The sequence below is a fragment of the Halichoerus grypus genome, chromosome 2 (genome assembly GCF_964656455.1).
Source record: "Halichoerus grypus chromosome 2, mHalGry1.hap1.1, whole genome shotgun sequence".
NCBI lineage: Eukaryota > Metazoa > Chordata > Mammalia > Carnivora > Phocidae > Halichoerus > Halichoerus grypus.
The window spans coordinates 158,909,997-158,962,403 of NC_135713.1; the positions used below are offsets into that span (position 1 = coordinate 158,909,997).

A 52,407-nucleotide genomic window follows, 5' to 3' on the forward strand; every position below is an offset into this window, starting at 1 on the left:
ATATCCAAAAGAATTGAAATCAAGATCTCAAGGAGATATATGCATTCCCACATTCACTGCAGCGCTCTTCACAGTGGCTAAGGAGAATGTCATTTGTCTTTTTTATTTTTAGAGATTTCATATGGATCGTGTATATTCCATCAAAAGTGCAACACATTTGAAATTGAAAAAGAGGGACGCCGGGGTGGCTCAGTCGGTTAAGCGTCTGCCTTCGGCTCAGGTCATGATCCCAGGGTCCTGGGATCGAGCCCCACATCGGGCTCCCTGCTCACTGGGGAGCCTGTTTCTCCCTCTCCCTCTGCCTGCCCCTCTGCCTACTTGTGCTCTCTCTCTGTCAAATAAATAAAACCTTTTAAAAATAAAATAAAGTAAAATAAAATTGGAAAAGAAATTCACTGTTGTCTTCTCTGGCCCCACCCTAGAGTCTCACTGCTGCCCTCCCTTGCGCATCCCTCATGCTCTCTCCCTACGGAGGACTCACGCCAGCACCCGACACTGGGCTGGGCACTCCTTCTGAAAGGTCACCTTCCCCACTAGACCTGGACACTCTCTTTACTCGCCCCTGTCCCCTGCGTGCACCACACCCCTAGTCAACTGCACCCACCAATGTGGTTACTTAAGGAAGTTTTCCTTCACCAAACCTGGTCTGTGGGCAAAAAGTGTAACACTCTAACGTTTCCTCTGATCAAGACAGGCTTAATAGAGCTTGGAACAAAGCAGAGTCATGTTGGGAAGGAGACTGGTTTTTGATCAGTGTATGGCCCAGTACATATCCAAGGGTCCTGGGAAAACTTAACTGGACCTCAAATGCTTGAGCACCTCTAGGGGCCACTCTGAAGGCCAAGAGGAGAAACAAGCTCATCATCCACAAGAGAGATGTCATCTTAGGAGCAAGAAAAGGTCCCTACTCACCTGGGGATTCACTGTCAGAAACTCAGCCACCACCTGCCTTTCTCGAGCCTCACTCAGAGACAATTTGAGCACTAAACGGACAAAGCTGAGCAAAGAGCAGCCATGAGAGTCCAATCTTGCCCACCGTTCCCAGACACGCCAACCAGGAATCCCCAAAGCTTCATCTGAGGGAGCACTCCCCCTTCTTAGGGTCAAAATTCAGAAGGCCTTGGCCACTGCTGCTCATAAAGAACACATTAATATCCCCATTTTACAGATAAGAAAATGAAAATCATAGTTTCATGCTTTCATTCTCTGTTGTCAGACGTGTTATTCAATTCCCTCCTTGACCCCAAATTCTAGGAGACCCCAACACAAGCCGCATATAGATACTGGCCTCCAGACCCAAGAAACCATTCTCAAATTTCTCAGATTTAACATGTTTGGCACATGAACACTGGTTCTCTAATGTCCTTCGGGATGCTCCAGAGCCCCCCACCCCTCCCCACCGTGGGCTGCTCCGGCCTTCTGAGCTCAACCGACCCCAATAATATTGGCTGCCCCCCCCATGAAGAAATCAGACAATGTCTTTTTATGACATTTATGACAATTTGAGCTGACCCCCGGCTCTGGCCCCCATGAATTCAGATTTCTGCCCAAGCCTCAGTGGGATTTCTTTTAGGACTCATTTCTCGTCTCGGGATTCAGGGACTCCCATAGTGCAAGCCTAGCTCTAGAATCCCTAGCACAGGAAAGTAGCAGTTGGACCCAGATCATAATGCTACTGTGGTGTTCTCACAATCTCCAAATGGCAGCAAGTTCATAAAACGCAGAGCAAAGAAGGGGTTCAGGGGACATTAAGTTGGCACCCCCTGATACCTTAGTGAAATAGTAGATGAAATCCTGCCCCATCGGCAGCAACAGCCTGCATTTCATAGTTTATATATGGGAGCTATTTGTAAACTATCGTCCCTCCCTAATACATTAAGAATTATATAAACCAGGGCGCCTGGGTGGTTCAGTGGATTAAGCGGTTAAGCATCTGCCTTCCGCTCAGGTCATGATCTCGGGGTCCTGAGATGGTCCTATGTTGGGCTCCCTGCTCAGCAGGGGAGTCTGCTTCTCCCTCTGCCCCTCCCCCGGCTCGTGTGCACTCTCTCTCACTCAAAAATAAATAAATAAAATCTTTAAAAAAAATTACAGAAACCACAAGGGTGAACTGATGACCATGTACTACAGTAAGAAGCAGGATTAAGTCAACCCTTTGAAGCTGAGGGGCACCAAAGAGGAGAAAAAAAGACAAAACCCGGAACAATTAGTATTGATTGAGACTATATTCATGAAGATTTTATACGCATTTGCTTATTTAATCCTCAAAGTAAACCTGCTATTTAGGGATAGCTACCCATTTCCAAATGAGGAGAAGGACACAGTTCAGAGAGGTTTCGTAACAGAATTACATGGTTAAATTATGACATGGCTAGAATTCAAATCTCTCTGCCTTTTTCTGAAGCTCAAATTCCTAAACACAGGGGCACCTGGGTGGCTCAGTTGGTTGGGCGTCTGCCTTCCGCTGGGATCATGATCCCGGGGTCCTGGGATCGAGTCCCACATGAGGCTCCCTGCTCAGTGGGGAGTCTGCTTCTCCCTCTCCCTCTGCCGCTCCCCCAGTTTGTGCTCTCTCTCTGTCAGATAAATAAAATCTTAAAAAAAAAAAAAAATCAATCCTGGGCGCCTGGGTGGCTCAGTTGGTTAAGCGACTGCCTTCGGCTCAGGTCATGATCCTGGAGTCCCTGGATCGAGTCCCACGTCGGGCTCCCTGCTCAGCAGGGAGTCTGCTTCTCCCTCTGACCCTCCCCCCTCTCATGTGCTGTCTCTCTCATTCTCTCTCTCTCAAATAAATAAATAAAATCTTTAAAAAAAAAAAAATCCTGAACACCTGCGTCTTCACCGTGTACATCTAACCCAGGGTATGTTGGTTTTTCAACTCTCCTATCAATCATCTGAGATCTCTCCCTTTTTCCATAACCTCCTTCCAGCTTATTCCCACAATCACAGGTTCTCTGACCACATGGGAACCCCCAGGGCATTGAATCCGCTTCTCGGGAACAAGCCCCCACCTCTCCTCATTTTTTTTTTAAGATTTTATTTATTTATTTATTTGACAGAGAGAGACACAGTGTCATGTCTGAGATACATTGAGAAATGTATCTCAAACCGAAACCCTCGAGCTCTCCCCGCAAACAAAAGTGACTTTTCCTCTTGTCTCCAATCTCCAGTAATAGCCGCACAAGATGTCCAGTAAATTAATCCTTGACCAACCTCTCAAACTACACAAGAACAATGCCGCACTGCTGTTCTCTCTACACAGAACTCTATTATCAACAGTTCATTTCCACGCCGACACCCCCACAGCACTCCCACCCCATACCCATGGGCTTCCGCCTTGGTGCAAATGTCAATTCCTCAAACAATGCAATGGATGGTATTGCAATTTAAAAGATAATGTTTCAATCTCCAAACACCAGCTGACAAACGTCCCTGACTTCTTTTTCCCATTAGGAAGTGGACTTAATAATGTAATTTCCACCCACCACCTGATTGGCCATGGGGCCCTGCAAGAGAGAAAGCTGAAATGAATGAACAATCATCTAAGACGGTCACCGGGTCACCAGCAATCGTCAAACACGTCAATTATCTCCGATGAAAACGAGATCAGGTAAGAAGCCTATTTTTAAAGTATTAATTGGTGAGTGTGCTTCCATTAAAGCCAGGAGGGTGCATTTATAATCCATTTTCTTTTGGTGTAAGCCGAACTTAAAAATGATGTGATTTTTAACACCCCGCCTTTAGGATGCTTCAATCCGTTTCCAACCACGGCAGCGTTCCATGCCCTGCTCGCTTCCCCTCTGGCCCGGGCCTCCGGAGGGACGGGAAGGCACCCACACTTCGCCCCGCTCCCTCCGCTGCATTTTGCAAACGCTCCCTCACTTCAAACGCCTCGGTGAGGGAGCCCTCTTGTGGCCATCAGGGCGCAGCGCAGGGAGTTTTGCAGCGTTGGCGTGTGCCCCCTGCTGGCCGTCTGCTGAATCACTGGAACCGAATGTTCCGTTTCCTCTAGATTACCTCATTTGTGGGTGTGCGTTGCTCACACTATTCTCTTATCATCCCTTTTCTTTTTGCAAAGTGGATAGCAGTGTTTCCACTTTCAATTCTACTTTTACTACTTTGTGTCTTTCCTCTTTTTTCTTTGGCCCGTCAAGGTAATTTTGTCCATTTTGTTGATCTTTTCGCACGTTTCATTTTGTGGATTTTATCTACTGTTTTCTTATTCTCTATTTCATTTATCTCTCCTTTAATCTTTATTATTTCCTTCTTTCTTCTAACTTTGGGTCTAGTTCTTTTTCTAGTTCCTTAACGTGTAAGTTAAGATGTTCATTTGAGGGCACCGGGGCGGCTCAGTTGGTTAAGTGTCTGCCTTTTGACTGAGGTCATGATCCCAGGGTCCTGAGATGGGGTCACGAATTCGGCTCCCTGCTCAGGGGAGAGTCTGCTTCTCCCTCTCCTGCTCTCTCTCTCAAACAAAAATAATAAATAAAGTCTTTTCTAAAAATTTAAAAATTTTTTAAAAAGATGTTGATTTGAGAGCTTTATTGAAGAAAATATAAAGAATCCATAAGCAAATAAAAAGATGTTCAACATCATTAGCCATTAGGGACAAATTAAAACGACAATGAGGTATCACTGCACATCCATCGGAATGGCTAAAATTAGAAAGTCACCACCCCAAAAGTTGGCGAGGAGGCAGAGAAACCGGATCACTCACACACTGCTGACAGGAATGTAAATTGGCACAGCCAACTATGGGAAACAGGTTGGCAATTTCTCAAAAACCAAACATGCAACTCTCATTTAATGCAGTAGTTACACTTCTGGGAAGTTGTTCAGAGAAAAGAAGACATTAATGTTCATGGGAAAAAAAGCTAACGCTCAATTTTTTATATCAGTTTTATTTGTAATAGCCAAGAACTGGAAACAACACAAACGTCCATTTGTAGGTGATTAGACAGACATCCATACTAATGGGACACTACTCAGCAATGAAAACAAATGAAAATTGACTCAAGCAATAACCCTGGATGAATGTCCAGAGAACTCTCCTGAGGGAAGAAAGGCCAATCACAAATGATTACACACTGTATGATTCGGTTTATGTAGAATTTATGAAATGATAGAGACATAGCAATGGGAGAGCAAATTAGTGGTTGCCAGTGGGGGAAACTGGGTAAAGGAAGCACAGCATCTCTCCATTATTTTTTACAACTGGGTGTGAAATAAAAGAACACAAATAGAAACAACACAAATATCTAGCAGAAAGGTAATTGTTTATTTATGTCACCTCCTCAGTAAGGTGTGTTTTCTTGTGCATATACCTGAAAAATTCTAAAGAAAAATACATAAAAATAATTAGAATGGCATGACTATAGTTGATTTCTACTTTGTATTTCAATTTTTTTTGTAAGTAAGCTCTATGCGGGACTCGAACTCACAACCTCCAGATCAAGAGTCACTTGCTCTACGGACTGAGCCAGCCAAGCGCCCCTTGATTTCACTTTTTAAATTATCGCCAAATTTAGGGGTGCCTGGATGACTCAGTTGGTTAAGCGTCTGCCTTCGGCTCAGGTCATGACCCCAGGGTCTTGCTTCTCCCTCTCCCTCTCCCCCTGCCTGTGCTCTCTCACGCGCTCCTCCTCAAATAAATAATTTTTTTTAATTTAAATTTATCACCAAATTTAATCAGTTTTATTAACACAAACAGCCTTTACTCATTGTGATGTTGCAAAAAAACAAATAAGAAAGTGCTGAAAATACAAACAGCGGGAAATAAGGATCCTCACCAGGGGAGCTGGATATCTCCCATGCTGTCAGTGGGAATGCAAAATAATACAACCCCTTTGGGAAACGGTGTCTTAAAGAGTTGAATATACACTTACTATATGATCTGGCCATTCCAGACTGAGGTAGTAACCAAGAGAAATCAAAGTGTGTGCCCACACAGTGACTTTTTCAGGAATGTCCATAGCAATTTTATTTCAAACACACAACTGGAAATAACCCAGACGTCCATTGGTAGATGAACTTGTGAGCAAACTAACATACGATGCCATCTAGGACAAACCACTGACAAAGGAACAAACAGATACATCTCAAAATATTATGCTGGATGAAAGAGGCTAGACAGAAAACAGTACATACTATATGGTTATATCTACTTTTTTTTAAAGATTTTATTTATTTATTTGACACACACAGAGATAGCGAGAGAGAGAGAGAGAGAGAGAGAGCACAAGCAGGGGGAGCAGTAGGCAGAGAGAGAAGCAGCCTTCCTGCATAAGCAGGGAGCCCGATGCGGGGCTCAATCCCAGGACTCTGGAATCATGACCTGAGCTGAAGGCAGCAGTTTAACCAACTGAGCCACCCAGGCGCCCCTATATCTACTTTTTTACACTTGATCTTAACAAAAAGGCCAAGAAGCGATATATATAGCTACTTTCAAAAATTCTAGTAAATGCAAATTAACCAAGAGTGATGGAAGATGAGCGGTCGCTTGGGGAAGGGGGGAGGACACAGGGACAGAAAGAGACTACAAAAGACCCTTATGTAAAGGATAAGTCAAATAATTATTCTCAAACAAAAAACAAGATGAAGAAAGAGAAAGAACTGTAGAGGGTGCAGCCAATTCAGACCCCTAGGTGCCCTCCCCTGAGCAGTGGGGGGACTTGCTGAGCCCCCAGAGGCGGCCTGAACTCCTGACAGGCAGTTCCTTCTCCACAGCTGTGGGCATTTGGAGGGATTTTCTGTAAAGGGAGTGTTGCTCTTTGAGCTGACTTTAGAACTTAGTCTTTATGAAGCAGGATAATGCAGCCTTCCCTAGAAAAACAAATTTCAACACCGTGACTGCTGGGGTCAGTGCACAGACAGGGGCTGAGAGCACTAGGGATGTCTTAATTCTTCTCCCTTTCCTGTTTCAGGCTGGGTCTGTTAGTCCCTGAATCCTAATTATCCAGGAACACATCCCCCCTTCCCATGGCTGTACACAGCTGGAGAGGGAGGATAGGTCCAGACACCCCAACCTGGATGCTGACCATGCCATTGGGGCTGTGTGGCCATGGGAAAGTTCTCAACCTCTCTGGGCCTCCCGTATAAAATGGGGATCATTCCACCTACGTTGCAGGGTTGAGGTCAGAATAGAAAAAAAACATGAGTGAGGATTTGGCAGAAGCACAAATGCAACCACCTGAGACAGTCCGCTTGAAGTCCCCGCACTGCGCCCAGGTTGATGCTGATAACCCAATATACTAAAACACGGTTTTGTTTCTCAGTTTCCATGGACAGGGGCGGAGAAACTGGAGCTATTAAAAAAGGGTCTCTTCCGCACTGGAGGGCAGGAGGCCAAGCCTCGGGGTCCTTAGGAGAGGAGCAGGACTGGAGAAGCCTCACTGGTTCACCGACTTCCAGTGTTGGAATATTTCCATTTTCCATCGTCACAGTTGGGAATTTTCCAGAGTCCCCTGGATTTTTAAAAATCTGCTATCTAAGTATTCTAGCATCTCCTCTGACCCTTCTTTTAATGAGCGCGATTAATTTACCTTCCCTTCCAGCCGAAGACAGGATGACCAGGTGTGAAGATTTCAAGGCCACCATGTCTGCATAATATGGGTAACCCAAAACGAACAGGGCTATGCTCGGAGGTCATACGGCAGGGTTCAAGGCCGGGCTCTGCCCCTAACCACTGGAGGCCTTGGTTAAGTCACGTTATCTCTCTGAGTGTCCCTTTCCTCATCTATAAATGGGACCGATGCCCTCAGCCTGCAGCATGGAAGAAAATGCATGGACTGAATCAGTCCCGTTACCGTGCAGACCTCAGACCTCAGCAGAGGAGGGTGTGATGGATGCTGGATGAAAGAGGCTAGACACACGCTTTGTGCCCATGTGTCCTCACCTCCCTGGTCTCTCGCTTCCCCTCTGGGAGGTGGCCTTGGGCCCTGGTGCTCCTGGGAGTTGGGCTAAGGCTGCACCCCATTTCTACCGGACCTCCATCCAATCACATCATAGGAAGTCTCCGCTGAAGTACGTGCGCATAATCTCTGCAGACAAACACGACAGAGCAAAGGGACTGAAGACCTCCTACTGGGGAAACACTGCCGTCCTCCTGGGACAGTTAGGGTCAGGGGAACGAGCCCCAAGCGGTAAACATCAGGCAACCGCGGGCGCTCTCTGTCGGCCGATCCCGCCGCACCCCGCCTCTTACAGAGCAGAAGCGGGCTGCGGACAAGCTCACGCACAAGCCGGCCCTAAAACGCAGACCCGGCTCCAAAAGCCACCAATGAGCTGCCTGAGTGGCCCGCCAGGCTCAACCAATCAGGGCGAGACCCTTCTGACCAATCAGGACGGGGCCCTTCCAGCCAATCAGGATGAGGCATTTTTCCCCCTCTCCCTTATTAGCATATTGAACCTTCAGCGGGGACCTGGGCCGGGGACTTTCTCTACCTGCGCAGGACCTCAGGTTTGAGCAGGGCGTTCAGCTTTACTCTGTGTCTCCTGCAGCTTTGAGCTGTAGCCCCCGTAAGACCTTGCCTGTGCCTTTGATTTTGGGGTCCAGCCTCGTTTCTGTCGTTGGGCACAAGAACGTGATTCCGGTAACGCTACCCCAAAATTTTTGGTTCACAGCCTTTGTGTGAGGGTGGGAAGGTCTTGGTTATAATTTCTCTGTGTTGTTGTGATGGACTAAAGGGCTTGTTAAAATGCCATACAGTCTTTGCTCTCCATTATTTAGAGAATCCTTTTTTTTTTTTTTAAGATTTTATTTATTTGAGAGAGAGAGACAGCTACAGAGAGCACGAGGCGGGAGGAGAGGGAGAATCCCCCTGAGCAGAGAGCCCCACACGGGGCTCGATCCCAGGAAGCTGGGATCATGACCTGAGCGGAAGGCAGACGCTTTACCCGACTGAGCCACCCGGGCGCCCCTATTTAGATAATCTTTCATGTTTTTTAAATCCTTGGCCAATTTTCTCTACAAAGTGTTTGCCCAAACAGTGTTTTATTCATGCGTTCCTAGATTCCTATTTTTGTTTTCATTCTTTAACTTTTTCGTTGGATGTAAGATTTCCTAGGAATTCTTTCTAGGAAAAGATAATGAGAAATATTGAAGTATCTAGGAATGCATTAGCAAGATACTATGCAGTGTAAAGTTTGCAAGAATAAGGATAGTACAAGGAATACTAAAACAGTCTTTACCCAGATCCATTCATTTGTGATATTTTTATCCTTTTTTTTTTTTTTTTTTAATGTAGGCTTCACACCCAGCAGAGCCCAATGCAGGGCTTGAACTCCCGACCTGAGATCAAGACCTCAGCCCAGAGCGAGTTGGACGCAACTGACTGAGCCACTCAGGTACCCCTATTTTTCTCCATTTTCTTTGTTATTTGTGTCTGTTTAATTTCTCCTTCAGGCTGTAGATAGAGACACACACACACGCACAATATTGTCCCCTGAATTATTTGAGGTTAAGTTATGTATGTTCTGGCCTTTAACCCCTAAATACTTTGAAGAGAGATTTTTCCCAAGAGTTGAGATACTCTCTCAAATAAAGTTCTGCAACTTTAGTCTCCATACAATACTTTCATCTATTCTACTATCTCTTGTGTAATTTGTCAAATCACTTGAACGTCCTTTTTGCCCCTCAATTACAGGATCTAGTCTATAGTCAGTTACGCCAGTTAATTACAAAGTGACCTTTACCTTTCTTTAATCTGGAACATTTTCATGCCTTTCTCTGTGGTCTGTGATATTGGCATTTTGCCAGTATACCGATTCCCCACACTCCTCTCATTCTGTAAAAGAACATTCCACGGTAATCTATCACTTTCTCACTCATAGATTCAAGTTATTCTCTCTCAGCTGAATTACCAGATAATCCTGTATCCTGTTAAGGATTTCATATTTGGAGGCACAGACTATCCATCCATCCCCCACTGAATGTCAATTTTGATCAACCAATCGAGATTTGATCTGATTTCTGGAATACATAATCACTTTGTCTCCCTGTAACTAATAAGCTGTCTGTGGGGAAACACACAAACAGAACAGCCATCTGTGAACCAGGAAGCAGGTTCTTCCTCAACAGGCACCAAATCTGCTGGTGCCTTGATGTTGGAATTCCAGCCTCCAGAACTGTGAGAAGTAAATATGTTGCTTGCAAGCCCCCCAGTGCTTGAGTTGGAAAACCAGCATTTTGCCACCATCATAGTGAAGATATTGTTGCCTGATCTATCTTTCCTGCAATGGTGGCTTCCAGCCCAGCTACTCCCAGTACTGTCAAGTCTAGTGGGTCAAACGGTCCCAGTGGCAGGGCTGCTGCTGAGCCTTTTCCCAGCCCCACGCTGAGCTGACAGCCTTCTGTTCCATGTAGTAGATGGGTTGGAACAGCTTGCCGGCTGGGAACATTTCTGCTTTCGGATCCCAGAGAGTCCTATAGGTATTGTGTTTCCTTCTTAAGAGATGGGAGTGTGAGATAAAATAATAGTCTGTCCTTTACGTCAGAGGGAATTCCTGACATGCCCCATACCCCTGGGCCCCGAAAAATTTTACCTCTCTGGCAATCCCCTGGAACTCTGTAGGATTAATCTCCACCCTCCGTGGTGTGTGTATCTCACCAAGGTCTCCAATGTGCCTGCCCCTTCTTGCTCATCTGGCGGATGAACAGAACCATGGCTGGATGTCATATACCTGATGCTGTCTTAATCTGCCCTAGCAAAGCAATTGGAGGGACTTTTCTTTACTACATAAGTGTATATTGTATATTTATAATAGATACATTATAATAATCCGCTGTCATCCTCTGAGATCCACCTGGCTTTTGGAAGGAGCTGACTATTGAATTAAATGGGAACACGATGAGGACCTCCCCGTCTACGCTTTAGGTGATTAAGAGAGGCACAGATCTCTGCCATTCCTTCTGGGAAGTGATGCTCTTTTGGATTTCTGTCTTAGCCAGGGATGGTGTAGGGAGGTAGTTTCAGAGCATTCCACTTCGTCTTTTCCAATTTGTAGAGCTCTTACCGTACAAGCCAAGGAGTTAATTTGACTTGCCAACTACGAGTACATTTACTCCAATTACATCTTCAGTGCTTCGAGAAACTATTGCTGGATGGGACAGTGAATCTTGTGGACCTGCTATGAGGCAGTCCTCCATTTATTACCTGGCTCCCATATTCCTCCATTCTAACACAGAGCTCATCATGATGCTCCAGGTCCCTAAATCTAGCCTTGAAACTTGTGGGAACTCCCCTTTTCCCAGTGTACCTGAGTAAATAACCATAGGTGCCTTTGGGAGGAGGGCTGGAAAAATCATGACCAAGCCTCTTGATCATCCATCCTTTACTTCATTTGATCGTGTCGACTGAGCACCAGCCCCTCTTGCCTGCCCGTAAGTCTCACGCCTGTAGAGAAACCACATCCTGTCGTCTCCACAGCCTCTCGGAAGATAAAGCACGCCCTCCACTCCCCACCCTCCCTCCATCCACTTTGCTCTTACTGCTTATTAAGTTCATTGAGCTCACCGTGTTTCCGAAGGTCAAGTGCTACCCTCAGGAAGCCCAGTTCTATAACAGATCCCCTACTGTCAGCCTCAGCCTGCGTGGACAGCCACCACTGAGCCTCTCAATGATACTGCTGCTCCCCTCCCCCAGCACATTCTTTATCTCAACAGAGGGTCTTCCGGGCCTTTCAATGAAGCAGTCAGCTGGTACATTTTCCAGCCTTTCATAAACCCTTCTTTCACCTTTTGCCAAAGCGATTCCAGCATTTCTGCTCAGTGTGGAGCCGTCTATTTCTCCTGCCCTCCAGAAGTCCTTCCAACATGTGAGCACCATCTCCTTGCATCTGTGCCAGGGTATTTAAACCCTGTACCACAGGAGTGTGCTCCTTTTCTTTTTCTTTTTTTTTAAGTAACAAAGCATTTTATTTTTATTTTTTTAAGATTTTTTTAATTTATTTATTCATGAGAGACAGAGAGAGAGGCAGAGGCAGAGGGAGAAGCAGGCTCCCCGCAGAGCAGGGAGCCCGATGCAGGACTCGATCCCAGGACCCCGGGATCATGACCCGAGCCGAAGGCAGATGCTTAACCAATTGAGCCACCCAGGCGTCCTGGGCGTTTTATTTTTTTTTTAACTGAGATAAATCTGCTTGAGATTCTCTCTCCCTCTGCCCCTCCCGGCCCCTGGGTGTGTTTGCTGTCTCTCTAAAAATAAATCTTTAAAAAAAAAAGTTGCTAAGAGAGTAGATCTTAAAATTTCTCATCACAAGAGAAAAGGTTGTAATTATGTGGTGGTGGATATTAACTAAGTTATTGTGAAATGATTTCACAATGTATACAAATATCAAATCACTGTGTTGTACCCCTGAAACTAATATATCATTTTTTAAATTTATTTTAGAGAGAGAGAGCATTCACAGGGGCTGGGAGGGGCAGAGGGAGAGAGAATCTCAAGCAGACTCCCCGGTGAGCTGGGAGCCTGACGTGGGGCTTGATCCCAGGACCCTGAGATCATGACCTGAAATCAAGAGTCAGATGCTTAACCGACTGAGCCACCCAGGCACCCCTCTCTTAGCAACTTTCAAATATACAACACAGTATTGTTAATCCCAGCCACCATGCTGTACTCACACCCCCAGGACTTATTTTATAACTGGAAGTTTGTGCCTTTTGACCACCTTCACCCATTTTGCCCATCCCCACCCCCACCCCCTGCCCCTGGCCACCACCAGTCTGTTCTCTACCTATGAGTTCAGATTTTTGTTTTTGTTTTTTTGGAGTCCAAATATAAGTGAAATCGTTCAGTATTTGTCTTTCCCTGTCTGACTTAGCATAATGCCCTCAAGGTCCATTCATCTTGTTGCAAATGGCAAGATTTCAGTCTTTGGGTTTTTTTTTTCACTCTTTTTAATGGCTGAAAAATACTCCATTGTTTTCTATGTATAGAATAGATATACACACATATATGTATACACCACAGCTTCTCAATCCATTCATCCACTGATGGACACTTAGGGTGCTCCCATGTCTTGGCTATTGTAATGAATGCTGCAGTGAACATGGGTGTGTGTATATCTTTTTGAGTTAGTGTTTTCATTTCTGTTGGGTAAATACCCAGAAGTGAAATTGCTGGATCATGTGGTAATTCTGTTTTTTAACTTTTTGAGGAACTGTTTTCCATAGTGACTACATGAGTTCATATTCCCGCCAACAGGGCACAAGGGTTCTCTTCATATCCCCTGCCAATGCTTATTTCTTGTCTTTTTGATAACAGCCCTTCTAATAGGTGTGATATGATATCTCATTGTGGGTTTGATTTGCCTTTCCCTAATGATGAGTGATGGTGAGCATCTGTTTGTATACCTGTTGGCCATCTGGATGTCTTCTTGGGGAAAATGTCTGTTCAGGTCCTCTGCCCATTAATTTTAACTGGATTGTTTGTTTCTTTGCCATTGCAAAGTTGTATTAATCCTCATATATTTTGGCTATCAGTCCCTTATCGGATATATGATTTGCCAGTGTTTTCTCCCATTCACTACGTTGACTTTTCATTTTGCTGATGGTTTCCTTTGCTGGTGCAGAAGCTTCTTAGATTGACGTCATTCTACTTGTTCATTTTTGTTTTTGTTGCCTTTATTTTGGTATCAAATCCAAAAAAAATCTTTGCCAAGACCAATGTCAAAGGACTTAACTGTCTATGTTTTCTCCTAGGAGTTTTGTGGTTTCAGGTCTTATGTTCAAGTCTTTAATCCATTTTGAGTTAATTTTTGTGTATGGTGTAGAATAGTGGTCCACTTTTATTCTTTTGATTGTGGCTGTCCAGTTGTCCCAACACCATTTATTAAAGAGACTGTTCTGTCCCCGCTGTACATTCTTGGCTCCTTTGTTGAAAATTAATTGACCGTACATGCCTGTGCTTCTTTTCAAGAAATTCTCCAGTACTTGCTATATGTCCTGTCTTCCTTGGTCTAGCATCCTCAGGATCCAGACCCATACACTCCTGTTCCCGCATATACAGGTGGGCGAGGGCCTGCAGCAAATGCAGGGAATATTCCTTATCCTACCCTATCAGGACCAGCATTTCTCCTGTTGGGTTTTGTGGTGACTTGACCCTATTAATTGATCTAATGATCAGGAGGGAAGGAAAGAATAGCTCCTCAGAGGGGCACAGGTCTTATTGCAAAGGAGAAGCTTCTGTGTGCATCATCTTCAAGCAAGACTGGAAGGAGCGGGCCACTTTTGCAGGCTCGGAGAACTCAGAGGGATTAGTGTTTCCAGGTTTTTGCCTGTATCAATCCAAATGTCCCGTCCTGAGTCTTGGAGTTCTAAAGGGGTGTTGTTAGGTAGTATTCTCTAGAAAAACACCTGTAAAGGAGTGACGTAAGGAGGATTGGGCCCCAGGAAAAAGCTGAAATGCTGCACGATTGCAACAGAGGCCTCATCTGATCCTACAGGGAACTCCAGCCAGGACAGCCCTTTAGAGATGCTGCAAGTTGAAGCAAGAGGTCCAAGGTCTTTGAATCCCTGCAGTGACACCATTGAATGTGGACTGCCCTGGGGAGGAGAAGATATCTGTGAGAGGCAGCTCCCTTCAGCCAGGACAATTCCCAGGGACATAATCACGAGCTGTCAGCCGTGAAACACACTAGCCCCCAAGGGAACAGGTGCCCCAGCCCTGAAAGGGGATCCTGGCAGCCCAGCACAGTGTGTCGTAGAGGGCGTGTTCAAGTTTCCAGCTTCAGTTGTTAATTTATGTTTTACTCCCTGCAGTAATCAGTTATTGCTTAGTATCTCCGGAGGCCTTATTGTTAGGGACATAGAGTGATGGTGGATATATAGTCTTTGTCAATTTTTCTTTTTATAAGTGGATACCATACTTATTTATTCCCTTGTGATTGTTTAAAGTTCCATTTTGTCAGTTATTAGGATTATTACCTGTATCAGTCAGGGTGCAGCCAGAGAAGCAGAACATACGTACTAGATTTTTACAAGGAATTGGCTTAATTGTGGGGGCTGGGCAAGATCAAAATCCATAGGGCAATCTGTCAGGAAGGGCAGGCTAGAAGCTTTGTTCACAGAGTTTCTTCTTCATCAGAGAAGCCTCAGTTCTGCTTTTAATGACTGTCAACTGATCGAATCAGGACCACCCAAGTTATCTAGGATAATCTTCCTAACTTAATTCAACTGAGTTTGTGGACTTTAACGATATCTACAAAATACCTTCACAGCAACACCTAAATTTGTTTCACTGAATGGCAGGAGACTGTAGCTTAGCCAAGTGGACACATCAAAGACCATCACACTGCCCAATTTCTTTTTGTTCAAATTTGCCTATTGTAGTAGTATTAAGACCCTCTGACACTCCCATCAAGAGATGGAGTCTACTTTTGCCTCTACTTGATTCTGCACAACTTGTGACTGCTTTGATCAGATGGGTGATGGTGTGATGCTATGTGACTTCCAAAGCTATGTTGTCATCAGCCACGAAGCTTCTTTCTTACTCAGTAGAATATCTGCTCTTGAAGCCCAGAGATGCCATGTAAGAAGTCCAGCCAGCCTGAGTCCTTCACGTAGAAGAGGCCGCTCTGATCAAATCCAAGCTGAGCTCACCCTTAAGCCATCTCAGCTCACCCAGTAAGACATGTGAGTGAGGAGGCCATCTTGGAAATGGACCCTCCCTGCCATTAAGTCATCTCAGCGGGGCCCCCAGACACGGGGCCATGCCCGCTGTTCCCCTCCCTGATTCCTGACCCACAAAATCCATGAGCATAGTACAGTGGTTGTTCTTTAAGACCATTGAGTCTTGGGTGGTTTGCCAACACAGCAGTAAATAACAGGAGCGCCTGGAATGTTTTTCTATCCTTTTATTTTCAAGCATTTTATGTCGGTTTGTTGTGTCTCTGTAAACAACATGCTGTTGGATGTTATCCCTTTTCCCAGTCAGAATCAGATCCCGGAGGAGGGACTTAGAAAATTTAATAGTAGATGTGTATGCATAGTAAAGCCCGAAAGCGCACTTTGGGTTGTTCTGCCTTTGGACCCACATCTTCCCTGCCCCTCCTTCCTCTAGAACTCTGGCACCAGGTTTTGTCTGGCAAATTGGGGCGGAGCTTTAACCGCCGCCCATCCGCATCCCCCTCCCCGAGATGCTAGTAGCTCCCCCACCTCCCAGTCATCTACCAGACCTGCTTCTGGCCAGGGAAACTTTAAAGTTCCCTTAGAACCTTGCAGGCTAACAAGCAAGTCGCAGTGATGGGTGGAGGAGGTTACCATGGCGACGGGTCCAAGGAATGAGGCTCGGGCGGGAGGGAGGGCCGGGCCGCGCCTTCCGATTGGCTCGGCGGGCGCGCAGCGTTCCCCTTGCGCACATGCGCAGTGGCGCTGAGGCGAGGTCGCGGCGGAGCCGAGGCGCGGTGTGATCCGGCCCAGGCTTCCCAGGACCGGGCTGGAAGGTGCGGCTTCTGGCCGAGACGCGTCGTGCTTTCCGCGTTAGGGAAGTGGCGGAGCCAGAGGCCCCTCTGCAGCGCGGGGCCGAGCTCGCCACGCAGGCGCCCGCGCCCCCGCCGCCATTGTTGCCCCGGGCCTCTCCGGCCGCTCCGGCTGGGCGTCCGCCGGCTCCCGGCGACAGGTAATGATGTCGAGGGCGCCGGGGGCGAGTGTCCGCGCGGTCAGGCCGGAGCCCCAGCCCGTCCCCGCGCGGCGTCCGCGCTCGCGGCCTGCGGAGAAGGCGAGCACGGGGTGGAGGCTGCTGTGGCGGGCCGGGTCCCCACTCCCCGCTACCCGCGACCCTCCGGCTGAAGAGGAGTTGGGGAGACGCGACCGGGAAGGGGAGGCGGCGGGCGAGGCTGGCGCATATCCTCCGCAGGGCGTGTAAACAGTTGGCTTTGGTTACACGACTGAGCCTGAGGAGGGCTCAGAGCTGGAGCCCGCGGTCAGGCCTGTTCTGAGGTTTTCTTCGGGAATCCTGGTTTCCAATTTATTCATGAGGGATTGTCTCCGGTAGAAGCATTTAAAAGGGCTTCAGGTCACACCAGCCTCTTGTACTTTTTTCCAGTCCAACAGGCTTGTCTCTCCAGCCCTTAGGTAGTGAGAAGCTAGAATAGGCTGGCATTAATATGCAAAGCAGGTAAATGTCCGCCCTTTTTTCCTTGACAGTTTCCTTGGGAACCTTGAGCAATTTATTAGGAAGGATTCTCCTCCCGATTTGTTCTAAGTACCTATAGATAAGCTCTGTTATTGAGAGCCCCTTCAGTCCTTTATAGCTTCTGTAGCATCCGAAAAACACGGAAGCTTTTCCCCCCCGCTCTGTAAAAGTTTAATTTCTGTTTCAACAAGTTAGAAGTTTGATCTGTTGTTTTGCTCATGATTCGGGTCTTTGCTTCTATTACCACCTTTTGAGAGCAGTCCCAACCCCTGTCCCCAACAAACTGCATTTATCTCACAAGTCTGAGGATGTAGGGGAGGAAGACCAAGGTAGAGTCTGTGGGTGTTTATCTATGCACGCCGAATAGGCTGTTTCTGTTTGTGTGTGTGTATGGCAGAGAGCACCAGAATTCTTGACTTTATGGTCTGTTCTTTTGTTTCAGGGTCTCTTAACCATCCCTGCAAGTTCTGGGCTCAGAATTTGTAACTAAGACTGCTGACTCTACCTTGACCCTGTTCTGCCCTTGGCTGCAGCAGCCCTTGATATAATGTCTTTGTGGCTCTAGCATGAGACTTCAAGCAGCTGGCTCACTGCTGGAGGTATAAAGGATATTGCCAGGTTCTCTCTCCTGTCTGTAGCAATGTTAGCCTCGTGCAAGAGGATGACCAGTTCTTCACGCTCCCAAGTCCTTCTCATGTGGAAGCCGGACAAGGCTCAGAGTGGACCCCACAGTGTTGAGAAGGAAACCCTTGCTTCAAGAATCTTGCGTGACACTGAGACCTGTCGACAGAATTTTAGGAATTTTCCATATCCAGACCTAGCTGGTCCTCGAAAGGCATTGAATCAACTCCGAGAACTCTGCCTTAAATGGCTGAGACCTGAGATTCACTCAAAGGAACAAATCCTGGAGCTGCTGGTGCTGGAGCAATTCCTGACCATCCTGCCTGGGGAGGTTAGGACTTGGGTGAAGTCCCAGTACCCAGAGAGCAGTGAGGAAGTGGTGACTCTGGTGGAGGACTTGACTCAGATTCTAGAAGAGGAAGGTGAGAATTGTAGGGCAGAAAGGGGAGGAATCCTGGGTGGTTAGAGAAGTCAGCCAGCATATCACAGAGCAGCCCCTTAAAGAAATTGGGGAGAGCAAAGGGCCCCACAGTGAGTGAGAACAGGCTTTAACATGAACCCCGTCCTGCAGGGTGTGCCCCTTCCAGACTGGGACCAACCACACATTACCTAGTGTCCTAAAACAATGACCAGACAACCCAGTTACCCCATGTGAGCCCTCAGGAATTTTACCTGCAGAGGTTTGAGCCATTCTGTCAATAAGTCATTTGCTTTGTCAGTTGGATTTTACAATAACGTGCTTCCTAAAAGGTAGAAAAGGGTCCAGAGCACATTTCCTTATTAAGAGACAGCATACACAATTTACATCACACGAAGATTTAGTAGCAAATTGGGAATTTGATGCATATCCTTAGCAGTCCCAGAACAGACTTGTTTTTGAAACCTGCATTGATATCTTAGGACAAGTCATTGGTCCTTCCCTCTGATTCTTTAAAGTAGGGGTGCTGTTTTTCTCACTTTAGGAAAGTATAGGCATCTATTTGGTGAAGTTTCCTAGGCTGTTCAAACAGGACTAATCTCCATCATGGTCTCCCTTCCCTAGTTGCTCCTCAGAACTCTGCCCTTCCCCAAGAGACCCCAGAGGAAGACCCCAAAGGAAGACCTGCTTTCCAGGCAGGGTGGTTAAATGACTTGGTGACCAAAGTAAGTGTTAGTTTTTTCTGTGATTTTAAAATGGCTTCTTGGAGGTGTTTGTGTGAGGACGTTTTATGTCCTGGCCCTGTAACTTCTGTCCCCCCAAAAGCCCAATCTAGGACTTAAGCATCAGTTTTTGTCTTTAAGTCCATCTTGGCCTGTTCAGATAAGTGACTGCCCTTTATAGGAAATAGGCTCCTTTTACCTTCCCCTGATATGCCTTTCTTCACTGTTTGATTTTAAGGTAGCAACATTGCATAGAGGTTAAGGGATTGACTGCCACAGCCAGATGAATCAGGTTTGGTGCCTGATTCTGAACCTATGATTTGGGGGCAAGATACTTGACCACACTTAGCCTGAGTGATTAAACTCTAATAAAAATAGAATTTACCTCTTAGATTGTGAGGATTAAACATTATGAGATTTGTGGTTAGCCTGGATTACAGTAAACCATCAATAAACAATAGTTGCTAAAATTATTTTTCTCATTAACAAGTAATTAAAGGCCATGTGTTTTGTGGTGTTACTGTTGATCATGAGAATATGTTCTGTCAGGCCACCTTAAGAGAAAATTTTACTATAAAAATATACATCTGAAATTGGTAGAGTAAAATTATTATTCATAGATAGTATGATTGTTTACCTGAAAACCCTAAAAAAATCAGGGGAAAAACTGGGAAACGGTAGTAGAAAATTTGAGTAAGGTGATTACTACAGAAAATGGCATATGAAAATTTATCACTTTCAGGGGTAGCTGGCTCAGTTGGTAGAGCATGCAGCTCTTGATTCAGGGTCATGAGTTCAAGCCTCATGTTGGACATAGAGCTTACTTTAAAAAAGAGAAGAAAATTAATAACTTTCTTACATATACGTTAAAATCAGGCAGATGATGAAATGAGATAAAAGATTCCATGCATAGTTTTCCCCACCCCCAAAATTTAAAATATCTAGGACTAAACATAGTATAAATTTTGTAGTACATCCATGTCCTGTATCATACTAGAAGACATGCAAGAAGCTTTGAATGTTGTAAAATTGTCTGTTCTCCCTAAATTATAAGCAATGTAATTGTCAAAACCCAATACAATTTTTATAAGGAAATTAGAAAGTTTATTTGAAAAGCATGTAAAAAGAATCTTTTTTTTTTTTTAAGATTTTATTTATTTATTTGACAGAGAGAGACACAGCAAGAGAGGGAACACAAGCAGGGGGAGTGGGAGAGGGAGAAGCAGGCTTCCTGCGGAGCAGGGAGCCCGATGCGGGGCTCGATGCCAGGACCCTGGGATCATGACCTGAGCCGAAGGCAGACGCTTAACGACTGAGCCACCCAGGCGCCCCCCCCCTTTTTTTTTAAACGGAAGAAAAAGAGCAAAGAGGGATACTAACCTTAACCAGATTATGAAATGTATTAAAAGTGTAACAGTTCAACAGTGTGGGTTTCAGTCCCAATTTTATTTTAAAAAGGAAGGAAGGGCTCTGCATTTCATCTTAGAGCACACAGATATATCTTAAAATTTCAAATTATAACACATAGAATTCTTAAGGCAGAGCTTGAAAAGCACAACCATTCAACTGTTATCTGTGTAAAACCTTCCTTTAAGATGGAGCCACGAGTGGGGCGCCTGGGTGGCTCAGTCGTTGAGCAACTGCCTTCGGCTCGGGTCATGATCCCAGGGTCCTGGGATCGAGTCCTGCATCGGGCTCCCTGCTCGGCGGAAAGCCTGCTTCTCCCTCTCCCACTCCCCCTGCTTGTGTTCCCTCTCTCGCTGTCTCTCTCTCTCTCAAGTAAATAAATAAAATCTTAAAAAAAAAAGATGGAGCCACCAATACATACACTTGTACCAGCTGAAAACGTAATTATAAATTCTATGTTTTCAGACTTCCCTGTAGGACCATTTGAGTGTGCTCATCCATAACTTGGGTGAGGGTTTTAACTAGATAACCTTTAGGGGCTTACTAAAGGTCAAGATTCTGTGATTCCCCCCACCACACATGTCCCTGGTGTTATCACTCTCCTACCAATTCTTGAACCAAGTTATATTTGATTTTTCAGGAATCAATGACATTCAAAGATGTGGCTGTGGATATCACCCAGGAGGACTGGGAGATAATGCGTCCCGTACAGAAGGAATTGTACAAGACTGTGACATTACAGAACTACTGGAACATGGTTTCTCTGGGTAAGCATCCTCTGCGCCCACTCCTGCCAGCATATCCACCATCTTTCTTTCCTCTGTTGTTAAAAATGGGTTGGCCTCTGAAGCACTTTGCTAAGAATGGGACTTAGAGGTGAGTGTGCTCATCCCATTCGGGCTATGTTCTCCCTTTTCCCAAATAAAAGGTTTCTAAGTGAAGGATCATTGAAAACTATGACACACAGCTTCCCAGGACTTGCACACCACACTGCACCTTGCCCACTCCCTGCTTTCCCCATGATCTCCTCCTGCCATGAGCTCTATGCACATATCCTCCTGAGTAGCAGGACATTTTTATCCTAGCACTGAAAAGCACAGTGACCTATTTCTCCCACTAGATCACGTTCATGAAACCATTGTTTTCCTGTAGAAGTCTGTCCTCACAGATAAATAGAAGTCAGGCAATAAAATTCAAACAGCTGTTTATCTCCAGGATAAAACTCCTTATATTCCTCCTAAACAGGACTTACAGTGTACCGACCAACTGTGATTCCCATACTGGAAGAACCATGGATGGTGATAAAAGAAATCTTAGAAGGCCCTAGTCCAGGTGAGAGAATTAAGTGTCATGAGATTGTTTGCATTTAAGAGCATAAGTGCAGTGAGATACATTTTTTTAAAATATGGCCAAGTCACTCTCCACCAAGACATTCCGGCCAGTCAGGAACACTGAACTGTTTGGCATGGGCTCCTTGCAGAGCCACCTTCAGGAAGAGAGTTCCAGACACCACTGTTCCACATTTCTCCGGTGGGTCTCATTTCATCCTTCCCTGTGGCCCCTGGGTACCCCCCCAGCTTCGTCTGGTGCTTTGACTGTGCTGTGTCCCCCTCCCTCTTTTATAAGCTTGCGTGAATGTCCCGAAAATTTTAAGTTTCAGACCTTCTTCTATGTAAATTTTTTTTATTCTCTTTACCAACAAACCCCTGTAGCCTCCAACCTCCACTCCCTAACTCATTCTTTTCTTTCTTTTCTAATTTTGAAAAAGTATTTTTTCAAATGTTCTCTTACTGTAGCGCATTCACCCAGTTCCTGCATCTCTCAGTCCAATCACTGGTGCCTGTTTCTAGTTGTTTCTGTTCAGGTATTTTGTTTTGTTCTGTTTGCATATAAAATCAATATAAAAATGTTTTTGGGGCGCCTGAGTGGCTCAGTCGGTTAAGTGTCTGCCTTCAGCTCAGGTCATGATCCCAGGGTCCTGAGCCCCACAGCAGGGCAGGGAGTCTGCTTCTCCCTCTCCCTCTGACCCTCCCCCTACTTGTGCTCTCTCTTACTCACTCTCAAATAAACTCTTTAATGTGTGTGTGTGTGTTCTTAAAAAATCCTGTATTTGGGAGGCTTTCCTTATATCATTTGGGGAAAAAAATGGTTTTTCTCCTTTTTAGATTTTATTTTTTAAGTAATCTCTACCCCCAATGTGGGGCTCGAACTCCTAACCCTGAGATCAAGAGTCACATGCTCTACTGACTGAGCTGGCCAGGTGCCCCTTTTCCTCCATTTTCTAACGGAAATGGTACCAAACTGTACACACAGTTTTGTACTTTGCTTTTGTTTACTTAAAAGTGTATCTTGAGAAGTGTTCCAAATGAGGATATAAAGAACTTCCTTATTCTTTTTTTTTTTCACTATCTGCATCACATTTTGTTGTGTGTCTCATAATTTATTAAACCTGTTCCTTATTGATGGGCTTTTTAGTTGTTCCCATTCCTTCCTTCCTCCACAAGAACTTCAAACCTACAAAAAGTTGCAGAATCAGTACATTGAACACCTATGTAATTTTCACCTGGAACCACCAGCTACCATCATTTAGCCACTTTTGCTTTATCTTTTTGGGAGGGGGAGGGGCAGAGGCAGAGACAGAGGGAGAGAATCTCAAGCAGACTCCCCACTGAGTGCGGAGCCCGACACGGGGCTCGACCCTGAGATCAGGACCTGAGCTGAAATCAAGAGTCAGGTGCTTAACCAACGGAGCCCCCCAGGCGCCCCTTTGCTTTATCTTTTTACACACACACACACACACACACACTTTGCTTTTGTTCTTTCCCCTTACCTTCCCTTCTGTTTCCCTTCTGACATTTTCTGAAGGATCCAGGCCAGGTTTTTTTAGAATGACCCACAGTCTAGATTTGCCTGATTGTTTCCTTCTGTTTAGACTCAGATGAAATATGTTTACCAAAAAGACATCCTAGGTGTGTACTGTCCGTTGCCACTTGCCTCATCATTGGTGATACTCATTTTAAAAGTTAAGGTGCTGTTGACCAGATCTCTCCGTTTTAAAGGTGCATTTTTTTCTTTATAATCAGTAAGTAATCTGTGGAGTGATACTTAGAGGCCACATGACTATTCCATTCCCTGGTACTATTTTATTTAAGGATTTGTAGCATCCATTCTTTTTTTTTTTTTATTGTTAATCACCATACATTACATCATTAGTTTTAGATGTAGTGTTCCATGATTCATTGTTTGTGCATTACACCCAGTGCTCCATGTAGAACGTGCCCTCTTTAATACCCATCACCAGGCTAACCCATCCTCCTACCCCCCTCCCCTCTAGAACCCTCAGTTTGTTTTTCAGAGTCCATCGTCTCTCATGGTTCGTCTCCCCCTCCGATTTCCCCCCCTACATTCTTCCCCTCCTGCTATCTTCTTCTTTTTTTTTTCTTAACATATATTGCATTATTTGTTACAGAGGTACAGATCTGAGATTCAACAGTCTTGCACAATTCACAGCGCTTACCAGAGCACATACCCTCCCCAGTGTCTATCACCCAGCCACCCCATCCCTCCCACCCCACCCCCCACTCCAGCAACCCTCAGTTTGTTTCCTGAGATTAAGAATTCCTCATATCAGTGAGGTCATATGATACATGTCTTTCTCTGTTTGACTTATTTCTCTCAGCATAATACCCTCCAGTTCCATCCACGTCGTTGCAAATGGCAAGATCTCATTCCTTTTGATGGCTGCATAATATTCCATTGTATATATATACTACATCTTCTTTATCCATTCATCTGTTGATGGACATCTTGGCTCTTTCCATAGTTTGGCTATTGTGGACATTGCTGCTATAAACATCGGGGTGCACGTAGCCTTTCGGGTCCCTACTTTTGTATCTTTGGGGTAAATACCCAGTAGTGCAATTGCTGGATCATATGGTAGCTCTATTTTCAACTTTTTGAGGAACCTCCATACTGTTTTCCAGAGTGGCTGCACCAGCTTGCATTCCCACCAACAGTGTAGGAGGGTTCCCCTTTCTCCGCATCCCCGCCAACATCTGTCGTTTCCTGACTTGTTAATTTTAGCCATTCTGACTGGCGTGAGGTGGTATCTCATTGAGGTTTTGATTTGGATTTCCCTGATGTAGCATCCGTTCTTGATTCTTGCTTGATTATACTGCTGATTGCAAGACAGTGATTTTCTAATTCAGTCATCTCTTCTAAAGGATTAACAGCATTCTCCCGTAAAGAATAGTTCTTCTTCCTCCCACCTCATTTTTTTATGTGAACATGTCACTATGGACTAATGGGATTTTTCAAAATTCAGTGTATTAGTCCACTAATTCCAGGTTTGTTTTGTTTTGTTTGTTGTTTTTCATGCTCAGTTGTCCCAAACTTGGGTAATACTACTTGAAAAGCTAATTCTTAATTCTTCTCATAATTTATAGCAGAATGACCTGTATGTACCTGTAGCACAGGATGTACCCATAGCACAGTAAATTCTTTGTGGAATGATCTTGGCACACTCTAGACACTGAAAAAACATGCGTGACATAATGGAAATGAGCCTGGACTAGAGTCAGGATGGTCTTCTGGAAGAACCATGGATGGTGATAAAAGAAATCTTAGTCTGGGACCCCTTTAATTTGAGCCTGAGGAGTTTTTTAGATCATTCAGGCAGCGTGCATTGGGGCTGTAATCCACAAGAGGGGGCATTTTATGGTTATGTATTTTAGGGGGAGAATTTTCTCCCTCCAAAGAGCACCAAGACTGAGAAAGGCAAGTTTCTTTTTGCCTTCTGTAGAAGAGAGATTTTTTTTTTTTTTTTTTAGGTTTTGTTTTATTTTTCTAGCCAGTCCTTAAGCAGGGTCTAATCCTCTATGCTCAGGATTCCTGTCAGCCTCCCTTCCTTGTTAGGGCCCCAGGCTTTGTTTTCTGGCCCCTGGACCCCTTGCACCCTCAAAATGGAAGTATAAGGTCATTAACCACATTGACGAGCTATCTCAGTCAGCTCCTGCTGACTTCCTGTCTTCCTGCTTTTGCTTGAGTTTTGGCCTCTGAGGGTTTTCCTTTCTTACCAGCTTAGAGGTACATAATGAGTTGAACCTTTGGTTAGGATATCTTTTTTTTTTTTTTTTAAGATTTTATTTATTCATTTGAGACACAGAGATACAGAGAGAGAAAGAGCATGAGCAGTGGGAGAGGCAGAGGGAGAGGGAGAAGCAGACTCCCCGCTGAGCCAGGAGCCTGATGTGGGGCTCGATCCCAGGACCCTGGGATCATGACCTGAGCCGAAGGCAGACGCTTAACCATCTGAGCCACCCAGGCACCCCTGGTTAGGATATCTAATTAGTCATACTTCAGGAAATGGAAACTTTGATAATTCACAAATAGTAGCATTGGTCTTCAGTGGCCATTCGTGTCTCGGAACTTTTATGGTTCTTTATTTAACCTAGCCATTCTTTCAGGTTCAATTCAAATCATACCTCCCCCGCCGAAGCTTTTTTTGATTATCTGAGTCAATACCAATTTCATCTACGAGAAGTATTGTGCCACTCTTTGGCCCTGTTCACCAGTAGACACTTAACATTTCCAACCAGTCCTTTCTGGTTAAATATGTATATTTAAGCACTGCTTAATAATACTAATTTTTGAATTACCAATAAACTGATTGGTTTAAAATGTGTATTTATTGTAGCAATTTCTTCATCATCATGGTTCACACTTGTTATTTTAAGCTTGTCGTACCTTTAGTACTTTTCCTTTTCAGGTATATGGTACACTCTGCCGTAGACTGATTCTGATTCCATAGAATCGGAATTAATGGGGCACCTGGGTGGCTCAGTCAGTTGAGCATCCAACTCTTGATTTCGGCTCAGGTCATGATCTCAGGGTCATGAGATTGAGCCCTGCATTGGGCTCCACAGCATGGAGCCTAATTAAGATTCTCTCTGGGCGCCTGGATAGCTCAGTTGTTAAGCATCGGCCTTCAGCTCAGGTCATGGTCCCAGGGTCCTGGGATCGAGCCCCGCATCAGGCTCCCTGCTCTGCGGGAAGCCTGCTTCCCCCTCTCCCGCTCCCCCTGCTTGTGTTCCCTCTCTCGCTGTCTCTCTCTGTCAAATAAATAAATAAAATCTTTAAAAAAAAAAAAAAAGATTCTCTCTCTCCATCTCCCTCTGCCCCTCCCCCCTCTAATACACTCGCTCTCATGCATTCTCTCTCAATAACTAAATCTTTAAAAAAGAGAGAATTAAACTCAGCTTCTGGTACTATCTCATCTTGTGTATGTGACACAAACACCCCTACCTATACAATCCGTTAACAGTCTCATTTTGTTCTTCTGGAGGGGAGAGTAACAAGTTCTGGTTTGAGAGAGTTGTTTTTAAATATTTTCCTTACGGGGCGCCTGGGTGGCTCGGTCGGTTGGGTGTCTGCCTTTGGCTCAGGTCATGGTCTTGGGGTCCTGGGATCGAGCCCCGAGTCGGGCTCCCTGCTCAGCAGGGAGTTTGCTTCTCCCTCTCACTCTGCCCCTCCCCCTCCTTGTGCTCTCTCTGTCGAATAAATAAATAAAATAAAAAATAATTATTTTTCTTATATAAAAATAGTATAACAAAAAATTACAACTACGTCTCTAGTACTAAATAGCAATAAGTTATATAGCCAGTATATTGAAAATTAGAAAATAATTTTTTAAAAACCTACAATCAGGGCGCCTGGGTGGCTCAGTTGATTAAGCGTCTGCCTTCAGCTCAGGTCATGATCCCAGCGTCCTGGGATCCAGCCCCGCATCGGGCTCCCTGCTCTGCGGGAAGCCTGCTTCTCCCTCTGCCTGCAGCTCTTCCTGCTTGTGTTCTGTCAAATGAATTAATCTTATAAAAAAACAAAAATCTATAATCTTCTTAGGTCTTTGATAATATTTGTCTAGTTCAGTGCATTTTCATATTAGCCGTGGGACTACTTTTTTTCATTTCGCATTACTCCCAAGCATTTTCTAATGTCAACTCTGATTTTTGTATCTGAATCAAAGTAATAAAAGTCAGTATACATAAACCTACCTAGTTATTTTTATCAGTTATCAGTATTCCATTATCCCTTAATAGTCCTTTATTGATGAATGGTAGAGTCACTTTTAATGACTGCCTATGATTCTGTGGAATGGATATATTTGTAAGGTTTTTATATTTTGATCTGCATCTTAGAAAATTTCTGAACCATCCAGTACCATTTTTGCTATATTATAAACTCCATATTTGATTATATTTCATTACATAATTCGTAATATTTGGAAGCCCTGTGTTTTTGACCTGATTTCAAGGGAGAAAGATATTATAATTTAAATTTGTTTTAAACCATCATCCTGGAAACATAATAGGCATGAATAAATACATATTTGATTGCTTTGCAGCAAGATTTGAGGTCAGGGATTTTTTTGTTTGCTTCGCTTTTATGTGTATGTTTGTGCTTTCATTTGGTTCACCTTTTCACAACAAATTATTGTCACTTATTTTACCAATTCAGTTGTGTGGCCACCATATCCAGAGTCTCGGGCCATTTTCTGAAGGAAGTGTGTAAGAAGCACAGGCTGTTCTCAGAGTTTGCATTTAAGTTGGAAATATAAGAAACACACACAGGGGTGCCTGGGTGGCTCAGTCAGTTAAGCGGCTGCCTTCGGCTCAGGTCACGATCCCAGAGTCCTGGATCGAGCCCCGCCATCAGTCTCCCTGCTCAGCGGAGAGCCTGCTTCTCCCTCTCCCTCTGCCTGCCGCTCCCCCTGCTTGTGCTCTCTGTCTCTCTCTCTGTGTCAAATAAATAAAATCTTAAAAAAAAAAAGAAAGAAACACACACAGTTGTGAAGTAATAATGCAAGGCCAAGTGCGGTCGTGGCCCCAACATTACATTAGGTTGAATCACATGAGACTGCCGATATTTGAGCCATATTGACCTACAAAAAGGCAAGTTCATATGATTCAACCTAATCTGTACTTTAGGATTCTAAGAAAGAGAGAAAAATGAGCTGGGCCATACATTTTTTTTTTTTAATAGAGAAGTTTTCTTAAGAGAATGCCTAAGTCTGGGGGTGCCTGGGTGGCTTAGTCAGTTGAGCATTCAACTCTTGGTTTTGGTTCAGATAATGATCTCAGAGTCCTGGGATGGAGCCCCATGTCTCTCTCCGTGCTCAGCAGGGAATCTGCTTCTCCCTCTTTCTCTGCCCCGCCCCTGCTCATGCTCTCTCTCTGTCAAATAAATAAATGAAATCTTAAAAAAAAGAGAATGCCTAAGTCTGGAATTTGCATGGCACCTATAGAAGGCTATGAGGAGTTAGCTTTAAGTTATATGGATAACTTTAAATTTTAAGCTAAATAAGAAGTTTGGCAGAAGAGATAGTAGAATAGGAAAGGCTGGATTATTTGGGGACTGAATATGTCAAGTGGAGGTATTTTGAACTTCTTTAACTTTTCTCCTTTAAGCCATTGGTACTCAAACTTCAGTGAACATCAAAAACCACCTGAAGGGCTTTGTAAAACAAATTGCTCAGCCCTATCTCCAAAGTTTCCTTTTATACATATATATATATATTTTACTTATTTGAGAGAGCACAAGCATGAGCAGGGGTTGGAGGGGGCAGAGGGAGAGGGAGAAGCAGACTCCCCGCTGAGCAGGGAACCAGACGTAGGGCTTAATCGCAGGACCCTGGGGTCATGACCTGAGACAAAGTCAGACACTTGGGAGCACCTGGGTGGCTCAGTTGTTAAGCGTCTGCCTTCGGCTCAGGTCATGATCCCAGGGTCCTGGGATCGAGCCCCGCATCAGGCTCCCTGCTCAGTGGGAAGCCTGCTTCTCCCTCCCCGACTCCCCTTGCTTGTGTTCCCTCTCTTGCTGTCTCTCTCTATGTCGAATAAATAAAATCTTAAAAAAAAAACAAAAAAAAAACAAAGTCGACACTTGACTGACTGAGCCACCCGGGAGCCCCCAAAGTTTCTTCTTTATTTTGTTTTGTTTTATTTTACTTTGTTTTGTTTTATTTAAATTCAATTAACATATCTATAGTGTATTATAAGTTTCAGAGGTAGAGTTCAGTGATCCATCAGTTGCATATAACCCCCAGTGCTCATTACATCATGTGCCCTCCTTAATGGCCATCACCCAGCTACCCCATCCCCCCACCCACCTCCCCTCCAGCAACCCTCAGTTTGTTTCCTATAGCTGAGAGTCTCTTATGGTTTGTCTCCCTGATTTCGTCTTATTTTATTTTTCCCTCCCTTCCCCTATGATCCTGTTTTGTTTCTTAAATTCCACATATGAGTGAAATCATATGATAATTGTCTTTCCCTGATTGACTTATTTCACTTAGCATAATACCTTCTAGTTCCATGCACGTCATTGCAAGTGGTAAGATTTTTTTTTTTAATGACTGAGTAATACTCCATTGTATATATAGACCACATCTTCTTCATCCATTCATCTGTCAATGGACATCTGGGCTCTTTCCATCATAGTTTGGCTGTTGTGGACATTGCTGCTATAAACATTGGGATGCAGGTGCCCTTTTGGATCACTACATCTGTATCCTTTGGGTAAATACCCAGTAGTGTAATTACTGAGTCGTTTGAGGTCCCTCCATACTGTTTTCCAGAGTGGCTGCACCAGCTTGCATTCCCACCAACAGTGTAGGAGGGTTTCCCTTTCTCCGCATCCTCGCCAACATTTGTTGTTTCCTGACTTGTTAATTTTAGCCATTCTGACTGGTGTGAGGTGGTATCTCTTTGTGATTTTGATTTGGATTTCCCTGATGACTGATGTTGAGCATTTTTTCATGTGTCTGTCGGGCATTAAATGTCTTCTTTGCAGAAATGTCTGTTCATGTCTTCTGCCCATTTCTTGACTGGATTATTTGGTTTTTTGGGTGTTGAGTTTGATACGTTCTTTAATAATCTTAAGGACTAGGCTTTTATCTGATATGTCATTTGCTAATATCTTCTCCCATTCTGTAGGTTGTCTTTTGATTTTGTCGACTGTTTACTTTGCTGTGCAAAAGCTTTTTATCTTGATGAAGTCCCAATAGTTCATTTTTGCTTTTGTTTCCCTTGCCTTTGGAGACGTGTCCAGCAAGAAGTTGCTGCAGCCAAGGTCACAGAGATTGCTGTCTGTGCTCTTCTCTAGGATTTTGAGGGATTCCTGTCTCATATTTAGGTCTTTCATCCATTTTGACTTTGCGTATGGTATAAGAAAATGGTCCAGTTTCGTTCTTCTACATATGGCTGTCCAATACCACTTTTGAAGAGACTTTTTCCCTTTGGATATTTTTTCCTGCTTTGTTAAAGATTAGTTGACCATAGAGTTGAAGGTCCATTTCTGGGTTCCCTGTTCTGTTCCACTGACCTATGTGTCTGTTTTTTGTGCCAGAACCATACTGTCTTGGTGATTACAGCTTTGTAATAGAGCTTGAAGTCCAGAATTGTGATGCCACCAGCTTTGGTTTTCTTTTTCAACATTCCTTTGGCTATTCGGGGTCTTTTCTGGTTCAGTAGCCCCCAGAGTTCCTGATTGAGCTTGTCTGTATGGGGACCAATAATTTAACACATTCCCAGGTCACCTGTCTGGGGACTGTACTTTGAGAACTCTTACTATGAGAGATTTACTAGAGTATTTAAGCACGGAGAGCACTCCTTGAAATTGCTTTTGGAATATTATGTGGATTGTACAGAGTAGGTTGGAAGGAGTCAATGAGAGTGTCTGCTTTATACAAATTATCCCATGAAGTCATCCCACATGATCCCAGGGTCTTACCTGGTGTTTTCACATCTCTTAGTCTAGTCACCTGACCTATTTTATTAATCGACGCCCATGTTGAGTAGTGAGGAGCCTCTCCTTTTTCAGCAGTTTGGTCTTCTGGTTTTCTGCCCCTGTATTTTCTTTTCCCAAGCTTTAAGTACCACGTTATGATGTTGTCAGAGCCATAGTCTTTTTAGGCATTTTATTCATGTTCAGTATTTTCCTTCTGTTTTGGCAGTTTCCTTTCTCCAAATAGAGGAAAACTTTTTATATTCTATATTCTTTTTATCCCAGAATGGAAAACAGAAGCCCAAGAGTGTACTCCAGTTACAAATACTTGTAAACTCATAAAGACTGGAACTCAGACTGTCAAATTGGAAGAACCATATGACTACGATGAGAGATTAGAGAGGCAAGCAACAGATACCTACAGGAAGATTCCCACGAATGGAAGAAATTTCACTTTGAAGTCAGTCCTCTCAAAAGAAGAAGACCCTATGGAAGAGTGTCTTAGTAAATATGATATATATAGAAATAATTTTGAAAAGCATTCAAACCTAATTATTCAGTTTGGTACCCAATCAGATAATAAAACTATGTACGATGAGGGCAGGGCCACCTTCAATCATGTCTCATATGGTATTGTACATAGAAAGATATATCCTGGAGAGAAGCCTTATAAATGTAACGTGTGTGGGAAAAAGTTTAGGAAAAACCCATCCTTCGTGAAACACCAAAGTACCCATGCCAAAGAAAAATCTCATGAATGTGAAGAATGTGGGAAAGAGTTCAGGCATATCTCATCCCTTATTGCACATCAGAGAATGCACACTGGAGAAAAACCGTATGAATGCCACCAGTGTGGTAAAGCCTTCAGCCAGCGTGCTCACCTTACTATACATCAGAGAATTCATACTGGAGAGAAGCCCTATAAGTGTGATGACTGTGGGAAAGACTTCAGTCAGCGTGCACACCTTACTATACACCAAAGGACGCACACTGGAGAAAAACCGTATAAATGCTTGGAATGTGGTAAAACCTTCAGCCACAGTTCATCGCTGATTAATCATCAGAGAGTTCATACTGGTGAAAAACCTTACATATGCAACGAATGTGGGAAGACTTTCAGTCAGAGTACACACCTTCTTCAACATCAAAAAATACATACTGGAAAGAAACCATATAAATGCAATGAGTGTTGGAAAGTGTTTAGTCAGAGTACTTACCTTATTCGCCATCAGAGAATTCATTCTGGAGAGAAGTGTTATAAATGTAACGAATGTGGAAAAGCCTTTGCTCATTCCTCGACTCTTATTCAACATCAGACTACTCACACTGGAGAGAAATCCTATATATGTAAAATATGTGGAAAAGCCTTCAGCCAGAGTGCAAACCTTACTCAACATCATAGAACTCATACGGGGGAGAAACCATACAAATGCAGTGTGTGTGGGAAAGCATTCAGCCAGAGCGTACACCTTACTCAGCATCAAAGGATTCATAATGGAGAAAAACCCTTCAAATGCAATGTATGTGGGAAAGCATATAGACAGGGTGCCAATCTTACTCAACATCAAAGGATTCATACCGGAGAGAAGCCGTATAAATGTAATGAATGTGGGAAAGCTTTTATTTACTCCTCATCACTTAATCAGCATCAGAGAACTCATACTGGAGAAAGACCCTATAAATGTAATGAATGTGATAAAGATTTTAGCCAGAGAACATGCCTTATTCAACACCAGAGAATTCACACAGGAGAGAAGCCCTATGCGTGCCGTGTATGTGGTAAAACCTTCACCCAGAGTACAAACCTCATTCAGCATCAGCGTGTTCACACAGGTGCCAAACACCATAATTAATGGATACAGGAGACTTCAGTTAGGTTTTACAATTCATTCAGATTTTATTTTGTACTCTGTTAAAACAAAAGAAACCCAAAAGAAGTGCAATATATGTTAGGTATCACTCAGCAGAAGTATCAGAATTAGTAATGTGGATATAAGCTATTTAAATTTAATGTGAAATTTAAAAAGAAAACTTTATTCACTTCTTAACCTTTATTTGATATCAGTTTAATTCATTCCAGAAAGAAACCCTGTAAAAGAGTACTCAAAAATCTGTAACTCCTCAATCTTAGTGTATTTCACGTACTTCTTAATGAGACCTTATGAATGTAACTTGGGAAAGCTTCCATCAAGTAGGGATTTCACGCTAGTGAGTAATCTTGGGATAATTGAAAAAAGCTGCTTTCAGGCCTTTATTTCTTCCCAGCTTTGAAGCCTTAAATATGTGAAGGGTTCCCTTCCCTTTTCCCGTTATGCCATAACTGCCGTGTGGAGCCAGTAGGTTTGCAAAATATGTATGTAGTGGAAAGTATCCTAATTTTTATGGGACAGCTGTTAGTAATTACATTTTCCTTTAAATATTGAAATAGTCAAGGAAGAGAGCTTAAGGAAAGATGACCTGTTAGGATAAACTAATGTATATATAACCCTTAGACATTTGTACAAATTGAGTTAAAAAGGCAAAAACTAAACACCTTAAATTCATCTTTAAAACGTATTAGCCTTAGTTTAACTAGGTTTTGACATCTGTCCTCCTGAAGGAAAAAATAAGAATAAAAACACCCATTTTTTCACCTGACTCCTGAATTCGTAACTTAAAGTTCCCCTGTGGCTGTTTTACCATAGGAAGCCCGTTTCTGTTGAGACACGTTTCTTGAGTGCCTGCTGTGCTCAGGGCCCAGACTTCCTGATTGGATCCTTTCAAGGCTTCTTACCGTGCTGAAAACCACAGCTAACTTAAGCAACGAAAAGCTTTCTAAAGTAGCAAAGGACATGTCACGGAATGAGCGTTAAGAAGCCTACTAAACTGGGTTGCCAAATGTGACCCCATATCCCAAGACAAAGAAGTGGTGAAAGCAGCTATTGACAAAGTGTGAGGAAAAGATCAGTAATGGAAAATAAAGTTCACTACAGAAAGTGGGTCAGGGAAAAAAATCAAGGGTGAAGACTTAGCAGTGAAGAAAGAATACACAGGTAACTTACAACATGAACTGTTGTTAGACTTGGTTTACCTAAGAAAGTAAGAGTGGCTAATTGAATAAGACCAAATTCAGCCTGTTGTTAAGAAGGAACTAAAAATGAAGGGACTGATTTTAAAGGAATAATTGGAATTGGTACTTTTTCATACATAGAAGTAAAAATGGGGATTATTCTTAAAATGTCGGAAAACATTGGAAAAAGCATTGATGCAGAAACTATCATTGATGGAATAATCATTAAACAATAATAACTAAGTTTGTGGGGTCCTAAACATAAAAGGAAAACTGGCAGAAATGCAAATAGAAATAGGTAAAAATACTGTTTAATACCCACAGCATTCCGCTATCAGAATATAAGACCATATTTGAGAGCTGAGATTTCATCCTGCTCTTGATTCGTTTCTTCAGTGCCTTGCATATGGAAAGTGGTCAATATATGTTTGTTGAATTAATGAATAAGTAGGTAAGTTAGAGTTGAGTAATAAGGTAGAATTAACAGGAGTGAAGTTGGTTGAATTTAAAATTCTTTTTTGTGCATGTGTGCAAAGAAGTACTAAGCAAAATAGCGGTTATTTATTGGGTAATAGGAACTTCTTAAAATTGAAGAATCCGAATTCCGAATCCCACATCTTAACAGTGGGTAATATTCCTAAAGAAATTACAGGACACCTTTGCACAGGAAGTTTTCCTGAGCTGGATAAAGAAAAATTGATACAAATTCTGGTGCCATAAATATCAAGTTAAGCATATATTGACCATGCAGTTTCATTTGGATGTTACTGTTGATACAAACAGGTGCCGAAGGAAAGACCAGGGGTGCTAGCATCTTCAAGGCTTTCTTGAGTGTTTTCTCCAAGAAGTTACTGCTTCCCCTTGTCCTCACATCAGTTAACCCTGATGTCATGGAATCCTCCTCCACAGAGTGTAGATTGTCTTCAGGTTGCATAATCAAGTTAACGCTTATGCCATAGTTACCATGTTAGAAAATAACCGTTGTATTTAAGATGCAATTTTTATTTATAATTCTACTTCATACCTTCCACAACACTTTTATTTTCCCCTCCTGGCATGAATGTGTGGAGTATCACAGTCCATAGCGCCTTTTTTGCTTTAGTTTGTATTTCCTGCCTGTGTGAGTTTTATGTAAATAATGCATTTATAAAGTCTTCCGTTGATACACTGAGGCAACTGATGCCCTTATAAAATAACAGAATAGTAGAGAATCATAAGTCTTTGTGTATTTTTCCCACTTTTACAGTTGTCTGATCCACATGTAATCCAAGTTTTTTTAGCAGTCTTATTTTCCACAACTTTTTTATTACAAAGGTGTTGAAATATACAGAAGTTAATAAAACGAACTGTATATCTACCACTTAGCTTTAAAAATTTAACATCTTTTACTGAACAATTGGAAAGTTAGACATGACATTTCGACCCCTAAATATTTCAGCATGAATCTCATAAAAATAAGGACAGATTTTCACATAACCACATACCATTACATACCTCAAAAAAGAATAGTAATTTTCAAATACCTAATGCTTCGTCCATGTTTAAATTTTCCCTGTTGATGCTGTGAAGTTTCACACATTATGTTTACTTGTTACATCTTTCATCTATCAAAATGTCTCTCACCTCTTGACTTTTCCAGGACCTTTTTTTTTTTTTTTACTATAGCAGGTCAGCTGTAGAATGTCTCACATTCAGGATTTAACTGATGGTTTATATGTGGTTTATCTTGTTCCTGTGTCCCCTGTGGTTTCTGTAAACTAGCATCTAGGGCCAAAGCCTCGATTGGCTTCAGGTTCAACATGTTTCACAGATGTATTTCGTCTTGCATCACATCAAAAGTCTTACTAACATTTGGTTGACTATCAGTGATGTGAAACCTGATCACTCAGTTGACATGGTAACCATCATATCTTCCCAACGTGAAGATATGGATAGCCTGCTTCCACCTGATAGTTTTAGTATCCAGTGATGATCACTCCCTGAATCAGTTGTTTCATTAAGATTTGCAAAATGGCAATTTTCTACATTTACTGATGCATACTGATGTAAAGCAGAGCCTTCTGTCATCAACTGGGAATGCACTAGAGTCAAGGTCATACTTAAATTCTTTTCCTTAAGAGTTTTCAGAGTAAGGGGTTGGCAGTGATGACAGGTGATTCCGTGTATTAAAAATCAGTTAGGGCCATTGTTTCTGTAGCTCAAATTGTCCCAAACTTGGCCAGTTGGAACCCTTCGAGTAGCTCATGTGTCTTTGACATTCCTTCTTCTCTGGTCTTTCAGGACCTTGTTTCCTTCTGACCTGTCTCAGGTCCAGTGCCCCAGGTATGGAATGAGCCATTTCTCCAGGAATCTTTGGCTAAATAGGCAACTATTTAGAAACTAAGATCTGGGCACAAGGCATGCTTGTTGCTGCTGGGGTGGTATTAGTGAGTAGCCTTTGAGTCTTTCCAACCAACCAAGTTCTCATAAAGGCAACTCTTTGCACTCCTTTCATCAGTTACACAAATCTGTAGGAGATGTAATTACATACTGGGGAGCAAACAACGAAGCCTTGTGGAGAGGGCGGAAGTGTTAGGTATACTAGAAAGCAAGTGTAACCACACGAGTCTTGTGCCAAGGCCAGCAGATTTAAGGGAGCTTGTTGGGTAATTTGGCAGGTGGGTTAATTCGGGAGCAGTTAAGACAGCAACTTAATATAGGATACCTAGAATGTTTTAACTATTACATGTCTGGGTAATTTACATATTTATAAGCTCCCATCTTTCCTATCACATTCTTTAAAGCAGGTTTCTGATAAGACCTAAATTTGAATCCTGAGGATCTGTTTCATGCAAATCTAAGTGCTAGCTTTTCTTGCTAAACTTTTATTTAGCCTTCAGAACTTGAAGAGTGTTAGGTTTCGTTCTTCAACTATAGCTTCTGGTATCAATTCACTTGCATGTGCCTGTAAATGTACTTAGTCCTCTATTTCTGTTATTCTGTTCATGGCTCTCTATTTCACTACAATTATTAGGCCCTTAGAACACTATAGCCATTAAAAATGGCAAGCATGTGCACTCTAGTGATATGTATAAATATGTGTGTGAGCTTGCAAGCAACACTGAGCCCCCAACCCTCTGTATGGATGGGGAAGGTGATGCCCATGAGGCTGATGTGTCTTGCCTGCAGTCCTATAGTCCTACAGCGACAGAATAAGGGTTTGGAACCCATGGTTCCAACACTTAGTGGAATTCTTTCTGTAAAATTAACGCTAATGGAAATTCAGAGCACAAACAGTATGTACCTACGACTTTATAAAATTACATATTTTGATGAGATTAGAGCATTGAAAGTTTGTTTTGTCTCCCTTCCTATATAGCTTCTTAAATTCAAATCTTGAAATGAGAATAGCCCAACAAAGAATGCGCTCCTCTCTACCCCCACTTCAGTTGTGGTCTCCCGCCCAGATCTTTCCCAGGTTTCAGAACCATATAGTCAGTGTTATCACCTATCTCAAAAGTACCTTCAGGGTTTAATCTAAAACAGAAATCTGACCCCCAAAATCTTTTTTTAATTCATGGGAACTGTGGCAGGGAGGCTGGAAGCCACTCTGTTCTTCATCTGTAGCTATAGTCCTATTGGTTTTACTTCCCATGTATTCTAGAAATGTTCCATCTCGTCTAGATCCCCACTGCCACAGCCTTATTTCATAGACTATTTCATAACCAGCCAAGTGTTCACCCTGCCCCTGATCTCGCCCCTTTCCACACTTGAAGTCACGTGAACATTCAAGGCCACCACATACGGCGCTACCCGTGAAGTAGAACGTTTGAGTGTGTCGCCATTTGCTTGAGACCCTACAATATCTTCTCATTGTCAACAGCAGCTCTCCCTTTAGCTGCAACTGGAATGACCTGGGAGCTTTTCCAATGCCGGGGCCCCACCTCAAGGGATATGGATTTCTTTCATTTGGGATGGAGACGGTATCTCTTCAATTCCCCAGGTAACTCTAACGTCCTAAAGTGCAACAAGGGCAGAAGCAGGAAACTATTGCAGAGTCGGAGGAGAAATAGTGTTGGTGGCAGCTGAGCCGGTGAGAAGTGACCCAACACGATGTATTTTGAAGGTAGAGTCTCGAGGACTCGCTAATGATTTGGACAGGGATGGAGAGAGGCATCCAGAAGGACCATGGATAGGGGCATGTGGGTGGCTCGGTAGAGCGTGCAGCTCTTGATCTGAGTTGTGAGTTTGAACCCCACGTTGGGGGAAGAGGTTACTTTAAAAAATAAAAGTTAAAAAAAAAAAAAGACCTTCAGAAGAATGGCCATGTTTCCTACTAAAGAATATGCTCCTAACAAGGGAGAGACTATATGATACTCAATTCTGGATCTCCTCTACCAAGCACAGCACTTGGCACATAGTAAATAAATGTTTGATTAGTGCAACTCTGCAGGAAGTTTTACACAATAATCCAGATTCTGTTCTCAGAAAAAAATTTTTTTACATGTCTGGAACTGTAAAGGGTCTGGGATTTTACCTTACAAGATAATAAGCTAGCCTATAGTTCTCCTATAGGAGAAGACATGAGACTCCTGGGTCATAGACAACTTTATTACTCACGGCAAAAGCAGCCAGACTTCCCATCTGAGCCAATTACTCTGGCCTCGCACCCCCACCCCAAGTTGCACGGGGGTGACCCCAGGCGGGCCTAGATGAATTCCAGCACCCACAGTGGGCTGCCTTAGAGGAAAGCAACACTGAGCCCGGGGGAATGGCTACTTTTATGGTGAATTGTAAGCAAACATGCTCTGTCTCGCTGCCACCACCACCTTGCACGTGCGCTTGCTGTCAGCGCGAGGCTGAGGAATGGCCCAGGTGAATAACGAGGCCTTGCATTCTCCGCGTAGCCAGAAGGAATATGCGGGGATGCTCGGGGCCCTTGGCCTTGCGCCTCCCAATACTGTCCTTTCCGGTGTGGAAGACTGGAACTCTCCCACCACGAATTTGGGGACCTTTACGGCTTCTATGTAGGGAAGACAGAAACCCAAATGAATTTGCCTCTTCCAAGCTTACAGAGTAGATCTTTCCCTGAAGAAAAAAGTTTGGGTCATTCCAAATCTGATCTATACCCAGAGGTTGAAAAGTAACCCTCACACTCCACTGTCCACTGATTAAAAACTACACCTGGGACACGATATTCATTCATATTTTACACTGGAGAAGAATACATTTAAATGGTTGGGGGAAATTAGAATATTTCCTGACACATGAAATTCAAATTTCAGTGTCAATAAAGTTTTATTGGAACACAGCCATATTCACTTAAGTATCCTCTTTGGCTGCTTTCCTGCTACAACCGTAAAGCTGTGAAACAGACTTCGAAGCCTAACATCTTTACCGACCCTTTCTAGAACAAGCTAGCCAACTATGCATCTACACCCCTATGGGGTGGGGGTTTAGGACTCCTGGCCAAGCCGAACACCAGGCAAGATAACCAAAGGAGCAACGCTCACTGCGTGTGTGGGAGGCGTGAGCGTGTGCGGAAGTAAAGGTCAGTAAGGGAGAGCTCCGAAGGGGAAACGGAGGCACAACGCCAGGGGTCCGGGTTAAGAAGGGCAGGCCCCTAGTTCTGAGGAAGCAAGAGGTCGATGCTGCGGGGAACGCTGCGCGAGCACTGCTGCCCTCTGCCGACCACGCCGCGCCTGTGCGCCTGTCCCCGCCGTCCGAAATCCGTGGACACCCCGCAGGTGGGCAACGTGGGCTGACGGATCCAGGAGGAGCTCTTCCCTTCCTGGAGTCGCCAGCGTCCGCGTGCCCGTTTTCCAGTCTTGTTTAAGGGAACGTGGGCTCAAGCTAGCGCTTTGTTCCTACGGGCATCCCTTTCCTCTAACTTTGCTCGCTCACTCAAACAAGACCGCAGGGAGGGTAGCTTCTCGGACAGGAGTCCTCTTTGGAACTCCGTACTCCTCATCGGCGTCCAACGTCCTCCCGCCTCAAGGGGCTGCAAGTCCACCCGTGTGGCGGGGTGGTCCCCCTCGCCCGCCCCCGGGACGGCCCCCCGTCTGGCTGAGTGGGAAGTGATGGCCAAAGGACCGAGCTCCCCTCCTGCGGGAGGGGCTCGGACCTAAAGCTCGTTCAAAACGGCCTTCGGTGCAAGAGCTGCCCCGCCCTGAGCTAAGATTCGGGAACCCGCAGCCCAAACAGCTCGGCGGCCCCGAGAAGGCCCAGGCACAAGCCCGCGGCCCCGCTGGAAAGTGACTCGGGGGCACTGGGCGGGGCCAGGCACGCCAGCGTTCCTGGGAATTGTGGTCCGCTGCCTCCGCGGCGCACGCGCACCTCCGCGTCATAGTGGGTCCGCTCGTGCGTGTCTGAGCGCACCTGAGCGCCCTCCCGTGGAGAGGAGGAGAAGCGGCGGCGGGAGCGGAGGGCGGGAGCTGAGTGTTGGGAAGGGGTCCGCAAGCCGCTTTAGGTGCACGCCAGGCCGCCTCCAAGTGAGCTGCTTTAGGAAGCTCAGCTTTCAGGCACTGAGGGACTTGTTGACGCGGTTTCTTCAAGCATCTGCGTTGGCTGCCATTGTAGCAGCTACCATCATCTCCGTCCAAGAATTCTTCTGCCTTCTCATGGGTCTCCTCCACCTGTACCCTCGTGCTTCTGCACCAGCTTCCACTGCCATCCTCTTTTCCCATCTATAGCCCGCCACACTCCCCCCTCCCTGACACACGCCGCCCCCGTTATGTGCAAGCACATCTCAGCATCATATTATTTTATCTATGAACACTTCAGTTTACATTTCTAAAGATGACTCTTTCTAAACACAGTGACGTATCTGTATTGCCTTTAAAAAAAAGTAAGTCCTGGGACGCCTGGCTGACTCAGTGGTAGGGAATACGACTCTTGATCTCCTGGCCTTGAGTCCAAGCCCCACCTTGGTCCTAGAGCCTACTATAAATAAATAAGTCCAAATATTATCAAAAATCAATTGAATTGTTGAGATTTTCCCGCCTGATGTAAATTTCTTTGTATTTTTCACAGTTTGAGTCTGGATCCAAACAAGTTCTACACTTTGAAGTTAATTGATATGTCACTTAAGTCTCTTTTTCAAAATCTCTAAATCCCCCTGACATTTCTCTTTTATTTCTTTCAATATATTTTTTGGAGAAACTGGGTCTTTTGTCCTGTGAAGTTTCCTACAATCCCGATTTTGCTCGTTAACTGGGGAGATATTTTAATATTCTTCTGCTTTCATGTATTTCCTATAAAATGGTAACACAAGAAGCTTGATCCCATTCAAGTTCAATTTTTTGGCAAAAATACTTCATAGGGGGTTTGTGTTCTTCTATCAGAAGGCACATAATGTCTGGATTTTTCTTTTTGTGATGTAAGCAACCTATTGATCATCATTACCTAGATCTATTAATTCAATAGGAGTTGCAAAATAGTAATATTCTATAATCTGTAATTCCTTCATTTATAAATTGGATTATTCCTATAAAAAGAAACTGACCAACAACTATTGGGCTACCCTGGGGAATGGTTCATTCCCTAGGATACTCCAAAGGTGACCAGTGAGGTTTTTGATTATTTAGTTGTTTGTTTGCTAAGTATCATTGAGTTCATGCATTTAAACTGTTTAATGTGTTTCAAATTTATTACAGTGAGTATGGTTATTGATGTTCAAATTGTCCCACCTTTGACCTTTATAGGTTGTTCCTATAAAGTCTTTATAGGTTGGTTCCTGAGCCCTTTAACATAACTGGTTATCTTTGATACTTCTTTGTTTCCTTAAATGATAAAGTGTACCAGGTTCATCTTGCACACTTCCTGTCCCAGACCTGGATTTAACCATTTCTTCAAGGACCCCTGGTTCCTTTTAGTGGGAGCTGGTATTTAGAGACCACAATCTGAGTACTAGGGAGTGTGAACTCCACCCAAAAGGCTAACCATTTAAAAAGTTTTAATTTACTTTTCCATTTTTTTAATATAAGGAAATGTGTGCATATATATTCATATTCCCCCCACCCTTTTTCCAACAAACTGTAGCATACTATATATACACGTCTCACCACTTCTCCCATATAAAAATATATCCTGGGGCACCTGGGTGGCTCATTCGGTTAAGTGTCCAACTGAGATAGATAGATAGATAGGTAGTAGACAGATGATAGATAGATAGATTAGATAGATAGATAGATAGATAGATAGATAGATAGATAGATAATAGATATCTCCTGGAGATCACAAAGATAGTTCTCTTTCTTCTTTCTACAGTTGCATATACTCCATTGTTTGGAGTTACTATGATGCATTCAACTAGTCCTTTAATGATAGACATTTGGTTTGTTTCTAAAAGAGGGCAAGAAAGGAGAGAAAAAGAAACAAATTTGGTGAGACAAGTAGAAAACAAACAGCAAGAAGGTAGATTTAAACCCAAACACATCTATAATTACATCAATATATAAATGGAATAAATACTTCAAGTCAAAGTCAAAGATTGTCAGGCTGGAATTTTTTTTATTTTTATTTTTTAATTTTTTTTTAAAGATTTTTTATTTATTTATTTGACAGAGAGGGAGAAGCAGGCTTCCCGCGGAGCAGGGAGCCCGATGCAGGGCTCGATCCCAGGACCTTGGGACCATGACCTGAGCTGAAGGCAGACACTTAAAGACTGAGCCACCCAGGTGCCCCTGGAATTTTTTTTAATTATTCTGGGTGGTTTTTTTTAAGATTTTATTTATTTATTTAGCAGAGAGAGACAGCGAGAGAGGGAACACAAGCAGGGGGAGTGGGAGAGGGAGAAGCAGGCTTCCCGCGGAGCAGGGAGCCCGATGCGGGGCTCGATCCCAGGACTCTGGGATCATGACCTGAGCCGAAAGCAGACGCTTAATGACTGAGTCACCCAGGCATCCCTAAATTATTCTGTTTTCAAGAGATACACTTTAAAATAAGGACATAGGGGTGCCTGGCTGGCTCAGTTGGTAGACCATGCGACTCTTGATCTCAGGGATCTTTAGTTCAAGTCCCATGCTGGGCGTAGAGCTTACTTCATAAAAAATAAACCAAATAAAATAAAAAATACGGACACAAAAAGTAGAAAATAAAAGTATAGAAAAAGATATACCATGCAAACACTAATAAAAAGAAAGTTGATGTTACTGTATTAATATCAGACGAAAGAGATTTTAGGGCAGGAAGTATTACTAGAAATGAAGAGCAATATTTCATAATGATATAAGGGTTAGTTTACCAGAAAGATATAAAAATTTTGAATTTGAAATAAGGTTAACATAACCTCCAGATATATAAAGCAAAAACTCAAAACTGAAAAGAGAAACAAATTCTCAATCATAATGTGTCAAAACATAGGTCTCTAAGGAGCTAGTAAAATAAGGGGATAAAAAATCACTAATAATATAGACAATTTAAAGAATATGATTATACTATTCCTACAACTGCATAATTTGCAATTTCATTTAAACCCTTGTATACTGTTTGAATTTTTACTTCCATAGAAATGTATTTCTTTTATAAAAACAAAAGCTTTGAACAAACACATATAAATTACTCTATTATCAAAAGTACAAAATTATTAACTTTTTTTTGTTTGTTTTTTTAAGATTTTATTTATTTGACAGAGAGAAAGACAGCCAGAGAGGGAACACAAGCAGGGGGAGTGGGAGAGGGAGAAGCAGGCTTCCCACGGAGCAGGGAGCCCGATGCAGGGCTCGATCCCAGGACTCCGGGATCATGACCTGAGCCGAAGGCAGACGCTTAACGGCTGAGCCACCCAGGTGCCCCCAAAATTATTAACTTTTAACGCTCCTTTCAGTGAAATAAGGAATTCAGTATTTCCCCCCCACCTCACAACTTCTCACCCCTGTTCAGCTCCCCCAGCCTTCACTGTTCTAATCTGAGAGAGAAAACCTACCCTTTTCTTCCCCCAACATTTAAAAAAAAATCTTTAAGTAATCTCTACACCCAACGTGGGGCTTGAACTCACGACCCTAAGAGTCACATGCTCTACCAACTGAGCCAGCCAGATGCCTCATCCCCCAACATTTTTTTTTTTAGATTTTATTTATTTATTCGACAGAGAGAGAGCACAAGTAGGCAGAGTGGCAGGCAGAGGGAGAGGGAGAAGCAGGCTCTCCGCCGAGCAGGGAGCCGGACGTGGGGCTCGATTCCAGGACCCCAGGATCATGACCCGAGCCGAAGGCAGCCGCTTAACCGACTGAGCCACCCAGGCGCCTCTCCCCAACATTTTTTTAAAGATTTTATTTATTTATTTATTTGAGAGAGAGCGCGCGTGAGCAGGGGTAGGGACAGAGGGGAAGGGAGAGGGAGAGGGAAAGAATCTCAAGCAGACTCTGCCCACTGAGTACAGAGCCCCATGCAGGGCTCAATCTCAGGACCCTGAGATCATGACCTGAGCCGAAACCAAGAGTCTGACCCTTAACCAACTAATCCACCCAGGCGCTCCTCCCCCAACATTTTTTAAAGTTATGTTCTCTCTTGCATTTTTTAAGAGTTCGGAGCCCTATGTGGGGCTCCATCTCACGACCCTGAGATCATGACCTGAGCCAAAACCAAGAGTCCGATGCTCAACCTACTGAGCCACCCAAGCGCCCCAGGGTGGAAACATTTTTAACCAATCATTCCTCACCTAAGAGAAAAAGCATAGCTTTAAGTCTGTAAAAAAAAAAATTTTTTTTTTTTTTTACCAAGTATAGGACCTTCTGGGAAAACGTCTCTAACTTTAAAAAGTCAAAGCAAATAAAAATCAGCAGCGCTCAGAAGGAGTGGCTGTGTTCAGGTCTCTGACACTGCGTGGGTGAAGAGCTGACGTACTGATGATGTCTGCTGCCACATTGTAAAAGAGAATAAGGAATACAGTTGATTTGATTATTGATTTGGAAATTCAATTCAGCCTCATTTCCAAGGTTTGTGAATAGCACTTCCCCTGGAACGGCCCAGCCCCAGAATGGAGCACCTTCACACTTCTTATGGTGGCCATTCATCTCCTGCCCTCGGTGCCCTGGTGACCGGCCGGTCCACAGTGGCCTGCTGTCAGCCGGAATGTCATTGCTCAGGCTGGCCTCTTGGCCGGAGGCAACACTACGAAGTTAAGTACAAATGGTGTCTGTGGTATTGGGAGAAAATTAGAAATACTTGGGCTTCATAGAGTTCCTAAAACCCTTGTAATTTCCTAAGGGTTAAGAGCCATGGGCGCATCCTTTGTTATAATATTTGCATTTTCTGAGCTGTAAAGGGGAAAAGAGGGTCTTTTGTTATTCATAATAACCCCAGGGTTTTTGTTAATGAGGTGACTTTTGGAAAGCCCCTAAGGAAGGGGGACGCTGGTTTCCAGAAGAACCAATCATGTGATTAGAGGGTTGGCATTTTCAGCTTCACCCCCAGACCTCTGGGGAGGAGAGAGGCACTGGAAGTTGACTTAATCACCAATGGCCGATGATTGAGTCAATCCTGTGAAGCCTCCATAAAAACCCTAAACAACAGGGGTTCAGAGATCCCCAACACTGACGTGCTGGGAGGGTGCCTGCCCAGAGAGGGCATGGAAGCTCTGTGCCCCATCTCCATACCTTGCCCCCTGCATCTATGTCTTCCATTTGGTTGTTCCTGAGTTATATTCTTCATAATAAACCAGAAAACATAAGTAAACATTTCCCTGAGTTTCTGTGAGCTGTTCTAGCAAATTATCAAATCCTATGATTGTAATGGACGTGGAAAATACTTGCATTCATATTTTATTCAACATAAGAAAATCTACTCTGCAGAAAAATCTTGTCAGTGCAAAATATGCAGAAATCTTTCAAGCAAAAGACACACCTTATTCTGCATCACAGGATTCCAACAAGCAAGGATCCTTTGAATATAAGGGATGAGGGAATGCTTTTAGCCAAAGCTCATCTCTCATGCATTATCAGAGAATTCATAGTGGGGTGTATGATCCTAAAACAAGCGTAAGAATTGTGGGAATGGGGGCTCCTGGGTGGCTCAATTAGTTAAGTGTCTAGCTCTTGATTTTGACTCGGGTTGTGATCTCAGGGTTGGGCTCTGTGCTCAGCGGGGAGTCTGCTTGAGATTCTCTCTCTCCTTCTCCCTCTGCCCCACCCCCTGCTCTCTCTCAAATAAATAAAATCTTAAAAAAAAAAAAAAAAAGAATTGAGGGAATGCGTCAACCCTAGATCACCCCTTACACTGACAGAGAATTTATATGGAGAGAGGCTGTGTACTAAATACAGGGGATTGTCTAAAAGATCATCTCTTACTTTCCATCAGAGAAACCAAACTAGGGGAAAACTCTGAATACCATGAATGTAGGATGTCTCTCCATGTTTACAAAATCCTATTTGAACACTAGGAAATTTACAATGGGGAAAACCTTATGAATGCATTACATGTGAGACAACCTTCCCTTAGAGCATTGAATTTATTCTATGTTTGAGTGCTCACACCAGAGAGAGCCCTTATAAATGTAATAACTGTGAAAAGCCTTAATCATAGCTCTTCCCTTATTGCCATCAGAGGAGTCCTATTATGGGAGGACAACCCTGTAGATGTCCTGAATGTGGGACAGTTGTCAAGGTAGACATCTTATTAAAGATCAGATCAGAGAGGGTGCAGCCACTGTAGAAACAGTATGGAGTTTCTCAAAAAATTAAAAATGGAAATACCATATGACCCAGTAATTGCATTACTGGGGATTTACTGAAAGAAAATGAAAACACTAATCTAAAAAGATACACGCACCCCTATGTTTATTATAGCATTATTTACAATAACCAAGATATGGAAGCAACCCAGGTGTCCATCCATAGAGGAATGGGTAGAGGCACCTGGGTGGCTCAGTTGGTTAAGCGTCTGATTCTTGATTTCAGCTCAGGTCATGATCTCAGGGATCGAGCCCCAAATTGGGCTCCTTGCTTAGCAGGGAGTCTGCTTGAGATTCTCTCTCTCCCTCTGCCCCTTCCCCACCCTGCCCCCACTTGAACACACACACTCTCTCAAATAAATAAAGGATAAAATCTTTTTAAAAAGTAGAGGAATGGGGGCGCCTGGGTGGCTCAGTCTGCCTTTGGCTCAGGTCATGATCCCGGGGTCCTGGGACTGAGCCCCACGGCAGGCTCCCTGCTCCGCTGGGAGCCTTCTTCTCCCTCCCTCTCTCCCTACTTGTGCTCGCTCATGGTCTCTCTGTCAAATAAATGAAGAAAATCTTTAAAAAAAAAAAAATTAGAGGAATGGATGAAGATGTGATATGTGCGTGTGTGTACGCGGGTGCACGTATTGGAATATTACTCAACCATGAAAAAGCACGAAATCTTGCCATTTGCAACAACTTAGATGGACCTAGAAGGTATTATGCTAAGTGAAATAAGACTGACAGAGAAAGACGAATACCATAGGATTTCACTTATATGTGGAATCAACAAATGAACAAACAAAAAGAAGCAGAAACAGACCCATAAATGCAGAGAACAAACTGATGGTTGCCAGAGGCGGGTGGGCAAAATGGGTGAAAGGGAGTGGGAGGTCCAGGCTTCCAGTTATGCACGGAATAAGTCACGGGGATGAAAGGGACAGGGTAGGGAATGTCGTCGACGGTATTGCAATAGCATCAGGCGGTGACTGACGTTCGCGACGCTTGTGAGCACAGCATAGGGTGGAGTTGACCAATCACTATGTTGTACACCTGAAACTAATGTAACATTCCGTCAAAGAATCACGCTAGAAAAAGATCTTACCAACGTCAAAACTGTGAGGAAATCTTTTGACCAAAGTACACACCTTCCTAAACAGTCGGAAATTCATAGTAAGAAAAATCTTAGGTTTTTTTTTTTTCCCCTCACTCCCAGCTCCCACCTTCTGCAACACCTCCAGCAAAACGACAGCGAAACCCACAACTAGGACCGCACCAGCCATGAGGTTCACCCACACACTCCACTCTCTGTTTATAGCTGCCTCCCTCTTGCTTCTCAGCTGCCCGACTCTTATCATAGATTTTTGTCTCCAGAAATAATATTTGGAGAGCAGCGCCAAAAGGATATGCCTTCCGTCTACTTCTCCGATTTTTGCTAATATTTGACAGTGTACCGGACACTTACATGCTTTGACCAAATTGCTTTGACCCCTTGTGGGATCGTTTTCACTGAACTGCACTTGGCATCATGCCCTCAGTAAGCATCCAGGCGAGCAAGAAGCAGCGGACGTAGGAAATGACTGTCGTTTTTATCGAAATGATGTTTTTCTGTGTGTTGTTTATCAGTGTCTTCTTTAGGACTCCCCAAAGAGACATCTCTGGTAAGCTCAAGCCAGGAAAAGGTGTCCTTCCTGAGCAACTGGGCTGTTTCTAACTTACAGACACCAGGCATCTTGTAACTGCCAACTCAACAAATATTCAAATAAAAACAATCTTTTGAAGAAAAGACCCAGCATATGTGATTTTCATGTTACTGCCAATTATTTCACCAAATAAATGAGCTACAATTAATCTTGGAATAAAATTGTTCTATTGCCGATCATGAAACCCTCCAGAGACTTTAAATGCTGTGGAGAAAATTGGTTTAAGCATTTCCATTCACAAGAGATACTTATGCTTCCAAGCCAATGAGGAGGAGGATTTATTTTTAGGAATTTTTCCCCCTACTTTTCCTTTTCTAACCTACTCATATGATTTCAAGGATTTTGCTTTTAGTTAATTGATAAGAAACCGAAGGTGATGAGAGGTAAAATAATACTTCAGAAATTCTTTTTTTTTTTTTTTTTTAAAGATTTTATTTATTTATTTGAGAGAGAGAGAACACATGAGAGGGGTTAGGGTCAGAGGACGAAGCAGACTCCCTGCCGAGCAGGGAGCCCGATGCGGGACTCGATCCCGGGACTCCAGGATCATGACCTGAGCCGAAGGCAGTCGCTTAATCAACTGAGCCACCCAGGCGCCCAATACTTCAGAAATTCTGCTTGTGGTAAGGCAGAGGAATTTCTCAGGTAAAGAAAGAAAATGAATCACAGCGGCGCCTGGGTGGCTCAGTCGTTAAGCGTCTGCCTTTGGCTCAGGTCATGATCCCAGGGTCCTGGGATCGAGCCCCACGTTGGGCTCCCTGCTCAGCGGGAAGCCTGCTTCTCCCTCTCCCTCTGCTCCTCCCCCCTGCTCACTCTCTCTCCTGCTCTCTCTCAAGTAAATAAAATCTTAAAAAGAAAAGAAAAGAAATCTCAGGGTCTATGAGGCTCCAGAGGTTTTACTCTAAGTATTGAAATGTTAGTTGGCTGATCTACTTTATATCAATAACAATTAATTAATGTGCAAACACTGGTATGATCATTTATGCCCACTTTGACCTCAGAAATTTTGTACTGGAGAGAAATCCCATGAAGTATGTGCAAAAGGCTTCAGCCACTGGGGCGCCTGGGTGGCTCAGTTGGTTATGTGTCTGCCTTTGACTCAGGTCATGATCCCGGGATCCTGGGATCAAGCCCCACACCAGGCTGTCTGCTCAGTGAGGAGCCTGCTTCTCCCTCACCCTCTGCTGCCACTCCCCCCACTTGTGCTCTCTCTCCGTCAAATAAATAAATAAAAATCTTTAGGGGCACCTGGGTGGCTCAGTCGGTTAAGTGTCTGCCTTCAGCTCATGATCTCAGGGTCCTGGGATCGAGCCCCACATCAGGCTCTGGAGCCTGCTTCTCCCTCTGCTCCCCACTTGTGCTCTCTCTCTCTCTCCCTCAAGTAAATAAATTCTTTAAAAAAAAAAAATCTTTTAGAAAAAAGCCTTCAGCCAAGATTCATATCTCACCACATATCTGAAGATTAATTCATATCCATTGCTATCATCATATAATATATGGTGGAAGGAACTTTTAAAATGGTATTGAGGGGACCTGGCTGGCTTAGTCAGTGGAGCATGCAACTCTTGATCTCAGGGTTGTGATTTTGAGCCCCACGTTAGGTGTAGAGATTACTTTTTTTAAATTTTATTTCTTTAAAAATTTTATTTATTTGACAGAGAGAGAGCACAAGCAGGGGGAGCAGCAGAGGGAGAAGCAGGCTCCCCACTGAGCAGGGAGCCCTACATGGGGCTCGATCCCAGGACCCTGAGATCATGACCTGAGCCAAAGGCAGATGCTTAACCGATTGAGCCACCCAGGTGCCCCGGGTGTAGAGATTACTTAAATCTTTAGGGGTGCCTAGGGACTCAGTCGGTTAAGCAGTTAAGCGTCCAACTCTTGATTTCTTCTCAGGTCATGATCTCAGGGTTGTGGGATCGAGCCCTGAGTAGGGCTCCACACTCAGTGGGGAGACTGCTTGAGATTCTTTCTCTCTGCCCTTCTCCAGCTCACACTCTCTCAAATAAATAAATAAATGTAAAAAAAAATAAAATAAATAAAATATTTAAATAAAATAAAATGGTATCAAATGTGAGAAATCCTCAAAGATTTTCCTCCTCTGTAGTTATGCTCCCAGGTAAAGGTAAATAAATCAGAGGGAAAGGGACTATTTTGTAATACACCATCGTGAATATCTAAACTTCCTATAAAATCAGAAATGTAGGGCGCCTGGGTGGCTCAGGCGTTAAGCGTCTGCCTTCGGCTCAGGTCAGGATCCCAGGATCCTGGGATTGAGTCCCACATCGGGCTCCCTGCTCGGCGGGAAGCCTGCTTCTCCCTCCCCCACTCCCCCGCTTGTGTTCCCTCTCTCGCTGTGTCTCTGTCAAATAAATAAATAAAATCTTAAAAAAAAAAAAATCAGAAATGTATTTGCTAAAACTAAAATTATAATATTGTTTAATGACCTTAAACTTAAAAATAACTTTTAGTGCAAAAAAGTATACACACACATTAACCTATAACCATGTTTCTAACATTATATCATCTTCCAGATCTAATTACTAAAACTTTTTATTCCATTGAAGAAATAAATAGCCTTGGGGCACCTGGGTGGCTCAGGTCATGCATGATCCCAGGGTTCTAGGAATGAGCCCTGCATCAGGCTCCTTGCTCCTCAGGGAGCCTACTTCTCCCTCTCCCTCTGCCTTCTACTTGCTCCCCTTGCTTGTGCTCTCTCTCTCTGTCAAATAAATAAATAAAATCTTAAAAAAAAAAAAGAAAAGAAAAAGAAATACCTTTTAATTTCATGGTAAGTTTTGAAGTTGTGTTTGGCCCAAAATATGGTAGTCTAAATTCTTATCTATTTCCTCTTTGTTCTCCAACATCAAGCTAGTCATGATTTTTTTTAAAGTAATCTCTATGCCCAACATGGGGCAAGTTTATAAAGAATTCCTAGATCACCATTCAGAACTTCTTTTTTTTGTTATCCATTAAAATTCTATAATCACTTTTTTATTCAGTGTCTGAAACTCCTAGGTTATATTACATACATTGTTCATGAAATCATCTTTTTGGGTGCATTCAATGAAAACGTTAAATAAGAGATTAATTTACAATTAATCGATCACAAGCCAGTTACAGATTTCTTAGTTTCTTGTTCACTCTTGCTGCTTCACTTGACTAGCCTTGAAAAAAGAAAAAAAAAAAAATTGGGCGCCTGGGTGGCTCAGACGGTTAAGCGTCTGCCTTCGGCTCAGGTCATGATCCCAGGGTCCTGGGATCGAGCCCCGCATCAGGCTCCTTTCTCTCTCTGCCTCTCCCCCTGCTTATGTGCTCTCTCTCTGTCAAATATGAAATAAAATATTTTTAAAAAAAAATTAAAAAGAAGAAGACAAAGACGAAGAAGAAGATGGGATTAGTGGGAAATTCTGGATTTGCATAACATTTCAATATTTTAAATACAGTCAGTTCTTCTATAATGCTTGTTTTGAAAGCACAGATTTGTTCCATTGCAGTTGCTATATGGGGAAACAATTTGAACACAGGACAAACTGAGTTTGATTGTATGTGATTTCATCCATTAAAAAAATGAATGAATGCAGAAAACCACACCCAACATAATCAAGCCACGTTGGGGAAAACACAAAGGCACGTGCACACATCTCGAACATTGCCTGCCCATCCATTCTTGATGTGACAAATGTCCATCCAAGTTCAGATAACCCTCTTTCCACCACTTCACAAAAGATCAAAAGTTGCATGCACCCTTTGGATACCCACTTCCACAAGCAAACTTTTGCAAGGTAAAGAGAACCATTTATTGTAGTGTTTACATGTTCCCTAACCACTGAACACATGTAAAATGGTGCTACCATTGTTGTTATTGGATTCCTATCCATCTTTGTATATGTCACCAACGAAGTTTCGGAGTGCAGTCTCCCAACCCATCTTACCACGCACGAG

General features: G+C 43.5%; 1 protein-coding gene across 2 annotated transcripts; it reads left to right on the plus strand.

The window, feature by feature from the left end:
- The first annotated feature begins 16,348 nt into the window (after window positions 1-16,348).
- ZNF287 (zinc finger protein 287) lies at window positions 16,349-37,445 on the plus strand. 2 transcript variants are annotated; one of them, XM_036094612.2, is made up of 6 exons: window positions 16,349-16,440; window positions 17,575-18,175; window positions 18,796-18,896; window positions 20,941-21,067; window positions 21,546-21,632; window positions 31,365-37,445. In XM_036094612.2, the coding sequence occupies exons 2-6, from the start codon at window positions 17,773-17,775 to the stop codon at window positions 32,930-32,932; spliced, it is 2,286 nt and encodes a 761-aa protein (XP_035950505.1). In that variant the 5' UTR covers window positions 16,349-16,440; window positions 17,575-17,772; the 3' UTR covers window positions 32,933-37,445. The 2 variants fall into 2 exon arrangements, with proteins under 2 accessions (XP_035950505.1, XP_035950503.1); XM_036094610.2 differs by having other exon boundaries at window positions 16,357-16,616.
- The last annotated feature ends 14,962 nt before the right edge of the window (window positions 37,446-52,407 follow it).

Bases quoted from the DNA above. Each gene is read 5' to 3' on its own strand.
- ZNF287 (XM_036094612.2), top strand. From the start codon at position 17,773: ATGTTAGCCTCGTGCAAGAGGATGACCAGTTCTTCACGCTCCCAAGTC. The intron at 18,897-20,940 runs GTAAGTGTTAGT...TTGATTTTTCAG, and splicing joins TAAATGACTTGGTGACCAAA to GAATCAATGACATTCAAAGA. The intron at 21,633-31,364 runs GTGAGAGAATTA...TTTTTATCCCAG, and splicing joins CTTAGAAGGCCCTAGTCCAG to AATGGAAAACAGAAGCCCAA.